Genomic DNA, 72,089 nt, shown 5'->3' with positions numbered 1-72,089 from the left:
TGTAGATGTACCACAGTTTTCTAATCCATTCATCTACTGATGGGCACTTAGGCTGTTTCCAGATCGTAGCTATGGTGAATTGTGCTGCTATGAACATAGGGGTGCATATATCCAGGAATCAGGATTTTAAAAAGATTCCCAGGTGATTCTAATGTGCAGCCAAGGTTGAGAACCACTGCTATAGATAATATTAAAAATGTACCTAAACGTGCAATTCTTTGTCCAAAAAATGAACATGTTCAAAAATTAAATGAAGAAAATTTGGATATACTCGATGGAGATTTTCACACATTTGAGTGATGATTCCATTGATTCCACAGATAATGCTGAAAAGGAAAATTTTCCCATCGAATCTCTTAACAGTATTACTCCTTCGGGAATGTCGTGTCATAAATTAAAATTGAAAGTGGGTGCAATCATCATGCTATTGAGAAATCTCAATAGTAAATGGGGTCTTTGTAATGGTACCAGATTTATTATCAAAAGATTATGACCTAACATTATCGAAGCTGAAGTATTAACAGGATCTGCAGAGGGAAAGGTTGTTCTGATTCCAAGAATTAATTTGTCCCCATCTGACACTGGCCTTCCATTTAAATTGATTCAAGGACAGTTTCCCGTGATGCCAGCATTTGTGATGACTATTGATAAATCACAAGGACAAACTCTAGACAAAGTAGGCATATTCCTACCTGAACCCATTTTCGCACATGGTCAGTTATATGTTGCTTTCTCTTGAGTCTGAAGAACATGTGATGTTACAGTTAAAGTTCTAAGTACTTCATCACAAGGGAAATTAGTCAAGTCCTCTGAAAGTGTTTTCACTCTTACTGTGGTGTACAGGGAGATATTAGAATAAGTTTAATCACTTTATCAGTCATTGTTTGCATCACTGTTGTTTTTATATCTTGTTTTTGTTGTTTTCATATCATGTTTTTGTTGTTTTCATATCATGTTTCCGTCGTTTTTATATCATGCCTCTGTTGTTGTTATATCCTTTTGTTATTATTTACTTATTAATAAATTTATATATTATTTTCATATACATTTTACTAATTTCCTTTCATCTCTCACACTTCTATTATAGAGAAAGGGAAAATAGCAATATTAAAATATCTCTGCTAATTCCCTTTTTTAAAAAAATATATTTTATTGAATTTTTACAGAGAGGAAGGGAGAGGGATAGAGAGTTAGAAACATTGATGAGAGAGAAACATTGATCAGCTGCCTCCTGCACACTCCCCACTCGGGATGTGCCTGCAACCAAGGTACATGCCCTTGACTGGAATCAAACCTGGGACCCTTGAGTCTGAAGGCCAATGCTCTATCCACTGAGCTGAACCGATTAGGGCAATTAATTCCCTTTTAATGTGCACGAATTTTGTGCACCGGACTACCAGTCTATATATAATTAGCATCTACTTAACATCCCAAGTCCTTTGGTTTATTAGCAATGTGTTTCAATCAGAACTTCTTATAAGTAGCAAAATTGACTAAGGTTCATCTTTTCTACTCATTTTACACTTTACTTCCCAAGGTTTGCATGATCAAGGACACAATTCTAAAAGTCTCCAAACCAGCAAGAGAAAAGAAATATTCCAAAAGTTTTCCAACCAAAACAATTCAGAAAAGTTTGCTTTGATCATCTAATTTGAGGTAGGCACAGTTCTCTTGTTTTTATATCCTTTTTTAAATGACTGGGAAAATTCTGATGGAAGACAAGACTGACAAATAGTCACAATAAGAATCAAAAATCATTTCAGAGTTTCATCTACTCATATTAAAGTATCCTTATTTTACACTTTGTAGACATTAAAATTTCCTTAATGGATCCTCCACTAATTCTAAAGGCCTAAAAACAAACAAAAAAATATTCTGAAAGGTAATAACCCTAATAAAAGCAAATGTCACCTGCACACTAGTAACTCATTTATTAGTGGAGGGGAATAACTCTTCCTGTTCAGTTAACAGTTTCTTCCAGCACATAGTAGCTGAGCATCATTTGGGTCATATTAGAAAAAAAGTATAAGTTGAGGTAGGAGTAAGAGAGCCTTAGAGTGAAGAGCCAGGACTCCCTGAGACCACCTACAAGTCTGTGAAAGAACTGGGGATGCCTTGATGAGGAAGGTTAGAAGGGAAGGAGAGGGCTACAGCAAGTAAAAAGATTACTTGGAGATAGAAGTGAGAGGACTTAACCAATTGATTCAGTGGGGTGAAGGAGGAGCTGGAGTCAGAATGATTCCAGTTTTCAACTGAGATAAGGGAGAAAATGAGAAAATTCATAAAAGGGAAAGAGGAACAGGACATTTTAGTTTTCACTGAGGTGGTGACAAACAGAGAAGAAGAGATAATAAGTCCTACATTAAACCTGAGGTATGTCTTCAGGAGCAAGACAATGGGTAGCGATTTCTAGGAAGCAGCTAGAAACACAGATCTATAGCTCAAGAGGAGTCTAGGGCAAGAGTGAAAGACATGTTTGAGGGCTTGTGAGAGCTGAAGAGTGACTTATTGGAAACAGCCTGAGAAAGAGTGAAGGGCTAGAAGAAAACAGAAGTTTGAATTCTGACAAACAACAGAAAAAGAAATAAAACAAAGGAAGATCAGAAGAGTGAATAAGGAGATAGAGAGAAAAGAAATATACTCTACCTTGAGGTTGAAGAAGACAATTTTATGAAACAAGAAGTGGTCAATATTGTTAAATATCATAGCCAGATTCAAAGAAAGGACAGCAAGAAGCCACTGGGTTTGAGAAATGGGATTTTTCCCCCCCTCTGGTGACCTTTGAGAAAGTCAGGTGAGAGGGGGCAGAGGTATGACAAGTAAAGAAGTAGAGGGGGGAAAGTAAGGGTTCTTTCAATAATTTGGGTAAGAAAGAAAATAAATGGTAGTGAAGAAGAAGTTGGATGGTACAGCATTTTTCAGAAAGAGAAAATAATAAACATGCCTGTGGGTTGTGTGTTTGGGACTTACGCAGAGAGAGGGCAAAGAATGAAACTGTACGACGAAACAAAATCCCTGAGGATACAGAACATGGAGCCAAAAATATAGGTAGAAGAATTAACCTAGCACTTCAGAAGAAATATTTCTTCCACTTCGATAGAGGGGAGAAAAATGGGTGAAGATATAGGTATGACATATGAAATAAGAACCTAGGTCATCTGTTGAGGTTTTGAACAGAGTGGAGAAATTGGGTACATTCTCTCTGAGAAATAGTAACAGAAACTGCTGGAAAAGTATAAAGAAACTGTTGAGCAAGGTTGAGATTAGGGATCATATATTTGTAATGCAATTAATCAGTGACATCATATACTTTTTCTTAGGGAAGTTACAGCAGACCTAACCAGAAATAATAATCAGGACACTAAGTCATACATTTAATGTTTTCATTTGGAAGAATAATAGAGAGATGAGACATGTATGTGTGTTGCTGAAGTAGAGGGGAAGGGATTATTGGAGAAAGATAAAGTTATCTTGAGGGATAAACAATAGAATGGGATGTTAGAATAGAATAGATGGGTCCACCAACTGTGGACCAGTTATTAGATACTGTATCTGTTCTTGGGAGTAACCTTCAGTTGAACAAATGACAATAAAGAGGGTGAGAAAAGGAGGAAGATTCAATTGCAACTAATAATATGTGATATTAAATCACATAAGGTATGAAACTGATGCTACATGAGTCTGATGCGAAACAAGTGGTAGAGTTAGATGGCATGATTTCTGTTAGGCACATTCTTGCACTCCATTATGCCCCTCTTGGGGCTCTTGCCCCTACCGGCCATTTTCCTGTTATTCTCATTATAGGTTCCTTGGTTAACACGTTGCCTTCAGTTGCCAGTAAACCACCTCACCCAGTCTCCACACCTGGCCCCCACCTGCATCTGGTCTGACCAGTTACTATGACTGACCTTTACAAGAGACATAAATATCCCACTCCCCCCCACTCTGCCCCACTGATGCTATTTTGGTCTCAGCCCTTCTGCTAGCACATGTAATAATAAATTTATAATTCTTTACCCCTTTTGGCCTCATGCGTTTTCTTCAGTGACCTTAACAACAGGAGCCAAGATAAGACAAAGGGGGTGTAATTCTATACTCCAGACCCTACTGTCTAATTTCAACCACAGCACTGCTATTTTCAACTATTTTATAGTTAGATTTTTCACATTAAGATTTCTTTTTTTTTTCTTTGAAGATGTGTTGTGAAGAAATGTTATTCCTCTAGAAAGAGCAGAGATTTTCAAATAGTCCAGGGATCCCCAAGGAAGTAGTACCTGTAAACAACCTGACTTGGAGGAATACTCTAGAAGTAAGGGTTAAATAGGAGCAGACCTGTCCTTATAAGGCATGCAGCCCAGATTAAAATCCAGATCAATGCCTGATACTGGACTTCAGTGGGAGCCAGGTTGCAAATTCTCTAGGGGCCTGACAGAAGCAAACCTCTCTGAAGAATAATGACATCATTCTAGGCCTCAAATACTGTTTACATAGAAGTTGTCAAATACAGAGTCTAGCTCTAGCAGATAATAGGAATTAATCATCCACATGGAGGTGACAAGGCAACATAGATGAGAATCAGCAGAAACAAGATACAAAAATAGACCCAAAGGGCTCCAGATACTGTGGTTATCGGATACAACTTTAGAATAATTCCGCTTGTTATTGTCAGGGAGATAAAAAATAATATTGAGCATTTCAATAGAGACTGGAAATTATTTTTTATGTAGAAAATTTTAAAAAGAACTATATACATCACAGAACATTGAGGACAACCAGAAAACTGTTCTCCCTCCTTCCCCCAAAAGTAAATCTCTTTGATGTTATCAGAGATCTAACAGGGCAGTGAAGATTTAAAGGGCTAAGAGATGCACATATGGACACCTGATTTACAAGTGGGGAAAAACATATTGTTTTCAATAAATGGTGTTGAAGCAATTAAATATAGGTACAAAAAATATGAAACTTGATTCTTATATCACACTATATAGAAAAAACAATCAATTCCATATATATTCATGACTTTGGGGTAAAGAAAGTATTATCAACGAGGTTCCAAAAGCTCTAAGCATAAAGAAAAAGAATAGTAAAAGAAAACAACATGGAGAGAAGGAAAAGTTGAAGATATAGAGAAAAGGAAAGTTGATGGTACAGGTTCCCTGAAGAGAGGAATGGAAGGACAGAGAACACAGGCGGGTGGGGAACCTGACTATACAAAGAGGAGCAGGCATTTCACTGAGATCCAAAGGAAGACGGCAAAGATATGTGCACATGCAAATGAGCTTGCAAATGGGGTTGCATGAAGCTCTACAGAAACCTACAGAAATCTACAGAAACCTACCTACAGAATTCTACTTTGGGGGCATAGCAGAAGGTGACAGAGAGTTTGTTGAAATTGGGAGAATGTGTTCAGGTAAGAGGGTTGAAGAGAGTGGGAAGATCTTAAATAGTCACCATTAGAAACAGAAAATAGACTGATGAAATATTTCACTGTTTAGCAGCAATAAAGGCCCAGTTAAGGTTGAAGACCATGTTTTTGTCAAGAAAAGAGGTCATACTTTCTGATATGTATGCCTTCTTTTTTTTAATATATTTTTTATTGATTTTTTACAGAGAGGAAGGAAGAGAGATAGAGAGTTAGAAACATCGATGAGAGAGAAACATCGATCAGCTGCCTCCTGCACATCTCCTACTGGGGATGTGCCCGCAACCCAGGTACATGCCCTTGACCGGAATCGAACCTGGGACGCTCTATCCACTGAGCCAAACCGGTTTCGGCGATATGTATGCCTTCTTAAAAATAAAGCATATATCCACACACCACAGATAGAAAACTAAGAGATATATTATTACATATAAATCTTAAAGTCACTTAACACTTGATAAAAGATCTCTCATCACACCAAAGACTTCAGAAATCCTTTCTTTATATACTACTTTTGTTTTACAATTTGGAGAGGCTCTAATGCATAACTACAGATGTGATAAAATTCGCTGGGTGCTTAGGACAAGCCCCAAGGGTAGTGCTTTTCACCCACCATGTTTGCTATCCCAATGTCACTCACTTTGTCAACTCCCCACTTCGCAATGGTATGCGCTACAAAGTCACACGGAAAAATGGAGTGCCCACAGGGATGAGAAAATGTTTTCCCATGTTTTCAAATTAATACATATTATAGACATAAAGAAAAGTGTGGAAGGATACACTGTCAACTGACAATAATGTCCACTTCATGGGAGGATCTGCAAGGGAGGCAATGTTTTATTCCTTTGCACATGTTTGACTACTCCACCAAGCATTCATTGTGCTCCTAAGTTTTTCTAAGTAGAAACATGTGGTAAATATAAAAGCTATGATGTTTACATTCCTATCACCAAAGTTTTATTTTATGAAACCTTAATCCATCAGCATTCAGAAGAATAACAGAAAGTAGAAAAAAATCCATATCCAAATAGAGCAACTTTGTCAATATCATAGCATTACTGTAAAAGGAGGCTCAACTGAGAAGTGATTTCACCGAATGATCCACAAAGCTCTTCTGCAATCTCACAGCTCAAATACTGTTTTTCACTGTACACATCTCAGCTTCTCTTGCTGAGTTTCACTTTCAAATGTCAAGGGCACCCTTCAGGAAATATGCATCTCAGCCCTCTGCTTATAAAGTATCTACTACTGCCCTGTCAGTACTGACGGGTGAAAGGACATTCTCTGATCTTTTCACCAAGGACCAGTCATTTAAAACCTCCAGTGGGCTCTAATTTACTAATATGAAATGTACAGTACTAGTCACAAGGTCTTTATGACTAAGACTTTGCAAAGAATTTAGCCAAGTGTCCTTTCCTGCTTTTGGTGTCATTGTGACTGGGAAAGCTAATACCATAATGATCTATAAAAATGTCTCAGGGCTCTCGCTCTCTCAAATATTTTTGTACCTCTATCCCCACCAAGGGAATCTGGAATAAAAATTATATGATAAGACAAGACAAAACAAAACAAAAATTATATAATAGTGCTTATGATGTGCTCAGGTCTGTTCTGAGCCTTGTACAGATTCTATTTTGTTCACTAGCTTGCTTAATTGTGACTTACCTTACTACTCTCCTTCAGGGAATAATCCCCAGTCAATGGCACCAAAATCTTTCATAGTAAAGCCTGGCAGATGGTGGCCCTAACATTGCCCATTCAGGCCTGAAGCAGAAAATCATGCTTCCCTTGGAGAAACATCTTTCCACCACAATCTATGCCCACATCTCAAGGCCCTCTCTGCCCAACAACCAAGTAATCACATACCAGATAGTGTAGATGCTACCCTACAACACAGGGACATCCACCACTCAACCATCACCCCCAAGGTCTTTATATCTAGATTTCACTAAGTCATGATTTTGGAAATATGCCTGTGAAAGTCATATGATCTTGTATCACTATCTGGTCAAATGAAAGTCCTGTATAGATTTTATGACTAAAGTTTCTCCAAGTGAATCACTCTAAAACAAATTGGCTCAAATAAATTGGCTGAAAATAAAAATCCAGACATTGCTTTTTTTAAAAACAACACACATTTAGGTAGCTTCTGTATACCATGAAACTTTTTGCAATTTTTTTATGCTATTAATCACTTTAAGTCTTTTCAGAAATATAAAATTTTCCAAAATAAATCGGTAAATATTTAAAGTGTCTAACCACTTGCTCACATATGAGTCATTTCTAAGTGACTTGGAATAATTTTAAATTTTAAAAAGACATCCACTTTCTATGATATTTAACTACATATCCCTGACTTTTTGTAACATAAGGAATTGTGACAAACCATTCTTTATAAGGAAAAGTAAAATTTCCAAAAGGAACAAATAAATCCCTCATTTTCTTTTCTTTTTTCTCTCTTTATCAAATATTTTTAAAAAGACCATGATGGTTTAGAATGCTAGTCTTTCCCATTGGGATGAGAAATAAAGAGATTAGAAACACCTTCTAGATCATTTTCTATTAATTTAGTTTTCCAATAGACATTATTGTTCCATTCACCCTAAACACTCAATACACAATTAGTACTATTCCCTTTTGTGAACAAATTTTTTTTTTTACAATAAACTGGTAAGCATTACTAAGTGAAAAGTTGCATAGATTGGAAATATCCATTTTTTACCAATATCCAGATTTTAATTGTTTTTAACCAGATTTTTAGAAAGTCATTTGGCTTCAATTTGCATATATTTATATCAGCATTTTAAATTTCAAACACACAAGTTACATTCCAAATCTCAAAGTGTTTGAAAACTATTTCTCACATTATTTGTGCAGCCTAGGTATTTATTGCATGAAAAAGGATTCACTGTCATCTGGCCACAAAGGCAATATTAGTGATAATCTCATCAGAAAGTCTAGCTTTAGCCATCTTTTAGCCTTAAATGTCCGTTTCCCTAGAATGTCAAAAAGTCCTTGGAAAAAAATTTTTTAAATATATTGGGTGACACTGATTAACGTTATATAGGTTTTAAGTGTACAATTCTGTAACACACCATCATTGTGAACATACCAACATCAATTAGTTTCATTCTCCTAGTGCTCTAGACTTGAAAAAGATATTTTCATGGGAGTCAGCTGCAGATTTCCCTCCCTTTTGTCTGCTTTGTGCACAGCAATCCCTCTGGGATTCTGTCTTGTATCACAAAGAAGCTCTAATTAGGAGATAGATGCATGAAACTAGAGACACTAGGCAAGGAGCCAAGGAGCAGCCATGCACAGTTCAAGGCAGCTCTTTAACTCCCTGCCAGGGCAAGTCTCAAGGGTTCTCTGCTTTTGTTGCCAAAGCTTCTGCAGTCTCAGAGAAAAGCCTCTTCCTGGCCCAGGCCCACCTGCATCATTCCAGAAAACTTGCCATTCTCTAGACAAACATGAAACTACTCTGGGCTGCCTTTATCACCAGCACCACCACAGTAATTCTGAAAATGACAGTTATCGGTGTCTGTGTTTTGAGGATACCCTGGTTCCCAGAATCACAGTGCATGTTAGCACTGGTGGCTTCCTCCTCTTCATTCTACTATCAAAAAACCAGAGAGGTTATCAGCCTTGGGAAGGAAAGGTCAGCTAGGCCCTAGCCAGGTAGCTCAGTTGGTTAGAGCATCTTCCAGTTACACCAAGGTTGGGGGTTTGATTTTTTGGTCCGGGCACAAAAAACAACTAATGAATGCATAAATACGTAGAACAACAAAATCAATCAATCAATCAATCAATCAATCTCTCTCTCTCTCCATCTCTCTCATCAATAAATAAAAATGAAAATAAAAAAATAAAGGTCAGGCAGGAGCTGGGCCATTCAGGATTTCTCCAATAGACATTATAATGAGACTCCTGAGATTATGTTGCTCAGACCTGGAATGTCACGAAATGATGAGAGGGCCAGAGAGCATAGGTAAGAGAGCCACCTTGGCAGTCAGTAGCCTGTCAGTCCTAACCCTGCAAGATGTCCTTTCGCGTCTCCTGGGCTAGTCCCTGCCTCTATGCTTTTATTCTTACTCCCCCTGGTCTTCTAGGATCTGGTTCCATCATTCATGATCCCACTTGTATTAGTATAGAATTCCTCAAAAGCAGAGAAATATGTGCCCTAGTTTATTTAGAAGGTCGAAAGAGGAGTGGAGGAGAGAGACAGGGAGGGATGGCAGTTAGTGAAGGGCGTGCTATCCCAGAAAGGACTGACAATCAATCCAGGGGGGGAACTCTGGGAAATGACATTGGAGCACACACCTCAGAAATTGTACCCGTGTGTCAGGGAAAAAGCTTGGGGATTTGTACACCAAATTCTTTCAGCCACTGCTAGAGGGCTTCTCTGGGGGGGGTGGGGGGGGGTTATGTGCCTGTTGGCGCTCATTCCTAGCCTATTATGAATTTGGGAAGAGGATCCTTCCAAGGCAACCTTTAGGCCAAGGGATACAGATCCTGGGCACAGTGCAGGTGGGAACAGAGTCAATGTCTGCCTCCTCCCTGCCCATTTTCTATTTGATAGAGGAAGAAAAGAAGAAGAGAGGGAAGGATAGAAAAAAAAGAGGAGGAGAGAGGGAGAAGAAAGTTTGACTTCACTATTTTTTAGCACCTACTATGTGTAAATGTTAAACTGATTTCTCCCACAGCAGCCCTATGGACATAGGTATTTTGTTATCCCCATTTTACAGATAAATATACTAAAGTTAAAGAGGTTAATTAATTAAGAGGTTAAGTAAAATATTCCCAAATCACACAACTGGCATGTTAAGGAGTTGAGATTAAAATTCGGGTCTTCCTTCCCTGCTCAAAATTCTTCAGTACTTTACCATTATTTAGATCTGAAGTCTCTCCATGGTCTGATTATATGAAATGGTGGAATGTGAAAGCGCCTGGCCTGGAGTGAGAACACAGCTGCAGTCCTGGATCTGCCCAGTCACAGCCCCACAGGGACTATGCTCCAGTCACTTCCTCTCCTGGGTTCATTTGTCTTTGTGGTAAATTAAGGAGCTAGACTAAATATTGGTTAAAGCAGCTCCCAGCTCTAACAGTTCTGGATTCCTCCCAATTTTACTTTTAGTTTGTCTCTTATACCCAATTATAGCAGTTTCCCCTTATCTGGAAAATATGTTCAAAGACCCCAGTGGATGCCTGAACCCGCGGATAGTACTGAACCCTACACATACTTGTGGGGGTTCTTTATACATACATACTTATGATAAAATTTAATTTATAAGTTAGGTACAGTAAGAGATTAATTAGGGAGAAACCAAGATGGCGGCATAGGTAAACACCAAAATTGCTGCCTCCCACAACAACTTCAAAAATACAACGAAAAGACAAAACAGACATCATCCAGAACTACAGGAAGGCTGGCTGAGTGGAAATTCTACAACTAGAAGAAGAAAGTAAAGCACACGGAGACTCAGAGGAGGTGCGGAAGTAAAGTGCAGAGGTACAGAGGCTCGAGCGCGCGGAAAGGGGCAGGCACCTGAGGACGCGGCTGTCTTTTTGAATCGGGAGGGAGTCACAAGCTCCCGACTGCTCTGAACTCCAGTTCCGGGAAGTCTCTGGGGACCCAGGACTCATACGGGGAGAAACTGGACTGTCTGGCAGCAGGCAGAACTCGGAACTTGAGGGCAGCTTTCCCTCAGAGGTGCTTGCAGCAATTACCGGGACACTGAGACTCGGAGCCCCTTAGGGCAGGGCTGAGGATCCGCCATAGCTGCTTGCTCCACCCTTTGATTCCCTGAGACCCCGCCCCACCCAGGCTGCAGCAGAGGCTTTTGCATATGAATGCCCTGGCCCTTTGCAACCTGAAAGTTACCTAACAAACTGCAGTTGGGCCAGACAGACCCAGAACTTCCAAGAGAAGGCCCCACAGCAGCTTGCATTGCTTCACAGCTGGGCTTCATCTGGGCACCTCCAAACTCCAAAAAAGGAAGGGGAATCTGTAGTTCTCTTCGTAGCTGGGTAACCTCAGGCAGAGGCTAAATTAGTACCTCCTTAGATCCAAGAGCCAGTGTACCCAATGGTCAGAGGGGGACCATCCAGATTACAACTCCTCAGATCCATAAGGGACACACTCAGGAGGCAGACTCAGTGAGCACCAAAGCCCCACTGAAGCAAGTCTTGCCCCAGAAGGGTGTCTTCAGCACAGAAGTTCTCCCACTGCAGACACAGCTGATTCTCACAGCCAATTGGCCTGGAGGTCAATTCCTCCCAGTGATCCTACAACAATCAAACCATAACTACAACAAGACTGTGCACAAAGCCCACAAGGGGGTGTACCAAGAGTGTCCACCTCAGGTAACTGGGGAGGCTGAGCCACTGGGCCCTACAGGACACCTAGCACACAAAACCACTCTACCAACACAGGGAAGCATAAAAAATGTGGAGACAAAGAAACAGGTCACAAATGACAGAAATGGAGGAAAGCAAATGACTGGATATAGAGTTCAAGACCACGTTTATAAGGTTTTTCAAGAATTTTATGGAAACCGCCAATAAATTTAGTGAGACCCTGGAGGATATGAAAAAAGACCAACTAGAAATTAAGCATACACTGACTGAAATAAAGACTAATATACAGAGATCCAACAGCAGACAAGAGGATCCCAAGAATCAAGTCAAAGATTTGAAATACGAAGAAACAAAAAATACCCAACCAAAAAAGAAAAAAGAATCCAAAAATATGAAGATAGTATAAAGAGCCTCTGGGGCAACTTCAAGCGTACCAACATCAGAATTATAGGGGTACCAGAAGAAGAGAGAGGGCAAGATATTGAAAACCTATTTGAAGAAATAATGACAGAAAACTTCCCCTACCTGGTGAAAGAAATAGACTTACAAGTCCAGGAAGTGCAGAGAACCCCAAAAAAAGGAATCCAAAGAGGACCACACCAAGACGCATCATAATTAAAATGCCAAGAGCAAAAGACAAAGAGAGAATCTTAAAAGCAGCAAGAGAAAGACAGTCAGTTACCTACAAGGGAGTACCCATACGACTGTCAGCTGATTTCTCAACAGAAACCATGCAGGCCAGAAGAGAGTGGCAAGAAATATTTAAAGTGATGAACAGCAAGAACCTACAACCAAGATTACTTTATCCAGCAAAGCTATCATTCAGAATTGAAGGTCAGATAAAGAGCTTCACAGATAAGAAAAAGCTAAAGGAGTTCATCACCACCAAACCAGCATTATATGAAATGCTGAAAGGTATTCTTTAAGAAGAGGAAGAAGAAAAAGGAACTCTTACCATTTACCACAGCATGGATGGAACTGGAGAGCATTATGCTAAGTGAAATAAGCCAGTCAGAGAAGGATAAACACCACATGATCTCACTCATTTGTGGAATATAATGAACAACATAAACTGATGAACAAGGACTGATCCAGAGACGGAGAGGCATTGACTGGACTGTCAGGCCTTGGAGGAAGGTAGGGGAAGGTGGGGGTAAGGGGGAAAGATCAACCAAAGGACTTATATGCAAGCATATAGGCCTAACCAATGGACACGGACAACGGGGGGGGGGGGGGTGAGGGCATGAGTGGGGGGGGGTGTGTAGGGGGTAACGTGGGGGATAAGGACACATATGTAATATCTTAATCAATAAAAAATATATTAAAAAAAGAGATCAATTAAAAATAACTAATTGTAAAATAGAACAAGTATAATAATATACTATAATAAAATTATATGAATAGCTTCGGGGCCAGTATTAATAAGGGCTACTCAACTACCACAACTATTGATCAGATAACCTTGATGGCTCAGTGACTAAAGTGTGGGTAGTGTCTACAGTGAGGATATGTTGGACAAAAGGATGATTCACATCCCGGGGAGACACAGCAGGTTTCATAATGTTATGGAATGGCATGTGATTTAAAACTTGTGAATTATTTATTTCTGGAAATTTCCATTTAATATTTTCAGGCTGTGGTTGACCATAGATAACTAAAACTGTGGAAAATGGAAGAGCATATAAGGGGAGACTACTATATATTCCAACTAAATTGGAAAAACCTTCAGCCTCCCAATATCTTATACTTTCCCAACTTAACTACTCTACCCCAAAGATGAGCTACCAAAATACCTTCATGTCTAAATCCTCCATATCTTCCAGAAAGGCATATTTTATCCCTCAAACTCTAGCAATCTCTTCTTTGTTGTTTTCCTTCTTCAAAAGTCATATAGCATGAACTATCTCAGTTACTTTTTTGTTCTATAATATGTTTATATTAAGGCTATTAAAAAATTATTCCTTTGTGGGGTTCATTTCCTACCAAAACACAAAACATGTATTAGGTGTTTAGGTGTGTAATTTGTTGAATGAGTAAACAGAGAATATATGGACAAAGACTAAATACTTAATAAATATAGACACTGGTACTTCTCCCTCTACCCTCCTACCAAGAATGAGATCCTAACACTAAAACCTCTTTCAATTGAGTATTCTATCCTCAATTCTAGTTAAGAATAAACTTTCTTACGTGTTCACTCACAATAGAACTAAATCTCCATTACTCCTTTCTGTAAAACTTTCAAATGCCCCCTTACAGAATGCATTCTTCTGAGGGCAGAAGGTCTGAGCCACTAGAAAGAGCTGTGTGTGATATCTTCAAAACAATCTAGACTATCAATTAACGAGTCTTCAAATCCACATGAATTTGTTTTTCTACAGATAAGAAAAACATAACTTTTCTAGGTATTGGTGACACCTTCCCATCATTGGGGATGGTTTTCAAATTTCCCCTTATTGTTTTTAGCCACTTTGATTGATTAGATCTGCAATGCTGACTAAACAGAATGTCTTGGTCAGAATGAAGGGAATGAGATGAGTTTGTATGAGAGTAAACAAGTCTAGCTAATGTCTCATTTTCTTTTAAACCCATGATTTTGAAGACACTGATGGAGCATGTATTGGCTATCGTGGATAACAGTAGTCATGATATTAATAAATTATAAATTTCCTTGAAGATAAAGTATCTTATTCATTTCTAAGCCCCCTAGTTCCTAACACATATGTTATAGATACGATTGGTTGTCTACCCAAGTCCCTCTCTCCATCGCCCATAGAAACCCAATTGTGTTGAGGTATTAGAACACTGTCTACTTTCTGGGACATGGAGCCTCTCACCAGCCCTGAGAGACAGGCATGAATCTTGATAATCTCCTTAAATCAACAGCGACAATCTCAACCCTTTGCCAGTGGTAGATTAGAAATGGGCATGTGACACAATTCTGCTTGATGAGAACTAAGGGGAAGCCACCTAGGAACTTTTGGGAAGAGTTGTCTTTGTTCTTAAAAGGGAACAAAGACAGAGAAATTCTCTTTTAAACCTATGGACCCCGAAACCTGCTCATAATGCCTGGAACTGTAGCTGTTGTCTTGAGTCTTGAAAATAATCAACTTAGGACAACAAGGAAAACTGAGGGTAGCAAGAGTGATAGACTGAATAAATGTGGCTCCCTGAGAGTAGCTTTGAGCCATTAACTCAACCAACCTTAAAACTTCCCTCACTCAAGACTTCTTATAGGAAAAAAAAGTTTGAGCTGATCTTTCTGTTACTTGCAGCAAAAGCATACTAATTGATAAACTTGGGTTATTTGTATGATTTTCTATCTAAATGATTTCTCATTATTCTTAATATTAGTCTTAATAATATCCATTAATAATAAAAATAATTCATAATTTATTCTACTCTGTGGGAAAAAATGTACTAAGCACTTACATAAATTATTTCATTTAATACCAGTAATTGAGAAAGCTAAGGAGACTGGATTAAATATGTCCAAGGTCTTTACCAACCCTTTCCTTTTATGGTTCTTAGTTAGCAAGTAGCCAGTTTCCCCTGAGCTTTCAAAAACCAGATGGAACTCACTCAACATCCTGGTTTTCTTGTAATGCTGTGTGATGCCTAGACCTCTTAGATCACTGCTCTGAATGTCATTATTTTAACACAGACTCACCAATTACTGTTTAATTGCTTTGTTTCTTTTCTAACAAATCATTCCTTTTATTTATTTTTTAAAACATATTTTTATTGATTTCAGAGAGGAAGGGAGAGAGAGAGAGAGATAGAAACATCAACGATGAGAGAGAATCATTGATCAGCTGCCTCCTGCATGCCCCCTACTGGGGATCCAGCCCATAATCCAGGCATGCGCCCTGATGGGGACTCAAACCATAACCTCCTGGTTCATAGGTGGGCACTCAACCATTAAGCCACCACTGCTGAGCCAAAACCTTCCTTTTAAAGCCGCATTCTCATGCATGCTTTAACACTTTCTGTATGAAGCATGCATGCATTTTAAAAACTTTCCTCTCCAGCTTCAAATATTTGGAGCTTCATCGGCAACCACTTGAATGTTTGTATTTTTCATAGATTCCTTCTAAAGGTATTGGCACTTTGGTCAGTTTAGGAATGGTTTGTGGGCTGTGTACTGGATGACAGGTGTACTTGCATTGGCAGAAATTATTCTGTGCCAGGGATCAGTGTTGGCACAGGATCTCAGTGTAGCCTGGCAAATTCATATTTGATGACTCCCCAACCACACCCTCCAAAGAATTTCAAATAGCAGTCAAGAGAGAGTTTGAGGGGCTGAGAGGGGGAGTGGGATATTTTATAAAAGTCTTTCCCACACCTTAAGTGTTGTGTGTGTGATTCTTGAGCAGGAGGAAGTGGCCAGGGATGTTACCCTCCTACAGGCTACACTGCCAGTCAAAAAATTGGCTTAGGTGGTGTACAACAATTTCATAAAGACACTCAAGATAGCCTTTTGAAAGTCAGTGTGAGGGCAAGAGGGGATTTGAAAGGCAGAAAATGGTCCAATGTTAGCCCAGTTCAAATTAGTTCATGACTTGGTGTTGAACTCCTTTCATTTAGAAAATTGCCTCAAGGCTTTAGAAACCAAGTGTGTCAATGGCCAGCTTTTCAGGGCACTCCTGGGAACAGTGTGAACCTGGTCAGAAAAATGCATTTCCCTGAGGAAGTGCTAAGCCCCACTTCCCTCAGCACCTGCAGACTTTCCGCAAACTTGAAAGGAATCTAATGATTTTGGGAGTTCAAGCCCATGCCCCAGGCACCGTGGTTTTGTTTACCTCCATTTGCTGCACTGGAATCTCTCTCTGTTTTTCCTCCTGTCATTTTTACTTTGATTTTTCTGAGATTTACAGTACAAGTACTGACTAACGCCAATCCACTCTCTATCGGCATAAGATTGGCCAGTGGTGAGACAACATAACAGAACTGAAACTCGAAACTGTGGACAGACTCACTTTTCTGGAGATGAGTCTGTCTGTTTGGGGTGACAGAGTGTTGTCACAGTCTATAACTGGCAGGATCTATTTCCTTCCCGGTATTTTCTCCCTCAGCCCCTGGGGAAGGGAAGATAAACTTACAAACATGTACATTCTGGGAACAAAGGGCCACATGGCAAAAGCAGAGAGCTAATAAAGAACAGGTGTGGCTTGATCTCACCAAGACCATCCCTAATGCCAGGGATGGTGGAAATCCCTGCTGATGGGAGTATGAAGGGAGAAGGTTGGAAGCACATTCCTTTGCTAGTTGGACAGTGGAGCATTTTACCCAGAAAGTGGCCCAGTCTTACCGCCTACTTCCTCACCTCCCATGACCCTATTCTGTCCCAACAATTTGTTTCAAACATCCAGACATTGGGCCATAGTGTGCTCCATGTCCCTTAGCTCTTCACATTGCTGGCTCCCCCAGATCACTGCCATCTTAGCCCAAATACCATCCTTCAGTAAAGCTCTGTCTGACCATCCAGCTGAAATTGCATGTCCCACCCCTGCCCATGTCACTCCTATCCCATTACTCTGTTTTAGCACCTCATAGCACTCATCTCTCTATGAAATGATCTTGTTTATTTACTTCTGTGGGCATGTTTTGTGTCTCACTTTCTACACCAAAGTATAAGGTCCAGAAAGGCAGGCCTTGCATCTCTCAGATTCACTACTATATCCCCATTGTCTGGGACAGTACCAGGTACACGGGGGCTCAAAATATTTGTGGAATGAATGCATTTCTTAATGAATGGGAATTGCTGTAGGTAAGAAGATATTAACTATAAGCAGAGTAGGTAAAGATGCATGTGCAGAATTGTATTTCTCAGGTCACAGTGTAAAATCAGGGGGACCAGGTAAAGTAAGTGACTTCACTATGTGACAGATACATTTCTATAAAACCCAGCCAGGCCATGTAGATAAGCACACAGACCCTGAAGTGCAGTGCTGAGGGCATAGCCTGGCAACATACCTGACCACTAGCACACCTGGCTTAATAGAATGACCTTGAGCAAGGTCAGTTGTTTTGCCTGTAAAATGAAAATAGTCCAATTACTTCCCTAATTTGATTGTTGTGAAGGTTAACAGTGTCTGGGATATCAGAGTATTGCAAGTGTTTTCTATCATTACAATTCTGATTCTCATTTCTTATACTATGCCTCTAAGTTGTGGGAATTGGAACCTTCTTATGCCATAGATTCTGATAGTTTACTGATGCCCCTACGCAATTTCTCATGATAATGCTTTTATTTTTTTTTAAATATATATTTTTATTGATTTCAGAGAGGAAAGGAGAGGAAGAGAGAGAGATAGAAACATCAATGATAAACGAGAATAATTGATTGGCTGCCTCTTGCACAGCCCACACTGGGGATTAAGCCAGCAACCCAGGCATGTGCCCTGACCTGAAATCAAAACGTGACCTCCTGGTTCATAGGTTGATACTCAACCACTGAGCCATGCTGACCAGATTCATGATACTGCTTTTAAAAACATAAGGTGCAATAATATTACAAAGGAAGCAAATATATTTATCAAATTTTTAAGTATCTGTGATACAGAAATATATCTTCCTTTTAAACACATGAAATAACCAGATATACTGGTAGGACTCAAAACTTGCCACAATTTTAAAGTAGTGAAAAGCATAAACAAGATTTTAAGATCTATTGGCAACAAAGTCTCAGCTACTGATAAAATTATGGTGGTTTATTGGCATCACTAATAATTAAAGGGAAAGCTAAATTTCATTAGAGTTTAGAGAAAATGAAGATGCACATATATACACACACACAAATGTTTTTACAATCTGTCTGCAATGGTGAAAGTCTGGGAAAAGCCCACATATTCATCAATAGGAATTTGTTAAAATGCTCTGATTAATCTATACACATGAAATACAAGCTTTATTATTGTTGGTTTGTTGAGGAAGAAGGTAAAATCTGAAAACTGTATACACTGACTTAAAAGACACTTTTTTTCATTTAAATTCTTTATTGTTTAAAGTATTACATAAGTCTCCCTTTTTCCCCATTGACCTCTCCCTGGCTGCCTACACCCTCCAACACATGCTCTCAAGCCACCCCCCCCCACACACACACACACACACTCCCCATTAAAAGACACTCTTAACTGAAATCACAAAGTCATAAAACATATATGGCATAATCCCATTTCTTTAAAAACACATTAATTGTATAGATATACTGTTTAACAGTGATTACAGGGGTAGTTGATTATGGGAAATTTTCTACACATTTCAGTAATTAAACATATCCCCCACCCTATAAGACTGTATCTTCAATGATCAAAAATATGATGATAATTATTTTTGAAAAGAACAAACCCAGCTCTCCCAGGTTTCCTGGCACCCAGTAGCTTGCATTTTAGTGAATATTCAGAAAATCAAACATATATGTCTGCATAAGAACGATGCTGTGGTTCACAAGCCACAGTCTATTGGTTTTGTGTTACTCAGACATGAACTAGCATTTCATCTCAAAAGTGTTGAGATATTTTTGGTTGACTTGGTCTTAATTCATTTCTAGATCTTTCTCTCTACCCATTCTTCAGTGTTGCTGCTCCTTAATGTGAACCAACTATGGAAACGATGTCCAGCTGCCAGTTGCATGTTCTTCGTTCTGCCTGTAGTAAAACATGGCCTTACCCACCCTCCACAAGCACTTAGTTCATTCCTGTAATGGGGCCTCCTCATCCCAGCTGTCCTCATCTGGCTGTGTTGTATTTGTAGATGAAAGAAGAGAGTAGACTTAAGGGTGGGGAGGCTGCCATGGGCACAGCAACTGTATAGCTATCTGCCTATATAATAAAACCCTAATATGCAAACTGGCCAAACAGCAGAATGACCAGTTGCTATGATGTGCATTGACCACCAGGGGACAGACACTCAACGCAGGAGCTGCTCCCTGGCAGTCAGTGCGCTCCCACAGGGGGAGCACTGCTTAGCCAGAAGCTGGGCTCATGGCTGGCGAGCGCAGCGGTGGTGGCGGGAGCCAATCCCGCCTCTGCTGCAGGTGGGAAGGAGCGAGGGGTCCCGGACTGCAGGTGGGTGCAGGCCGGGCCGAGGGACCCCCCACCCCCCCAGCACCAGCACCAGTGCACAAAATTTTGTGCACCAGGCCTCTAGGGTTAAAATATGGATATTTCAACATAACCCTGCAGTACCGAATCAATGGCAATCATCTGTACTAGGAATCCATTCTTCTTTTTAAAAAGTTGCCACCTCCTTAGCCTTTCTTTGACATAACTCACAGCAATCCAGTTCTTGTCTCCAGCACGTTTCTCTTGGAAGTCTCCAAAAGGCTCCATGCCTGCTGCTCTTCCCTTATTTGTCTTCATGATATGATAATGTTGTTCACTGACAGGTCTGTGAAACCTGGGCCTTCTTCACTTCTGGGACACTGTGCTATTGACTGTCTTCCTTCAAATTTCTTCGTGGACTCTTCCAATCTTAAATGTTAGGGCTCCATGTATGGCTACTGAATTATGGCCCATAAACACTACCGAACTCAACATGTTCAATCATAAATTTAACACTTTTCTCTCCAAACCCTCTCTTCTTGATTCTCCATTTTTTATCCCAGTGTACGACACACCAATTTTCTATTTGTTCAAGGTCAAACAGTAAGCATCCTGCTAGGATCCTCCTCCTCACTAGGCTTCACACACTTAACCTCCATTTTCATTCTAGAGCTTTTGCCTCCTTAAATCTCTTCAATCCACTCATTGCATCCATTTATTACCTTAATTCAGCATCTGGGCAACCACAATACTTTCCCAACCAGGCTTCCTGCGTCTAGTGGAGCTAGCCTCCCTTTACAGATAGATGTCTGCATGATATTTCTAAAGCCCAAATATGATTATGCCATTTTCTTAAATTTCATAGCTTCCCCACTGCATTTAGTATAAAAGAATGAAATTCTTCGTTCACCAACCAAGGCCTTTCATGGTTTAGTTTTTGCCTACTTCTTTAGGTTCATTCCCTGACATACACACCACTGATAGCTCAGTCTCATTTCCAGCCACATGAAATAATGTGTTGCTTGTTCCCTCTACACACATGTCACATGTCCATGCACTTATACATGGAATTGTCTCTACATGAAGTACCCAATTTGCACATACCCTATCCCCATTACCACACATATCCACACATGCATGCTCTAAGTCCAGCTAATGTGAACCTACCCTTGAAAACTCCATGCCATGTGCCAATAGAGCTTTCCTTTGCCCTCATCTTTTACCACCAGTCTACCCTGAGCTATCACTGCCATGGCACTGTCTCCTCCATTAGGCCAGAAGCTTTCCAATCACAGAAGCTGTGTCTTATTATATTCAGCCTCACCAGCACCATCTGAGTACTCAACAAATGTTCATGGAATAAATAGGTGATTTCCTTTATGACACAAAACTCCATGCCCTCCACTCCTTAGTCCCCACACTGCTCATCAGCTCCTACCACTCACTTTCTCACAAGTCTCCTCTCTGCAATTATGAGAATAAAGTCCAAACTCCTTAATATAGATCCAAAGACTCTGTAATCTAATCCTAAATGGCCCTTCCAGAATTATTTTCCACAGCCCTACTCTACTGCTCACCTTTCCCTGAATGCTTCTACTCTCACTCCTTGCTTAGCCTACTGAAAGAGAACTCATCAGTCAGTTGTATGTGGGAAATTTTGCTCCCCCTGGGGTGAAATAATTTCAGGAGGATTCATTCACTTCTAGTACCAAAATGCCCTTATTTAGTGTTAATTACATTTTGCTAGTTTTATATTTAATTGCCCTCATTGAGTTATATGAGTCATGCAAGAGGAATAAATCCCAGAGACCCACTGTAGAGCATAGTGCCTATAGTTAACAACACTAAATTCTGTACTTAAAAATTTGCCAACAGGGTAGAGCTTAGGTTCAGTGTTCTGATCACAAATAATAATAATAATAACAATAATAATAACAATAATAATAATGTTATAAGTGAGGGATATATTTATGGCATTGGTGAATGTGATGGTTTCATGAGTATATATTTATCTCCAAACTCACCAACTGTGTACATTACATATATATAGCTTTTTCTGTGTCAATAATGGGTTTTTTTAAACCTAGAAAATATAAGGTAATTTTTTCAGTCACAGAAGAAAAATTCCTAAATATCTTAATAGCATTATTGCAACCAAAACCCAGGTATATATACATATGGGATAACACCACCTGGCCGGGATGGCTCACTTGGCTGAGCATCATCCTGTGTACCACAGGGTCTCCGGTTCAATTCCTGGTCAGGGCACATATCTAGATTGTGGGTTCAATCTCTGGTCAGAGTGCATACGGTGGCAACCAATCAATGATTCTCTCTCAAATTGATGTTTCTCTTTCTCTCCCTCTCCCTTCCTCTGTCTCTAAAATCAATAAAAACATATTTTTAAAATGGATATACTATATAAAAACAGTAATAAAAATAAAATTATCTTAAGAAGGCCATGTTTTCTGCTAAAGTGGCATCTGTTTCTGTGGATTAAGTACACATTTCCTTCATTGGTTTGAGAAAAAGTGAGATGATACCACAAGGATTATTCAAAGGTATTTCTAACAGAGCCTCAAACTGCCAATAAGGCCAAGGTGGGCAGTGACCTTGGGAAAGACAAATCCCTGTTTGGGGCAATCACAGAGAATGAAGTAAGAATTTCCTGTTAATACAGAACTCAAAAGGAGAAATGAAGTTAGCATCTCTGTTTATCTTAAAACAGCCTTGAGTCTGCACCCCTACCAATGCACTTCTCTCCCCGAACCCTGTCCTCAACATCATCCATTCCTCTGAGAAGCACAGGGAAATTCCTATGGTCTCCACAGTGTCAATGACCAAAGATGAGCACATCACCGGTGGTAGAAGTTGCTGGTTCCCTGGTGACTGTGTCAGAAACCCATGTATTTCTCCACATATTACTCAGCATGCAAGACCTTCAGTAAATCAAAGGCTTCTGCCTGCTCTATGCCTGAGACAATAACAACACGATTGAGGTAAAGGCGGGGGTTGGGGGCAGGGATGAGGTCAGGGTGGTAAAGGGGAGAGAGAGAAAGGGTGATATGAAGGGAAATCCCCTTCCTGACTCTGAGCACAACTTTTTTCTCTCTGAAGTATCAGTTTGTATCAAACCCAGCTTAATGAGCTCAACCTTCAGTTAGACCCTGTAGGGGGTTACAGAAATTTTTTTAACAAACTCTTGGTGCAGTCTATTAGGAAAACAATTGGAAAATAGAAGGGTTTTTTAAAAGGCCCATTATAATCAAATGATTCAGAATTCTTGCTTTGAGTCATCAGGATGAACAGATGTAGGAGTCAGGATTTATAAAAACGCGTTTTTTTCTGGAGAACAAGGGGAGCCTCAACTTCTTTCAGAAATGTAAGCTATTTGGGCAGGAGCAGCACAGGCATGAGAATATTACAGGAGTATGGAGAAACACATTGGGATTTGCCCTTCTTACAAAATCTTGGGAACTTGGAATATCTTAAGGATTTTTCAAAGTCCATTTTATTTTAGGCTCTGACTGAATTCTGCTTTCCTTCTTAATTACTTAAAAACCTTAATAATAAATGTGCTTTGACTTCATGCTCAATTGCCTCTCTATGTGGAGCCTGGGATTCTTGAAATAAAAACAGTAAAAATAACATCTTCTCTTCCTCTTCCCTGGCTGGCCCTTCCTGAGCAATGTAGGTCAAAGGCATTGATTGGGTAGGGCTGAGTAAGATAGGCATTGAAATATGAGGGTGGGAGGGAACATCTTGATATAAGGTGTTGGAGCCTGTGAGTGGTGAGGGTGTCCACATGGGAGTCACAGCCCAAAAAGGGTGAGAGGGTATCCATGGAGAAGGATTGGCCTGATAGATGCAAATGTCTGAGATAGTTAGTAGGATTTCCACAATGGAGGTGTTCCACAGTGGCCCAATGAGAATGAGAAGGATGCCCACACAAATGTGTGAACTATGCATCCTTGCAGAGAGCTGGGGGGTGGGCGGAGTGGGGGAAGGTTATGATGTGTCCAAGCCCTGGAAAGATAGAGGGTGTCAACATAGGGGTAGTGTTGTGTGAGCTGTTGGAGCCCAAATGGTGGATGAGGAGGGTGGGTCTGTATGGGAGGGCAGCCTGGTGTAAGACTCAGAGTCTCAGCAGGTTGATAAGGGCTTCACATAGGTGGGAAACCTTGCACAAGGTGCCTTGTCTAAGTGGGATGAAGGGTGGCAGCCCAGTGTCAAATGGTGTCACCTGAGCAAGGTGAGGAGGGCAGTCCTGTTGGGAGCAGGAAAGCCTATGAGGCACCAGAGACCTTCAGCTTGAGGGTGCAGTCAAGCACAAAATATTTGAGCTCAGGTGGTATTAGGATGGTGACAACAGGAGATTGGTTACAGAGAGGTTAATCAAATAGGAAGCCTACTTTCTCACTGTTGGAAAAGAGAGTTACAAATATGGAAAAGAAGGAAACTAGAATGAACCATGTGGTGTTGATTCGAATCAGAGCTATTGGCATGAAAATGGGGATTTTAATATAAAGAGATAGACAAAGAAATATAGATGAAAATGTGTACACACACACACACACACACACACACACACACACACGTAGTCCTCACTAGCTCTGTCCATTCAGAGGGCCTAGGAGCAGTGATGTCCCAAGAACAATGAGCACATACAAGTTTGATTTCATAGCTGGGGTAGAAAAAAATATTAAAATGAGCCTAGAACATCTTGCTATTCCATAAAGTAAGCAAGTGCTCAAAGAATGACGAGATTGAATCAAAAGCACCCAGAAGCCACACTGTAGAGCTCCCACTAGCCAAAGCACAGACAATTTGAACATTTAAAATAAATAATGGTAGTAATACATTTTAATCTATTGAATAAAATGGGAATCCATAAGGCTATGTTAGTAGAAATAAGTGAAAAAATAAATAGAAAATTTGATGAGAAATGGGATAGTCACTTAATCTCAAAACAATTCCCCCAAAATACCTATGAATTATAAGGGAAAAATAGTAACTTTAGAGTGGACTAGTTTGCATGGTATTGCCTTAATGAAATGGTCAAAGTAGCGCATCAGCAATGTGACAAATCAAAATTGGCAGGATGCAATGAGAAGAACACAGCATCACTTCTGTGCTATGCCTTCCAAAGAATAACCTGAATCTATTCATGATGAAACATCAGACAAAATCAACCTAAAGGGAACTCTATAAAATAAAAAATCTTTGATCTTCGAAGATGCCATGGTCATGAAAGGCAAGGAGAGAAGACTAAATAAAGATGGAGGCAAACTAAGGAGATACAACTAAATGCAAGGTGTGCTTTGGAACTGGATCCTTTCCTAATAAAGGACATTTAGACAATGACTGAAACTTCAATGAGAGGACAGTAGGATGACAGAAATGTATCCTTTTGATAATTTCCTGATTTTGATGTTGGGGTGTGTGTGTGTGTGTGTGTGCTTATACAGGAGGATGTCCTTGTTTGTTAGGAAGACACGCTCAAGTCTTCAGGTTTAATAGGGCATTCTGTCAACAACTTACTCTCAAATGTTTCAAAAAACATTTTATTTTACTTGTTATTTATTAATTGACTTTAGTGAGAGGAAGGGAGGTAGATAGGAAGAAAGTAGAGAGATAAACCTCAATTTGTTTTTCCACTTATTTATGCATTCATTTGTTGATTTTTGTATGTGCCCTGACAGAGGATTGAACCCACAATCTTGGCATATCAGGAAGATGCTCTAACCAACTGAGCTATCTGGCAGCAAAACATCTGGAGGGTTGCAACTGTTATGTAAGTTTGAGATAATTTCAAAATTTTTAAAAATAATAAGAAATGGTAAATTGGTCACATGTGTTGGGCTGGTAAAGGTCTAATTGACAAAGGCCCTAAGTGAAGTTTCTTCTGAATGTCTCAGTAGGAAGGACACAGGATATCTGTGCAGCAAGAGATGGAGAGCCTTGAACCTGCATACCCTCCCCCTCTCAGAGACTGAGGGGATGACGTGTCTGTGTGTTTTACACCAGAGATGTCTTCTGTGTGTGCAGGGCAGCACTTTCTGGTTCTGAGTCACCAGGAAGAGTGAGCTTCCTCTGATCTTTTCTGTATAAATGACAAAAAAAAAGAGCCCTTCCCTCTGGAACCCAGTCCCAGGTAGGTGAACCTCTCTAGTAGTTGGGAGAGAGAAGGGAACAACTCTGGGTTTGTACAGTTAAAACCTGATTTGACCTTGGCCTCTCTGAGAATCCTACCCCCTACCTCACTGTTTGCTTGAGCATTAAATGAGAATGTGTGAAAACTCTAGGAAGAGCTAGGTGAAAGCTGGTACCACAATGGCTGTCCCCGCCATCAGAGCTCACATGAAGCCAAATTTAGATGTAGGTAAGTTTATTTTGGGCTTCCTTCCTCTCTTTTCTTTTTCCTCACTTCTTGTAGCCTTGGGAGCCTACCTTTGATCCAGAGTTCTCAGCAGTTCTCTTTATCACATTCTAACTGCTCAGCCAGCAGAGGCAAGCATGTGCCTCAGTCAGTTCCCTACCACGTGCCAAGCCTGTGGGAACAATACAAAATGTGTGGAACGGAATCCCTGCCTTCGAAAAGCTTGCACTTCATTCAGATTTCTCCTGGTGTTGTTTTTTCACTGTTATCTTTTTCCCGTTCCTAAATCTGTTTAGTTGTTAGTCTCCTCCAATCTACAATCATTTCTCAGACTTCCCTTGATTTTCATGACTTTGACACTTTTCCAATATTGCTCAGGTATTTTATACGATGTCCCTGCCTTTGGCTTTTTCTGAGGCTTTCTTGTGATTATACCGAGGTTCTGAATTTCTTAGGAAGAGTAACACAGAGGTGAAGTATCCTTTTTTTTATCACAGCATTATCAACACATGTTATCAGCATGACTTATTACTGGTGATGTTAACTTTGATCACTGGGTGATGTCTGCCAGGTGGTGTCTGCCAGGGTTCTCCACTGTAAAGTTACTAACTTTCCCTGTTCATACTCTATTCATTAGAAGAAAGTCCAATCCTTATTCAAAGGCTGAGGATTAACCTCTATCTCCTGGAGAAAAGAATAACAAAAATGTGTGGATTTATGCTAAAAGCATCATGGATTTATATTTGGAGGATTTACTTTCAGACTGTGTGGATATTCTGTTTTTCCTTAAAGTTTTGCTCACTAATTTTAATATTTGCCAGTAGACTTCGCCTCCTATAGTTATTACTCTGGTGTTGAATGGTGATTTTGTGTTTCCTTCATTGTTTCTACATTTATTGTTTGGAATTCTGTAAGGAAGATTTGTCCATTCTTCCTAATTTATTTATTCCATCATTTATACTAGGATATATACATTTAGTACATGTTAAATCTGTACATGTATAAACTACATATTAAACTCAGAAATTTGATTTATTTAAACTTTTTAACTAGAAATTATTTTAGATTTACAAAAAAGTCACAAGGAGTTCCCATATATCCTTCACCTAGTTTCAGTTCTTCCCTAATGCTCAGCTTACATCACTGTGGTAAATTTTCCAAAACTAAGAAATTAATATTGATAGATCACTAGTAGCTAAATTCCAGACTCTATTTGAATTTCACTAGTTTCCTAGTAATATCTTTTGCTGTTCTAGGAAACAACCCAGGTGCCAAGTTTCATTTAGTTTTCATTTCTCCTTAATCTTCCCTGGTCAGGGATGGCTCCTTTCTTCCCCACCCTCTTCAGGAAGGTGCTCTCCTACATCGGTAATAGGGTTTGATTCATTTAACACAGTCTTCATTCCATCTTTGGATCACTTCAATATCCTGGTTGATTTTTTAAAATTTAATTGGGTAAAGTTCATTCTTTGTTATGTACAGTTTCCTAGGTTTTATCAAAAGCTAGAGTGATGTTTCCACCACCACAGCACCTACAAACCAGTTTCATCATCAAAATTCCCCGTACAGCCCATTTGCTATCAAGCCCTCTGACTTCCTCAAACCTTTGGCCGCAAATAACTGTTTTCTGTCTCTGTAATTTTACCTTTTTTAGAATGTCATAGCAATGGAATCATATTATATGTAGCCTTTGGGGTTTGGCTTATATCACTTAGAAAAATGCATTTAAGATTCACCCATGATGTTGCATGAATCATTACAAAAGTTTAAATTCTGATAAAGTTTAATTTATTAACTTTGTTTTATGATTTTGGTGTCATATATAACACATTTAAGACCATATCCAATGTTTCCTAAATATTTTCTTAAAGAAAAATATTTCCTTTTAGAGCTTTAGAGTTATCTCTTCCATTTAGATTTATGAACCATTTTGAGTTAATATTTGTGTATTGTATGAGGTAAAGGTCAAGATTCACTTTTCTTTGTATAAGGGTAACCAATTATCCTAGAACTACTTGTTTAAAAGATGGTTCTTTCCTTATTGAATTGCTTTGGCAGTATTTTGTTGTTGAAAATCAGTTGACCCTATAAAGGTGAGGATATCTCTGAGTTCTCTTGTCTGTTCCACTGAGCTATAGGTCTCTCCTCAGCTTAATACTCACTCTACTTCTTCACTGTAGTGTTATAACTTTCTTAAAACCAGGAGGTGTGAGTACTCCAACTCTGCCCTTCTTTTTATAAATTTCCTTGGATATTCTAGATCTTCTGCATTTACAAATTTTAGAATCAGTTTGTCAATTTCTACAAAAGAACCTATAAGATTTTGGTTGAGATTACATTTAACCTATATATCAACTTTTGGATAATTGATATCTTAAAAATATTGAGTTTTCTGATCCATGAACATAATATATATCTGTCCATTTATTTACATCTCTTTAATTTTTCTGAGAATAAAGTGTTTCTTGAAAACAAAAAAAGTAATAAATGACAGTTAAGCTCCACATAGCAAAGACATAGGATTTAACTAAGTTTAATGGGGTAGCAAAATGACAAATAGTTTTATATATTTCAAAATCCTCTCAAGAAAATGAAATTTAGTAATTAATATCACAATAACCAAAACTCATGAGTATTAAATGCCACCCATTGTATCATTTAATAAGTCAAAACAGTATATACTTTTTAAAGATATCTCTTAATTAAAACTTGCATAGGGTAAAAATAAAGTATGATGCTACATTTCAGTTAAGTGGAAAATTCAGTATAAATGAATACTTCATTTTCAATGATTCCAAAAGATTGGTGGTGTCTCTATGAATGATATCCTTTACCTAGATAGACAGTTACAGAAGTAAAACAGGCAGGCCAGGTCTCTCCTTCTGCCTGGGGAACTCCCTGAGTAATATAGTAGGAGTTTTTCTTTCACTACATTCAGGGCTTTGCAATATGTTGTTTGATCTTGTTTGTGACTTCAGAAAGTGGCTGACAATGTGCAAATGCCTCTAAGAACTTCCCACAAGAAACACAATGTTTTCTCTGAGATTAAAAAAAAAAGAAGAAGAAAAAGGAAGCTTTGGTTTTCTTGTAGATGCACTTTGGTTTCATAGAGAGATGAAAGTTGTCAGGTCTGTTTTTCTTTTTCTCACAGCACTAGGTAAATCTCTCACCTCATACCTTTCTAGTTGAAGACCCAATCAACACAGACAAGAGAGATGAAAGAAAACAGTAAAGGAATTTCAATCATGTTGGACAATTGTGTCATGAGTCACATTTTTCTAGGTGAAAATGAGGAGCTGACAAGTCTGAGGTCTTTTTAGATGAATGAGTAAATATTGTGATAAAAAATTAAAAGGATGGTCAGGGTGTTTAACTGAAATTAGATGTGTGACTAATTACTGGTAGATGTGTGAGAAGATGTTAATCAAGGTTGAGGCAGGACTTTAAAATTTCAGAGGTGAAGCAGCAGTTCCAAATGATGACAAAGTTCAGCATGTGAGCATAGGTGTCATTTGTCAAACCATATTGTGCGTCAAGGTTATTGAGTACATAGCATCAAGGAACTTTGAGGCGGCTAGAACATTGGGTGTTTTGTCCCCTAAACACTGAAGTTACTCAAGATAAGCATGACTAGGGAGTTGAGATGCAACCCTTGAATATGAGTAACTGACTGTGAAAATGGTAAATGACCCTGTCCAGGAGAGGTAGAGGATGGTGTAACAAAATTGCATGAATTTTGAATAAGGAAGGTATTTAATCAAGAGTATAAGGGTAATGCTGTGGAGCAGTGGCTCTCCAATTTTATCATGCTTGGGAATCACCAGGAGGGTATATCAAAACACACATTGCTAGGTCCTACCCCCAGAGTTTCCATTTCAGTAGGTCTGGAGTGGGACCAAGAAATCTGTGTTTCTAACAAGTTCCTGGGTTGTGGAACCATTCTTTCAGACCACTGCTTTGGAAGCATCTATAATGAGAACTTGATAGAGCTGAACTTGTTGGATGTGGGAGAATAAGTAGCTTCCATAAAACAGGATGGGGGAAAAGGAAGTAGAGGTATCAGAGGAGAATTACATTTCTGGTTTCAATTAATGGAATAAGTGAAATAAATCTTTCATCAACACAATTGAGGAGGGAAGGAACCCTATTCTGGTGGCTAGGAGCTTCCTGAGGATGTGGTGAAATAGCTTGGAGGAAGGTCAGCAAGGGGTGGGGTGAGGGTGTGGGGAAAATGCATTGTTTAAAGAATAAGATCCTCAGAGGCTGTGATTGAAGAGTATAGATGAGGATGTCTAGGTTGTGAAGCAAAGGCTAAGATGCAAAGGGTAATCCTAGAGCTGGGTCAACACCTGTAAACTTTGTTACTCTGAAAATGGAGCTTAAAGCACTTATCTTCCTGTGGTAAAATCAGGGGTGCTCTGAGATATGGGGAGTGTCCCAAAGTTCTCTGCCTATGTGGTTACTCAGCTCACAATCCCTTTACTTGAACATTGGTAAAGTGGAAGATGGAAACTCCTGGGGGATTTTTCTCCTTATTCAACAATGTTCAAGGGTGCTGGCCTTTGTGACATAGGCCCATGTGTAATATCAAGATTTGAGCTGATGTCTAGAGATGGCTAGCTTGTTTGGAGAGTACCTGGAATTTAGATATTAACTAACTTATACAAAAATGTAGGTCCTTTAAAAAGGTAACAAATTGTTGAATGCTGGTAGGTTTTCAATGATGTCTTGGAAGATTATTAATAGAAAACTCTCAAGTTTTGTCCGTAGTAACATTATAAATCATATCTTAATTATAAAAGGTCATTTTTTTAACAGCTCTTTCAAATTTCGGTGAGTCCTACAGAGAGAGATACATTTATATGCCTTTTACACAAGGTGGTTTTTCTTCAGATTACTTGAAAGTTTCTGTTTGAATAAAAAATTATTTTCTGATGAACCTATAAAAATTCATGTCGTGCAGAGTGGTGAAGGCCAGGGGAGGGGTGACAGGGCTAGGGGGAGGTAGGCAACAGGAAGGGGGTGGGGGACATCTGTAATAGTGTCAGCAATAAAATAAAAGATTTTAAAAAAAGAATTCACGTTGTGGTGGTAAGGCTTCCTGAACTTGGTATGCAGTGCCTAGTTTTAGAACTCGAGAAAATTATATTGACCACTGGCTTAATAATAAATTGAGATTATCCTACTCTCTTTCTGGTCTTTATTTTGTTGTATCCCTTTATAGCAAAACAACCTATATAATAAATGGCTAATATGCAAATAGACCAAATGGTGGAACAACCAGAACAACTAAACAACCGGTCACTATGACATGTGCTGACCACCAGGGGGCGTGTGCGGAACATGGCGGGCATTGGCTGCAGTAGGATGGTGGAGCAGGTGAGTGGGGGTGCCAGACTGAGGTGGAGTGCCAGTTGCCGTCATTGGGGCAAGCCTCTGGTGGTTACTAGAAATTCTTTGTTCCCACATCCCGCAGTTCTGCCCAGCGCTCTCACCTGCTGCCAGCTCTGGCCCCGCTCACACCCACTGCCAGTGCCAGCCCCACTCACACCTGCAGCCAGCACTGAAGCCGCCACTCCCACCCACTGCCGGTGCCCAGCACCGGTCCCAATCATTCGGCACCATCAGCTGATGCGAGCAGCAGCTATAGGCCCTGATCACCCCTGAGGGCTTCTCTACCTCCCGCTGCTCCTTGAGGGGCAATCGGGGCAGCAGCCACCGCTCGCACCCGCTGATGGTGTTGGCCCCACTCATACTCACTGCTGGCACTGGCCCCAATCACTCTGCACCATCAGCGGGTACAAGTGGGCCCGGCACGCCAACACGTGGGAGCAGCAGTGGAAGCAGGGCTGTCAGCAGACAGGGGACCGGGGGCTGCCGCGGGAAGGGCCAAGTCAGGGCGTGAAGGATGGGCCGAACCCTCCCCTGTGCGTAACACAGCCTCACAGTCCACAGTTCCTTTCAAGGTGCACAAATTTGTGCACTGGGCCCCTAGTCCATATATATATATATATATATATATATATATATATATATATATATATATATATGCATAAGTAACCAAACAACTGGTCAACATGACACCCACTGACCACCAGGGGGCAGATGCTCAATGCAGGAGCTGCCCCCTGGTGGTCAGTTCATTCCCACAACCAATCTCTCATGGCCCCTACCCCCACCAGCTGGCCAACCTCCCACGACTCCTCCCCCCGCCAGCCAGCCCAGATGAGCCCCAATTGGGGTCACCGGCCAACCTCCCACGGTCCCTCCCCCTGGCTGGCTGAACTTTCTGCGGACTCTCCCCCAGCCAACCTCCCATGGCCTTGATTAGCCCCGATCGCCAGCCAGGCCGAGGGACCCCACCAGTGCACAAATTCGTGCACTGGGCTTCTAGTTCTATAATATAAAAAAGAAAATATCTTTCTTATTTTATGTTATCTATGTAGGTTTATTGTTTCATTTTAGTGCTGTCATTTCATTTGAAAAGGTTATAATTTGTCTGTTTCCCCCATTATTATTTAAAGTGTAGCTGAGTTTTATTCTGCCCTCGCACCGGAATTGCTCAGATACTCAACACTGGGGAGAGAGGAAAGGGGACCAGTCAGGCACAAATGAAGCTTGTGAGAGAGGAATGGGAACCAGCCAGGCTGCAGCCCAGGAGAGGGACAAGCCGCCCGCCCCGTGGCCCCGGGAGCCTGTGACTGTGGCCCGGGCAAAGCCTCCCACCCACAGTCCCTTGCGGCTGCAGCTGGCTCGGGTGAAGCTGGCCCAGATCCTGGGTGCCTGTGGCCGGCCAGAGGGAGGGAAGCCCAGGTACCGGGTGCCTGCAACTGGCTAGAGGAGGGAATCCTGGGTCCTGGGTGCAGGGCAAGGCAGAGGCAGTTAGGGGTGATTAGGCCAGCAGGGGAGCAGTTAGGGGCGATCAGGCTGGTAGGGAGCAGTTAGAGCAGTGATGGTGAACCTTTAGAGCTCAGTGTGTCAGCATTTTGAAAAACCCTAACTTAACTCTGATGCCATGTCACATATAGAAATTTTTTGATATTTTCAACCATAGTAAAACAAAGACATATTTTGATATTTATTTTATATATTTAAATGCCATTTAACAAAGAAAAATCAACCAAAAAAATGAGTTCGCGTGTCACCTCTGACACACGTGTCATAGGTTCGCCATCACTGAGTTAGAGGGTATCAGGCAGGCAGGCAGAGGTGGTTAGGGGCAATCAGGCAGGCAGGCAAAGGGGTTAGGGGCGATCAGTTAGTCAGGGAGGCGAGCAGTTAGGAGCCAGCGGTCCTGGATTGCAAAAGGGTGCAGGCCGGGACGTCCCCTCTGGTGCATGAATTTCATGCACCGGGCCTCTAGTTTTACTATAAGAAGCCAGAAGAAAACAGGCTGCATCTTCAGTACTGCTTGGGAATCTCCTCAGCTAGATTTCCAAGACCATCACTTCTAAATTCTGCTTTCCACATAACTGTTGGACACAATTTAACTAAGCTTTCTGTCATATAACAAGGATCCCCTTTCCTCCAGTGTTCAAAAACATGTTCCTCATTTTTACCTAAGCCCTCACCAGTAGCACTCTGCAATATCCATCCTTCTACTAAAAGTTTGTTAATGATAATTTAGGTATTTTTTAAGACAACAGGTTTTCTCTACATGCTCCTTACTTCCTTCTGAGTCCTCACAGGCAGAGTCATTCTCATCCATATTTCCACTTACAATCTGTTCAAGGCAATTTAGCTTTTTTCTACTATGTTCTTCAAAGTTCTTCCAGCTTCTGCAACTTCCTAATATCAAAAACACTTTTACATTGTTAGGTATTTGTGACAGCAGGACCCCAGGCTCAGAATCAAAATCTGTATTAGTATCTTATTCCTACTGTATCAAATCACCACAAACTTAGTGACTTAAAACAATAAAAATTTATTATCTTACTGTTTTGTAGGCCAGAAATTTCATGGGCTAAAATCAAAGTGTCAATAGGGCTGCTTTCTTTCCAGAGGCTCCAGGGAGAATACATTACTTGCCTTTAACAACTTCTAGAGGCTGCCTGCATACTTCTGCTCATGATTCCTTGTCTTCAAAGCCAACAGCAAAGTACCTTCAAATCTCTCTGACGCTGACACTTCTGTGTCTCTCTTATAAGAATCTTTGTGTTTACACTGCTACTATCAGAATAATCTTCTAATTTGAATATCTTTATCTTAATCACATATTCAAAGTCATTTTTACATCTAAGGTAACATATTCATAGATTCTAGGGGGTCATTATTTTGCCAAACACAAGATGGGAACTTAGATTATTTATTTTAGACTTGTCCTCTTTTTATAATGTATTCATCATTTTAGTGCTATAAATTTTCCTCTCTGTGCTGCTTTGTTTGCATCCTATAATTTTTTTATGTGTTGTATTTTTGTTTTCACTCAGCTTTCCTGAATTTCTCAACAACAAAACTGGAAACTAGGAGACAAGAGAACAGAAATTTCAAATTTTCGAGTGATAATGGTTTGTAATCTGGAATTTTCTACCCAATATGAATAAAATTTGTAAGGCAATTTTAACAAGTAACTCCCCCACCCCAACTTCAGTGGTTTAATACAATAAAATGAAATTGTATTTCTTGTTCATGAAACAGAACAAGATAAGTGTTCCTGGGTAGTGGATGGCCTTCCATTTGTTGATTCAGAGATCCAGCCTCCTATAATTTTATGGTTTTCCCTCCTCTTGGAACTTGCAATCCTCTGCCTTCAGATTATGGAAGTAAGGAATAGAGAATGGAGGAGACACACATACTTACTAAGCTCATTGATCTGGAAGTGACTCACATCACCATCCTTCACATAACATTCGAAGGAATTAGACATCTGCCACCTCTTAGAAGCCAGGAATCAACTCAATAACCTGGGAAGCCAATACTTGGTAACTTCCCATCAACAGCTCTTCAGATGAAAGAAAGAGCACAAATGGCTGGTGGAGAGCCAGCCATTTTTGCCACACAGACCCAAATATCAGCTGAATGTCAAAGAATAAAAATATTTTTAGACAAGTGAGATCTCATATGACTTTTCTTCCGTGTGTTCTTTACCAGAAAGCTCCTTGAAGAGATACTCCAACAGAATAAGGAAATGAAGACATCAATGGCGATCAGGGATACAACATACAGAAGAGAGGTGATGGAAATCCCCAGGGTATGGGAAGGGGGATCCCAGGGTGGCAGGTGTGAACCAGGCCTCGAGTCCAGATCTAAGCAGGCATTCAGAGGACTCCAAGAAAGAGATTTCCAAGAAGATAAAATTAATAGAACGTTCTATGATTTAAAATTATTGGGAGGATTTACATTTATGATAAAGAACTTTAGAAAACAAAACCATACCAAAGACAGACAATTATTAACTCTGGGGGGGGGGGGAACAGAAAAGAAAAAGTTGTGCAAGAAAAGAGACATTTAATTGTAGTTTCCTAGATGGTGTGGTATAATAAAAAAGTATTAAATCTTTGCCCCTGGTTCCTGGCACAGAGTTCCTTTGGAATTTCCTTAGTGATACAAGTGTCTTTTGTTATTCATAACAATCTGCTTTCAAACAATCTGAGTTTATGCAAATGAGGTGACACTAGTGGCCCCCTAGATAGCATCAGGATGGGAGCTGGTACCAAAGGACCCAACCACGTGATAAGGTCGAATTTTTAGCACCCCCTCCCAACCTCCAGGGAAAGAAGGGGCTGGAGATTGAGTTTAATTGCTAATGGTCAATGATTTAATCATTCATGCCTCAGTAATGACATTTCCATAAAAAATCCCTAAACAACAGGATTTAAGAGCTGCTTCTAGGAACTCTTACCATTTGCAACAGCATGGATGGAACTGGAGAGTATTATGCTAAGTGAAATAAGCCAGTCAATGAAGGAAAAATACCACATGATCTCACTCATTTCTGGATAATAAAGACCATTATAAACTTATGAACAAAAATAGATACAGAGGCAGAGCTGCCTCGAACAGACTGTCAAACTACAGCAGGAAGGCCGGAGAGGGTGGGAGGGCAGGAGGGGGGTGGGTAAGAGATCAACCAAAGGACTTGTATGCATGCATATAAGCATAACCAATGGACATAAGACACTGGGGGGTAGGGGAGGCCAGGGGGGGAAAAAATAAAAATAAAAAAAAGAGCTGCTTCTAGGTTGATAAACACACGGAGGTGATGGGAGAGTGATACGCCCAGAGAGGCCTTCGAAGCGCTGTGTCTCCTCTCCCCCTACATACCTTTCCCTATGCATCTCTTTCATTTGGCTGTTTCCGAGTTGGATCCTTTATGTTAACCAGTAAGGATAAGTAGAGCCCTCTCCAGAGTTCCATGAGTCATTGCTGCCAGGTATCAAACCTGAGGAAGGGGTTGGTGCCAACTCCTGGAATTGTAACCAATTCAGACAAAAGTAGAGATCAACTGGGGACATGCCGCTTGTAACTAACATATGAAGTGGGGACAGTGCTGGGTTACTGAGCTCTTCAACTTTGTGGAGTGCAACCCGAGGAGTCACCTGCAGATTTGGCTGGTGTCAAGGAAGAGGAAACACCCCAGATGTAGCTTGGCTTTGATTGATTAGTACTTCATAATTATAATAATACAAACTGAATACTGAGCTGACCAAAATTACAATATAATTATATCAATATAATTATAATATAAAAATAACTGAAAGAGAAAATGTGTGTGTGTGTGTGTGTGTGTGTGTGTGTTGGGGTGGAGGCTCAAAAGAAGCACTAAATCCTTACCTTCCTTAATGCAAAGTCAATAGATAATGCCTGAAATTGAAACAAATAATAAAGACATAGCCTTATATCAATGTTACTTAAAAATATGAAGGTAAATGTAAAAGGAATAGCCTACAGGAGGCAGGAATAGGGTTAGACAGAGGAGAGTTAGAAGAACCATTTTATTTTATAAGACATCTTCTAGAATTGTTTTGTCTTTTTAAACTATGTATTTGAGTGACTTAGATTAATATGAAACAAATTTATTTTTGAAAACAACTACAGAAGCTCAGCCTAGAGCAGGGGTGGGCAAACTTTTTGACTCGAGGGCCACAATGGGTTCTTAAACTGGACCGGAGGGCCGGAACAAAAGCATGGATGGAGTGTTTGTGTGAACTAATATAAATTCAAAGTAAACATCATTACATAAAAGGGTACGGTCTTTTTTTTCAATAGTTTTATTCATTTCAAATGGGCCGGATCCGGCCCGCGGGCTGTAGTTTGCCCACGGCTGGCCTACAGAGATCTGGGATAGAGAATAGACTGAAGTTATGGAAGACAGTGGGCAAAGGGACTAGCTAGAAGCCGACAGCACCATGCAGGAAGAGAGAATCTGTACTGAGGGCAGTTCAGTGAGAGGAAGAAGGACAGTTACAAGGTGGTCACAAGCCAATTAGGGAGGAAATAAAAATAAGAGAGAAACATGTAGACACTGCAAGATCTTTGTCTTTCATGACTGCATACACGGCAGTGCCATTCGTAGAGAGAGGAAATGTAGGGGAGAAAGCAAATTAAGCAGAAAGATGAGGTGAGTTTTGGGCATGATGGATATGAGATGCTGTGTTCTAGAGCCCAGAGTGAGATCACAGTTATAGACCTAGATTTACCAAGGAGCAGGGCAGCAGTGTCAAGTAACTGAAGCCAAGGTTGACAAAATAATATTGAGCAGTTTGCAGAGTGATAAGAAAGTCAACTCAGTCCTGGAGAATGCCAACTCACGAGCAGAGAAAGAAGAGGCACCGCCGAAGAGGGTGAACAGAGACAGAGATGCCCATGCCAAATGCAGTGGTATCTCAGAGTCCAGGAGGAAGAAGGGTGTCTCAGGAGAGGAATCGGCAACGTCATCATGAAAAGGAAGTGCGTAAAACAAGCATTAAGGAGTCCACTATATTTTGGCAGAAGTGGTTTAAAAATAACGGGAAGTTAAGAAAACATTCTCTTGTAGAACAGTCTGCTATAAAGGCAAGAGAACTGGGAGAATCCACATGGGAAAAAGGGTCCAAGGAGAACTGTTTGTGTGTTTGCTTAATGTGTATTTTTAAGTTCTGATTATAAAAGTAAAATTTGCTTTATAAAGAAAGTTTGCAATATGATTCAGCCATGAGAAAGGAGGATATCCCGTCATTTGTGACAATAGCAATGGACCTTGAGCCCAATATGCTAAATGAAATATCAGACAGAAAGACAAATACTGTATGACCTGACTTATGTGTGGAATCTAAAAGAAGTCAAACTCATAGTAAAAAAAAATAGAGAAAAATGGTGGTTACCAGGGCATTGGGGGATAAGATTGATGTTGTTTAAGAACACAAACTTGCCAACAAATAGTAAATAAGCCATAAAGATCTAATGCACAGTATAATGAATACAGACAACAATAGTGTACTATAATTACGTAATATGATATTACAATGGCAATCACATGACAATCTACAAATGTATCAAAGTAACATGCTGTACACCTTAAAGTTATACAAAACATATGTTATGTGTATTTTTAAAAATAAAAGTTATAAATAAATATACAGATGATATTTTGATAGATTATCTATACAGTTTGCACCCCCACTCCTTTTAGCCGTGTTTTTTCGTTATTTAAAGTAAAGGCAACATATGCATTTTCTCAAGGGAAGGAGAATAGTTTAGAAATGGAGAGAAAATTATTTGGGGTTTCAAAACCAAAGATTTGTCATTTGTAAGAGACTAAGATTTTGAGATGCGAGGACATTTTACCTCGCAGAACTCAACGCACCTACCTTGTGCCTCAACTACAAAATGTGGAAGAATGTGTGGTATATAAGAATCGATTTCCCCACAACAGAGAAGCCTCCAGACTTGGGGAAAGAAAAAATAAAGGATTGGCCATACTGATGTATCCCTGAGACAGGAGCTGTGTCCAGTTCAGAATTAAGGGAACAGGAACAAGACAGAAAATCTAGGGGAGCTTGAGAAATCCCAGAAGAGAAGAATCCTGTGCCTGGTTTCCTATGTGTAACCTGAAAAAAATGTCAAATTCTGGGGAGTTCTAACACCTAGCATAGGAACAGTGAAGGGGAGAACACTACATGGACATTTGGCATTTACACGACCTTATAAAATTTCTTGTATCCTGGATGGCCAAGGAACACCCTAAGAGGGCCATAGGATTAGCAGAGAGAAAACTAGACTCAGGAAGGCCTTGAAGCAAGATAGGAAAGCAGTGCCATAAACTGTGTGAACAGACACCAGGCTAGACAGGAAATGATACTTGACATTCTGCCAGTATAGACAAATGATGGCTGAGAGATGGTTCCAGAGCCCACAGCCTTGGCCTGTGGAATATCCTGGAAGTTGGTCACAGCTACAGGAATGCTAGGAGTACACTGCTACCTCCCAGGACAATTGAGGGCTTGAAACAGAACTTAGGTGTAATAAGAAAAACTAAAAAAAAAAAAAAGTTGTGGGTTTTTTTTTTCTTGCCTCTATTTATGGACTGAGACTTGTGCTCATTATACATTTGAAAATATAAAGATGAAAGTATAAATCCCCCATAGTATCAGTAATGGGTAAAAATTATTTTTACATTTTGGTGTACTTTTATAGTCTTTTTTTCTTTTTTATTGAATGTATTGGGGTAACATTGGTTAATAAAATTTTATAGGTTTCAGGTGCACAATTCTATCATACATCATCTGTATATTATATTGTGTGCTCACCTCCCAAAGTTTATAAATCTATTTGTGTGTATATATATTTGACAAACTGTGGTCTTCTTCATATGTCTTACGACCTAGTGATTCCTGGAAATATAACCACCGAAATCCAAAACACTAATTCAAAAGAATGTATGTACCCCTATGTTCATTGCAGCATTGTTTACAATAGCCAAAATTTGGAAGCAGCCCAAGTACCCATGAGTAGATGAGTAGATAAAAAAGCTGTGGCACATTTACACAATGGACTACTACTTGGCCAGAAAAATGAAGAATATCTTACCTTTTGCAATAGCATGGATAGACCTGGAGACTATTATGCTAAGTGAAATAAGCCAGTCAGAGAAAGACAAGTGCCATATGATTTCACTCATATGGGCAATCTAATAAACAAAATAAACTAATAAACAAAATAGAAATAGACTAATAGATACAGAGAACAGACTGACAGCTGTTAGAGGGGCAAGGGGTTGAAGGGGGGTAAAAAAAGGTGAAAGGATTAAGAAAAAATACCTCATAGATATAGACAACAGTATGATAAATGCAAGATAAAAGGGGGGATGGGGGACATAACAGAGGGTAAAGGGAGGATAAATGATCATGGAAGACGTGATTTGGAGTGGTGAACACACAATACAATATATAGATGATGTATTATAGAACTGTGCACCTGAAACCCGTATAATTTTTTTAACCAATGTCACTCCAATAATTTAATAATAAAATAAAATAAACAAATTACACATTGACATTTAGGCTTTGGAAAGAGGCACAATTTTATTTAATAGTAAAATTTCTAATCCCCCCTAAGTTATATTTCTAAGTACAGAAAAGTGGGGGGGGGTGTCACTAAAAGAATAAATATTTTAAGAACATTTACAAAAAAAAGTTGACAAAGAAAAAAAGTATTAAAAAAAGAGTATTTACATACTAACAAATTGCCTTCCAGAGAGATGGCACCCATGGCCATTTCTAAGAGGGCCTGTTTTAATGCAGTGAGAGTTGTAGTTACTAGTAGTATATGATATAAATATTAGAGAGATTTGAACATGTTTAGGCTTTAAAGATTCAACTATTAGAGAAGGAGAGGCTGAAAACACAAGATGGGGAGGAAGTAACTGATGAATATCCTAGTCCTGAAGGAGAGAGAAGAGGGAATTTAATGTATAAGAAGCAAAATTATCATTAGGCAAATTTTTTTAATAAATACACTGACTCAGAGTAGTAGGAAGGGAGTTAAAGATGTAAACAGATATAATGAAGTTTCAGGGTAAAGGTATCATGAAAATTGAATAAACATCAAATTACCATTTTCCTACAGCAAGGCTATCCACTATGAGAATGAGGACTGAAGGCTAAGGGTCTTGACATTTTTCCTCCAAATGTCCCACAACACTGACTTATAGTAAATGCTAATACCAAACTGAAATTCTGAGTTAAGAAATTCTAAAATATCTCTTTAAAATAGTGGTATTTTATTACTATTCTTTTGAGAGCTGGCATTAATCTCAGATATCTTATATTAGAATAGAATAAACTTATTTGTCTACCCTTTGGCAAATCATTGCATAATTATTTTGACGTCTCCTCTTGTACCACTGAAACATGAATATTTTATTATAACTTACATGTCAAACAGACTATCAAAATATATAAACTAAATTACTGAAAATATATCTCACTCAATTATACTTAGTAGTTACTATTAGTTTTCCAGCTTTTTACAAAAAGGGTTTTTAGAATGCATATATTTTGTGTCTCAGTGGTTTGCCAAAATAGCTTCCCAAGTATGCCACTTTATGGAAAAAGAAAAAAATACCATACATATTGTTCATTCATCATACCTGAAAGAACATCAAATTGAAGACTTTCGTAATTATACTTCTATCATGAAAATATCATAATAAGATCAGAATTAATTTTCATATTTGTATCTGGGAGAAAACCTAATGATAAGACTGAAAACTGTGTAGCAACAGCCTTTGACCTTCTAAAGCAAAGCCAGTAGGCAGAGCAGTAAATATTTAAGTCTTGAGGGGCAGTGGGTGGGCCATATAGTTTCTGTTGAAATTGCTCAACTCTGCTATTATAAACATCTGTAAACAATACTAAATAAGTGCTGTGTCTGTGTGCAAATAAACCTTCATTTACAAAACAGGCAGCAAGCCAGACCAACCCCTATTTTAAACAAGAAGATTTTCCCCAATCACTTTACTTTTTTTATGCTGATGTAACCTTAGACTCACACCATGTGGAAATTACCTTAGATGTACAAACTAAAGACCTAGCCTATGACTTTATTTCATAATGTACTGTCCAAATACTGATTCTTTGGCACAAGCTCTATGATAACATAATCATTTATGAAATGACTTTTTAAATCCTCACAGGAGGTTATGTTTTACTGATTTTTAGAGAGAGGGGAAAAGGTGGGGGGAGCGAAGGGAGAGTGAGCAACATCCAAATATAAGAGAAACATCAATAGGTTGCTTCAAGAGAAACATCAATAGGTTGCTTCCCATACACGCTCCTGGCCACGGATCAAACTCACAACGTAGGTATGTGCCCTGACTAGGAATTGAACTGGCAACCTTTTCGTCTACTGGACAACACTCCAACCTACTGAGTCACACTGGCCAAGGCCTACAAGAAACTTTTAATAACAACTTTCTTTATTATAGTCCTAAAAGTTGTATCTCTGACAACAAACTTATGTTTCCTTAATGTTGACAGGATATCAGATTTCCTGCTTTTAATAAATTTATTAACTATTACATTACATTTTTAAAGTTTTAAATGTGTTTGCATTTAGTAAAGTGTATTTTTCCATATTTGGTTATCAGTACACTTAGTTTATACCCTCATTTTGAGACTAAAATAAAGTTGCATAATTAACTTCAAAATTAAAATGACAAAATACCATAAAAATGGCATCATTATCAATAGTGGCAATCCATCAAATTGCTATAAGACTAGGACTTTTTTAAACTCCATTCTTGGGGTACAATAACCAAAAAAGTACTATATGGTACAGAGCAATACACATATGAAGCCAGAAGTAGGGAAAATGGTGTTCTTGAAAGTTACAAGCATTCAGGTTGGTTTTCTTAAGAGAAGTGCAGAATAACCTGGGGGTGGGAGGCATGGAGGTGTGGTGGGGGACTTGTTTGGAGAAACATTCTAATAAACCTTTACTTACGTAAAAATAGACCCCATATTTAGTCTGGAAGAGAAAATGGCTCAAAGGACAGCTGACTTTCTCCGTTTAAAAGACAAACAGAATTTTGGCATTCTCTCCCGGTGGGACTCATGGAAAAAGAGACAAAAACAAGGCCTGAGAAAAGAGGGGGTAGGCGAACCGAGAGAAGTTGTGGTCTGAGGTCTAGGGTGAAACAAGAAAAAAGGCCGGTGAGAAATTTGCTATGCTGCAGACTGCCAAGGAACTATATAATAGTGAGTTATACCTTATTCTTGCACTGTGTAGTAATCCCACTGTGCTAGGCCCAAATATACAATAGAAGTCAATTACTAGTAAAACACAGTAGCCTTGGCCAGTTATGGGGATGGGTCCATGATCATCCATTGAATGAAGTGGTAGAGAGAGGTGAGTAGCCAGGAGAGGTGAGATAAGAGAGGACTCCAGGGTGGGGCCAGGGGTGGGATGAGGGGGCAGACATACAGATCTCATGGTGTGCAGGATAACTGGTTCTCCACCCACTTTCCTGACCATGCCTTCTCAGACTCCTCATTTTCTGAACTTTAAACCAGCAATTTTCAACAGGTGTGCTGAAAGAATTTTTAAAACATGCAATACCTGACTATTCAGTCAGGGGCACTGATCTCTTTTCCCTGAGACTGTCAAATAAAAAAAAAAAAAATGAGAACAGCCAACACAACATAGCCATCCTGTGTGAATGAATCAAAATTATACCTATTTTTAATTATTTTTTTATTGATTAAGGTATTACATATGTGTCCTTATCGCCCCATTGCCCCCCATACCCCCCACTCATGCCCTCACTCCCCTGGTGTCTGTGTCCATTGGTTTTGCTTATATGCATGCATACAAGTCCTTTGGTTGATCTCTCCCCCTTACTCCCACCCTCCCCTACCTTCCCTCTGAGGTTTGATGGTCTGAAAGATGCTTCTCTGTCTCTGGATCTGTTTCTGTTCATTAGTTTATGTTGTTCATTATTTTCCATAAATGAGTGAGATCATGTGATATTTATCAAAATTATACCTATTTTTTTGTCAGATCAGCAGAAAATAATTTTTGTTGTGCTACAGAATTTTAGTAATTAGTTTATGTGTGCTGTGAGATGAAAAAGATTGAAAATTGCTGCTCTAAACCTTAGTTGGGTACCAGGACTCAGTCCTCAAACCTCTTCTCCTCCCTGGTTATATTCATTTCCTAAGTCAGGGCCTTTCAAAATGTGGGTGCAACCCATTAGTAGATTGTAAAGTCAGTTTGGAGCAGCGGTTCTCAACCTGTGGGTCGCGACCCCTTTGGGGGTTGAGCAACCTTTCACAGGGGTTGCCTAAGACCATTGGAAAACACATATATAATTACATATTGTTTTTGTGATTAATCACAAAATATGCTTTAATTATGTTCAATTTGTAACAATGAAATTGGGGGACACCACAACATGAGGAACTGTATTAAAGGGTTGCGGCATTAGGAAGGTTGAGAACCACTGATTTAGAGGATCATGACCAGTGTTTTTAATGAGATAAAAAAAATACATATAATTGAAAATGGCAGAGTACAACCTATGTGGTAATGATCAAGTTTGTTTCATGAAACTTTTGAATCCGTGTGTGTGTATGTGTGTGTGTGTTTGTGTACACACCACATTGTATTGTGACATGCATTTCTTACTGTTGCCTGTGTTCCAGAAAGTTTGGAAAGCACTGTGCTAGGTCAGTGGTCAGCAAACTGCGGCTCGCGAGCCACATGCAGCTCTTTGGCCCCTTGAGTGTGGCTCTTCCACAAAATACCGACTTCTGCGCATGGGCCACGAAGTTTCAATTGCACTGTATGTGCGCGCCTGCACGTGGTATTTTGTGGAAGAGCCACACTGATTGGGGCCAAAGAGCCGCATGTGGCTCATGAGCCGCAGTTTGCCAACACTGTCCTAGGTGATCTCATCCAGTGTCATGGTTTTCAATACCACTTCTATGCTAAAGATTCACACATACAAATTTACATTTTAAATGAAACTGAATTGCCGAACTGCAGCTACTTAGGTGATATCTCAGATTGGATGTCTGTCAAGTGTTGCAAACTAATATGACAAAATTTGACCCTCTGCTACTCCAGTCTGCTCCATTTCAGAACTGGGCAATTGTGTCTTTCTGGTTCCTTAACTTCTCTCTCAGATCCCACATTCAATGCATCATCAAATTCTGTATTAAGAATCTTACCACTTCTCACCACCCTCATGGCCTCCACCCTAACCCAGCTGTGCCCTGGTGTCTTGCCCAGGTTACTTTAATTGTCTCCTTCTTCTTTCCTTGACTGTTCACGCCTGTTTTCAAAAGAGCAACTGAAGTGCCGCTGTACAAACATAAATCAGAGCATCTCTCTTCTTCTAGGGCTTACCAGTCTCGTGCAAAGTTGCTACAAGGACTACTACACCACACCACTCCTCTCTGACCTACTACTCTCCTGTTGTTGTTCTCCCTCCAGACTCTGTCTCCTTGCAGTTCTTTGAGCTCACCAGATGTCCTCCTACCTCAGGGCCTTGGCACATGCTTCAATCTGCCTCAAAGTTTCTTACACCAGATACCTATATGGCTGATTCTATCATTGTATTCAGGCCTTTATTTAAAGGTCACCTCATAGGCAGATCCTTCCTCTACTCACTATCTGTGTTTTCCTATTTCATTTTTATCCATAACATATAACTATGAATATCAGAAGGCTTCGATTTTTAAAACTTGTATTACTCACTGAACAATATCAAAACCAAAGATGCTATACACATAGTAGGGCTTATGAGAAAAGAGAAAATGAATAAATGAATGAGGATAAAAGTGAGAGCAATAAGAACATCAAAGTCTGAAAAAAACCATTAAAACTTAAAATGAGCCCTGGCCGGTTTGACACAGTGGATAGAGCGTCGGCCTACAGACTGAGGGGTCCTGGGTTCAATTCCAGGACATGTCCCTTGGTTGCGGGCACATCCCCAGTGAGGGGTGTGCAGGAGGTAGCTAATCAATGTCTCTCTCTCATCGATGTTTCTGACTCCCTCTCCCTCTCCCTTCCTCTCTGTAAAAAATCAATAAAAATATATTTTAAAAAAAAGTTAAAGTGAGAAAAATTATTAAAATATGAAAAAGGCCCTAACCGGTTTGGCTCAGTGGATAGAGCGTCGGCCTGCAGACTCAAGGGTCCCAGGTTCGATTCCGGTCAAGGGCATGTACCTTGGTTGCAGGCACATCCCCAGTGGGGAGTGTGCAGGAGGCAGCTGATCGATGTTTCTCTCTCATCGATGTTTCTGGCTCTCTATCCTTCTCCCTTCCTCTCTGTAAAAAATCAATAAAATATATTTAAAAAAATAAAAATAAAATATGAAAAAGTCTGAAAAGCCTAAACCTGCAAACAAAATAAATGTCACAACAAAAATGGCTATAAGAATTAAACTTAAAAGACAGTACCCCCCAAAACCCCTCTTACAAAAGACCTTATTACTAAATTGATTTTAAAAATAAAAATATGGTCCTGGCTGGGTGGATCAGCTGGTTGAAGTGTCATCCCATACACCAAAAAGGCGGTGGGTTTGATTCCTTATCAGGACACATACCTAGGTTGCAGGTTCGATCCAAGTTCGGGGCATGTCCTGGAGACAACCAATTGATGTCTCTCTCTCTCTGAAAATCAATGGAAACATATTCTTGGGTGAGGATTAAAATATAAATAAATAATATATCTTATAAATTTTAAAAAGCAAAACTGAATGACATAAAAAGCTTAAAATATAGAAGAAAAAGCTATAAAATATTTAGATTTAAAGGTAAAAAAGAAATGGGTTTATAAATTAACCAAAATTGAAGACTAAGGAATTACATAAGAAAAACAGGTTAGAGAAAAATTAGTACATAAACAATAATACAGTTTAAATTCTAGAAATATAGGTGAAGGGGGAAGAGGGAGGCAGCTGGAACTGTCAGGAGTGAGTGTCTGAGAAAAGTCCTTGGGGATCATCTTCTGCTCAAGCAAAGAGGGTGGGGGACTGGGGTCTCCCTCTCATGTATTTCCTCTCTGCCATTTATGAATCATACCACCCCCAAATGTATGCTCTGAATACGTCAATGACATTGAACTTCCAAGCACCTAGATAATAAGATATAAAGCTCAGGAGCTGGACATTCAAGACCCTCTAGAATTTGTCTAGATATAGAACTGTCCTTCCAATATTATAGCCAGTCTGATCATCCACATCTTCCCAACATATGCTCTCCTCTCTATGAGTCCTTAATTTCCCATGACATTCCCATAGCCACGCCCTGCTCACATGGCCTCACCTGCCTGGCACAAATCCCTCACTCTTCTCAGGAATTCCCCATGAACTTCTTCATCAGCTGCCTCCAGTGTTCATGTGTCCTATGGCCGTTTACAAGGCTACAGAAAGTGGGTCGCCTTGATACTTAAATATTAGAAGGGATGATGCCAGATCTGAATGCTAGAGGGGAAATGGGACAGTGATGATGAAAGGAAGAAAGACAGGAGACTTAGGGGTTTGAGGAAGTGGCAGCATCAGGTAAGGAAACAAAGACATGGCACCTGGAACATCATAGGTGCTCATGAGAAACAAGGACCTTTGTGAGTGAAGCCAGGAAGAGCAGGCAATGACCGAAAAGAGAGAGAGAGAGAGAGAGAGAGAGAGAGAGAGAGAGAGAGAGAGAGAGAGAGAGGTAGTTTAAGGAGCCTATTTTCAGGGGCAGGAAATGCTAAACAGTTTTGGAACACTTTGAACATGATTAAAAGCAAACCCACAGCTGAGTTATGCACCTTCAGCACCTCAGCTGCTAAGCGAGTTACAGTAAAATCCAGAGTGGGGCAGAACAGCAACTCTGTGTGGGAGTTCAAACCACATCAGTTCCAGGCAGGGGGGATTGCCCCGGGGACAGCCGGGACTTGTCCAAAGTTGGAGCGTTTCACCAGAAGTGGCAGGGCCACAGTGACCAGGGGGCAAATGCAATGCCAAGGGTTTCATACAGGAGGATAATGGACAGGCAGCAGCTTTGTACCTCTACAGCTTCAAATATGACTTAGACAGAGATTTGATGGGTGGGAAGGATGCAGATGAGTGGCCAGGGAAGGAGATGGCATTTTAGGAAGGAAAACACCCTGAGCAAAGACTCTAAGGCAGGATATCGCGTGTGAGCCAGTGTGTAGGCATGCATGCATTTGTGCAAGGGAAGGACCCACAAGGGGCACTCACATTTATACTGTGAAGTAAAAAGAAACATATTTGGACAGGTATTTTTTTTTTATCTCTAGCTGAGCTTGAACTGAAGTTCTGCATGGAGTGTATCTTCCAGATCACAGCCTCATGCTAAGATGAGAGGGAACCTTTGAGACCCTCCTCACAGACCCCTCATAAAGTGGGACCAGTGAGTTCATGTGACTTGTGATAGAGGAAATATGAAAACAAATACTATAATCCTATGTAATGCCCATTGTAATTTAAAAATGTAAAAAATTTCAATTAAAAACACTTTATGATTCAGAAAGGAGAAAAGGATAATACTGTTTATAATTAGAACACTTCTGAGATGTACAAGGCTTCCCTCCATCCCTCCCACACACACAGTAAATGATCATGACTACTGGGGTGGTGAACACACAATACAGTGTACATATGATGTGTTGTAGAATTGTGCCCTTGAAACCTGTATAATTTTATTAGCCCCAACAAATTCAATAAAAAGGGGAAAAGTCAATGAATATGATGACTGACATGAGCTTTGCTTTCATGGAGCTTACATTCCAGTGGGAGGTGAGAGGATGGGAATCATGGAGGGAGAGGAGAAGGCTGCCTTGGTCTGTTAGGGATATCATTTCTATTTCCTGAGGATATTTCTAACTTTCCATAATAATAGCTAATCTTACCAAGAATTAAAATGATGTAAGTAGTTTGTAGATTAGTAAGCATAGTAAAACATGGGAGAAAGGTTCCGTCTGTGTAATCATGAAAGAAATGTAATTTAAAACAAGGATGAGGCACTACTGTATATTTACTGAATTAATTTTAAAAATACATTTATATGACATAAAATAATGAGTTAGTTTCATCACTCTAGAGAGCCATTTGGCTGTATATAATAAAAGCTATAGGATTTGTCATAGCCTACCACTTAGTACATCAATGAATGAAGATATATATATATATATATATATATATATATATATGTGTGTGTGTGTGTGTGTGTGTATCCTATATAATAAAAGGCTAATATGCAAGTCGACTGAACGGCAGAATGAGCAGTCGCTATGATGCACACTGACCACCAGGGGGCAGACACTCAACACAGGAGCTGCCCCCTGTGGTCAGTGCACTCCCACAGTGGGAGGGCCACTCAGCCAGAAGCCCTGAGCCAGGCGCATGGCTGGCGAGTACAGTAGTGGTGGCAGGAGCCTCCCCGGCCTCCGTGGTGCCTACTGAAGGCTTAGGCCCGCTCCCCCCTCCACTAAGCCATCAGTCGGACATCCTTGGAGGGCTCTCAGACTGTGAGAGGGCGCAGGCCAGGCTGAGGGACCTCCTCCTCCCTTCGCTCCGTGATCTATTGCCCCAAAGAGGTAGGCCCCACCCACCTGCTGCTGGCCAGGTAGCCTGGGCCTCCCTCTTTGGGGCACTCCATCACAGAGCCCCCTGATCGACAGCCCCGCAGAGGTTGGCCTGGGCCTCCCTCTATAGGACAATGGTGGGGTGATGGCGGGCCCTCGACCAATCGCACCGCCTTGGCCCGCCTGGCACCAGTGCATGTCATAGCGTGGGCCTCCGGACTGTCGCTCTGCTGTTCGACCGTTCAGTCATTCAGTCGATTTGCATATTACACTGTTAATATATATATTCAATTGAATATTAGCCATCCTTAAAAAAGAAGGAAATCCTGCCATATGGGACAACATGGGTGAACCTGGAGGACATTATGCTTAGTGAAATACGCCAGACACAAATGAACAAATACTGCATGAATTCACTTACGTGAAGTATCTAAAATAGTCAAACTCATAGAAACAGAGAGTAAGACGGTGGTTGCCAGGTACTGGGGGAGAGGAAGTGGAGAGTTGCTGTGCAATTTCAGTTATGCCAGAAGAATGAGTTCCAGCTCTGCACTGCGACTCAGTTCTTAAAAGGATAAAAGCATGGTTCTCCAGGTGCCCTGAATCTCTCAACACAAGCAAGTTATCTACAGACTTTGAAAAGCGCAGTGGTTCTCAACCTTCCTGATGCCGCAACCCTTTAATACAGTTCCTCATGTTGTGGTGACCCCTAACCATAAAATTATTTTCATTGCTACTTCATAACTGTAATTTTGCTACTGTTATGAATTGTAATGTAACTATCTGATATGCAGGATATATTTTCATTGTTACAAACTGAACATAATTAAAGCATAGTGATTAATCACAAAAACAATATGTAATTATATATGTGTTTTCCGATGGTTTTAGGCGACCCCTGTGAAAGGGTCGTTCAACCTCCAAAGGGGTTGTGACCCACAGGTTGAGAACCGCTGCATTAGAGGGACGTGCCTACACCCGCCCTCGCAATGTCCAGCATGCAAGTGCTTGTCCCGTCCCTGGATCAGCGCCATATGCACCATGGCCCTCATGTCGGCTGATTCCCGCATCGCAGAACTTCTCACAGAGCTCCATCAGCTGATCAAACAAACGCAGGAAGAGCGTTGGCGGAGTGAGCACAACTTAGTGAACATCCAGAAGACCCACTAGCAGATGCACACAGAGAACAAGATCTCTCCCTATTACTGGACAAAGCTGTGTGGCCTCTTTACAACCGCAAAAGCCGATACAGTGGCCTAGTGCAACATCCTCTGGAAAGCCCTAGATAAGATTGTGGAAATCAAGTCTCTGTCAGTCAAGATCGCGGGCCTGTACAATGACTCAGAGCCCCCTCAGAAGGCCATGTGCAGAGGGGTGCTGAGGACCCTGCTGCAGCAGTCAGCCATGACCCTGCCGCTGTGGATCAGGAAGCCTGGTAACAAGCCACCCCTACTCTGCAGGGCCATTCCGTCCTCTGGGAACTACGTGGCCAAACCTGGAGACAAGGTGGCTGCCTGGGTCAAGGCCATGGATGGGGGTGAGCAGTGGATCCTGGCCGAGCTGGTCAGTTACAGCCATGCCAACAACAAATATGAGGTCGATGACATTGATGAAGAGGCAAAGAGAGACACCCTGAGCTGGCGGCTCATCATCCGGACCCGGAAGCCTTATTCCAGGAGCAGCTCATGCTGGCCCTGTATCCCCAGACCACCTGCTTCTACCGTGCCCTGATCCACACACCCCCACAACGGCCCCAGGATTACTACTCGGTCCTGTTTGAAGACACTTCCTACGCAGATGGTTACTCCCCTCCCCTCAATGTGGCACAGAGGTAGGTAGCAGCTTGTAAGGAGTCCAAGAAAAAGTGAAGCAGGCTGGCAGTCTCCTGCCACCTCAAGGGGGCATGCAACAAAACATTACGTGATGAAATAAATGTTCTTCCCCTTAAAAAAAAAAAAAAAAGAATGAGTTCCAGAGATCAGCTGCTCAACATAGTGACAATACCATACTGTGCACTTGAAAATGTAAGAGGGTAGCCCTGACCAGTGTGGCTTAGGTTGGTTGGATATCATCCAGTGTGCACCAAAAGGTTGCCAGTTCAACTCCGCACATGCCTGGGTTTCAGCAGGGGGCATGGAGGAGACAGCCAATGATGCTTTTGCTCTCCCTTCAATGTTTCTCTCTCTACTTCTCTCTTCCCCTCTAAAGATCAATAAAAAAAATTTTAGAAATAAAATATAAGAGGGTAGATCTCATGTTGTCTTCTTATCCCAATAAAACACAGACATTTCCAAAAAAAAAAAAAAACACAAACAACTCTGTAGGTAATAACAAATATGTACTGTATAACACTAATTTTCTTTGACAGTATCTCTTCACTTAAAAATATACAAGTATTTCAAATTCTTAAACAAATATGAAACTATTATCTGACCTATTCAAAATAACCTTTTGGGGGAAAAATGCCAAATTTAACTTTACTAGATCAAAGTACAAACTCTGTTAATGGCTATAGGACTTTGGAAGTCATTAATCTTCTTTCCTCTTCATCTATAAAAAGGAATTACACTAGTTTTCCTACCAAATTTGGATAACTAGGATTCAAGATTTTAAAAATGTTTTTGTGATACTATTCACTTGTGCTGTGGGATTGCTCCCTGGTTCCAGCAGAGAAGTCCTGTCAGCTGTTGTAGATTAGAGCCACCCTTACAGGGGGAAGTTCCCTGATCGCCCCTTTGTGACAAGTATGCTCCATTCAAGGTGTCTGTCTTAGCTCAGTTGCTAGCAGATTATTTCAGCACAGCAGATGAATGGCAAGAACAGGCATAATATGTTTATACCAGTCCCAGAGAAAGAAAGTAATATTGTTTACTTTGGGTCTATATATCCTGGGGAATTTAAGATGCCAGAGCAGCTCATTCACAAACAGCAAACATCATTTTTAGTAGCTGCTATAACAAATACCATAGACTGGGTGGCTTACACTAAAGAGTTTTATTTCTCTCATTTCTGGATGTTGGAAGTCCAAGATCAAGGTACTGTCAGATTCTGTCCTTGGAAGGCCCTCTTCTTGGCTTGCAGACAGCCACCTTCTCACTGTGTGCTCACAGGGCCTTTTTTTGGTGTGTGCACATGGAGAGAGAATCTCATTTCCTCTTCTTTTAAGGGCACTAATTGCATCACGAGGGTTTCACCCTCATGACTTAACTTAAACCTAACCATCTCCCAAAGACCCACTTCCATTGGGGTTTAGAACTTCAACGTATGAATTTTGGAGGAAACACAAACATTCATCCCATAACAGTGTTTTGTTCAATGGCACTAAAAGCCAACATTCACAAGAGCACACAGCATACTCATTGTCTCAGGGAATGTGTGCTATACTAAATTCTCTCTGCTTCTGGCTTTTCCTCCTATCTGGAGGAGTATAACATTAGAAGATCAATATAATTATCACAGAAAAACAGCACTGAACTTTCATTTTCCAAGCTAGTCACCACAACAAATACACATTCTTTGCTAGGGCTTTGAGAAGCTCTCTTAATTTCCTCTCTTACTGGCTCTCAGTGGGTTTGGATATGACACACCTTCTCTCTTACTCACAGCCATAAAGGTGAAGGGCACACTGAGAGAGTAAGACTCACAAAGCCATGACTCATTTTTGTACCTTTTGGTTTTTGACCAAATGCTAACAGATGGCAAAAGATAAATAAATGAGTCTTCAATAATAAGGTATATGGAAACCAGTAACATTATGGGTGATTATTCAAGTTTCATTATTAATTTTCTTCTTCCTAATATTTTAAATAAATGTAGTACAATAGGCAAAGAATATAATCCAGTACAATCCAGTACTTTCTGGGAGTAGAGAGAAGTTGCATTTTGCAACTACATGTGTGGCTTATTCACACACATGCAAATAGGAGGTGAGGCAGTAACTGTTCACCATAAACCTTAGGGTTTCAGATCACCATGGAAAATGTACTTTATTTAACAAACTAAAAAATTAGTTTCTCTTTCAAAATGCATTCATTTTCTTTACTTAAAATCAACGCAAATGGGACAGTGCTTTCCAAAATGACCTAGATCAACATCTGATACAAGATGACGAGAATATAGGGTTGGAAGAAGCCTGAAAGAATCCAGCTCCCTCATTTTCTAAAAGAAGCAAACTATAGGTCAAAGATAAATGACTTTCTCAGATCAGCAGAGCCCATGAATATTCATGCCCAAATGAGTCGGGATCTCTGGAGCCTCGTCACAAAGCCCTTTCCAGAACCTGTGGTCCCTCTGAAAGCTATGGTTCTAGAATTAACCTTTATTCCTCTGGATCATGACATTTTTGAGAAAAGACAAGAGGCTGAAACAGCGGTATCCTTTATATGACAGTATCTAGATTATAGCAGGCACTTAAAAACATCTGTAGAATTAATTTACCAAAAAGCACATCATAGTGAGGGAAATAAATTCTGACCTAACAATGACAGCCAAAACACAAAAAGCGTAAGGATAATAAGTACAAGTTCTCTAAGAGTTCCTTGATATAATTCTTACTTCCTCAACAATACTTTAAACTCTGGGTGATCTGGGGCTCTGTAATTTTTTTTTTTTTTTACCTTCCTGACACTATAGTGCAAGAAATGTTACAAAAGCCTTTTTTGTTGTTGTTCCTGAAATCAGAACATACAGTATTTAAATGACATTTGCACTGCTTCTTGAGGTGGTGAACTGGCTGGCAGATAGGGTTTTGTTGTTGTTTTTAAAACAGTTTATTGAAATATAACCTATGTACCATATATTAGCTCATCCTATCTAATAAAAGAGTAATATGCAAATTAACCATCACTCAGTCACAAAGATGGCGGTGGCCACAAAGCTGGAGCGAGCAGGAGGCTTGGGTTGCACCTGGAGATGAAGGAAGCCAAGCTTCTCACCTGCCCTGGCAGGTACTGGGCTTCACTCAAGGCTACAAAGTTTCAATTATAGAAGGTAAATAAATCCCAGATACCTGCTGAAAAAAGAAAAAAGAAAAAAAAGGAGAGGCTGGGAGCTTGGGTCGCTGGGGGGCGTGGCCAGCCTGAAAACAGCCATCAGCCCCTCACCCAGGCTGGCCAGGCACCCCAGCAGGGACCTCCACCCTGAAGGGGATGTGGCCAGCCTGAAAATGGCCCTCAGCCCCTCACCCAGGCTGGCCAGGCACCCAAGCAGGACCCCCACCCTGATCCGGGACACCCTTCAGGGCAAACCAGCTGGCACCACCTGTGCACCAGGACTCTATCCTATATAGTAAAAGGGTAATATGCAAACTGACCCTAACAGCAGAATGACTGGGAATGACTGGTCACTATGACACACACTGACCACCAGGGGGAAGACGCTCAATGCAGGAGCTGCCCCTGGTGGTCAATGCGCTCCCACAGGGGGAGCTCTGCTCAGCCACAAGCCAGGCTGATGGCTGCCAGCACAGTGGTGGTAGCGGGAGCCTCTCCCGCCTCCTCAGCAGCGCTAAGAATGTCCGACTGCAGCTTAGGTCTGTTCCCTGCTGGCAAGTGGACATCCCCCGAGGGCTCCTGGGCTGCCAGAGAGATGCCTGACTGCCAGCTTAGACCCGATTCCCCAGGGAGCGGGCCTAAGCCAGCAGGTTGACATCCCCTGAGGGGTCCCAGACTGCAAGAGGGCACAGGCCAGGCTGAGGGACATCCCCGAGTGCACAAATTTTTGTGCACCGGGCCTCTAGTCTATAATAATAAAAGCATAATATGCAAATCAACCGAATAGCCGAACAGCAGAATGACCATCCAGATGACCTTCCAGCTGAAGCCGGGACTAGTTGTGAGGGCCAAGGCAGCCGGGGCTGCAAAGGCCTACTATTGCAGGAATTTCATGCATCAGGCCTCTAGTTTGAAGTATAAAATACAGTGGCTCACTTTATTGCGCAACCATTACTCCAATAAATTTCAGGTCATGGTCATCGCCCCACAAAGAAGCTCTGCATGTCTTAGCCATCACCTCTATCTCCACCCCAGCTCCCAGGTCCTGGCAACCACTAATCAGCTTTCTGTCTCTATAGATTTGCCTATTCTGAATTCCTCATGTAAATGGAATAACACAATATGCAGTCCTTTGGGTCTGGTTTCTTTCACTTAAAGTCTTCAAGGTTCATTATGTTGTAATGTGAATCAGTACTTATTCCTTTTAATGGCCAAATAATATTGCATTATATGGTTATGCCACATTTTGAGCTTGTTTGGAGGTTCTAGCAGGGGAGCACAGCTACTCGTATACCCTTGACCGAAGACCGGTCCTCTCCTCGGGGGGGAAGGTCGTCCTCTTCGACCGAGCGCACAGCTTCGGGAGGGACGCACATGGATCAGTGAGGGAGGAGGGGGACACCCGCCTAGCCAGCCAGATCAGCCGAATCAACCCTGGCGATCAATGGGGTGACAGATGTCGCAGCCAGATCGCCCTCACATCCTATGCCACATTTTGATTATCCACTCATCAGTTGATGGACATTTGATTTATTTCCATTTTTTGACTATTATAAATCATGCTAATATGAATGTTCATAAATACATTTTTTTCAAGGACATATGTTTTCATTTCTCTTGGGTACATATGTAGGAGTGGAATTGCTGGATCATTAGCAGATGGGATTTTAATACCAAAATAATTTAGTCAGCAGGGCATTTGTTGTGATTTATTTGGGAAATGGGGCATAGTAGTAAAAGTAAGATCTGTCTCAAATAAATTGTTGCGAAGCCTAAAGAGAAATTTATCAATCTTTGTTGAGCTGGCTTTAAGTCCAGGGCCAGTCCTTGTCATTTCCCTACTGTAGATCACCCCACATTTCCACAGTACACTTCTCCCTCTACTCAACAGATCCACAGAATAATTATGAAAATGAATACTTAATATTGGTAATGTTATAGAGGGAAGATTGCTTTGTATAAAATGTATACAACAGTAGAGATATAATTTAGATGCTATAGCCACACTGTAACCTCTACAGCAATCCTCTTCGAATTCAATGTGAACTCTAATTTGGGTTCTTTATAAAGTGTAGAATGTGACATTTCTATTTTTAAATTAGATTATCTCCTTGTTTTCAAAATCTTCTAGTTATATGTTTGACTTAATTGATATTTAGTTCTTGATCAGGACAACCTGTATCTGAGGTACAGCATTATTTATTTGACAAACTGTCATCTTCTTCATATGCTTTATATTTGCTTTATGACATAATTTCCAGGAACTCACTGTGGTGAAAACTGGGGACTTTCTGCACCAGTGTGTTGGACTGTACCCATCCTGACCTCACCATCAGCAATGCTGAAGATGACTCTCCAGTGTTATTATCAAGGTAGCACTGGTCAGAATGTGGTGTGGTGACCCTGGGCATGGTGGGCAGCCTCTCAGCAGTCTACTTCACCAAAAAGTACCTGCTAGTGATAATCCTGTGCTCTTCATCTCTCTTTCTTCAAAGAAAAAATTGAAGGTTGTTGCCAAATGTCATTTACCAGGAGGATTAAATCCTCCTGGTTGTCGATCTTCAAAATTTCATCACGCAACTGAAAAGTCAGGTACTTGCTTTCTTTTATATTCAAGCTCTGAATGGCAGACTGAGACCCAGCTGGTTCCTTAATTCTTAGTTCAACTATGTTATAGCTTCCACGCTCGTTATACCCAAGTGCCTTCTCAATTATAAACATGCAAAATACGATCAGTTGGCCTGTTTTACCTGTCATGGTCAAGGTTATTCAATTCAGAGGTCTTGTGAATCTGGGAAAGATGATGACTTTGGAAAGCATGCATTCAAGCCCTGACTGGCTCTTCTTTTTGGAAGATGAGCACTTTAGAAAACTCACAATTTACCAGAACCTCGGTTTATCTTTTGTAAGTTGGAGGTAATATAGTATGAGAGAAATAGTATATGTGTGCACCAAATCCTACCTTATTTTCCTCTTCCCAATCAACAGAAGACTACATTTCTCAGCCTTACAAGCAGTGATCTTGGGGCCATTAAACTAAGCCGTGGACAGGGAAATTCCACCTTTAAAAGCATCCCTTAGGGACCTCTGGCTCTCTCTTCTTCTGTTATGGCAAACTCAAGGCCATGTGTTGTGATGTGTTCTGTGTTTTCTTACATCCCATATTTGTCTATGTGGCATCCATTAACCAAACTAATCCAGAGCCAAACTAATAGCCAAAGTTGTTTACATCTCCTCTCTGATCCAACTTTCCTGAATGCACAAAAATCACATTATAAACCCTCCAACAAATCCCAAGTCCATACCACCAACCACTTCCTTTTACTAATTTTCACTTACCAAGCCAATATTTCCCCTGGCCTAAATCACCCAGAGCCAGGTACCACCCTGCAGTTCAGAGCCTACCAACACTATTCAAAGTAGCCAGTATTAAGCTATTTCCCCCACCCTGCTTTGCCTTCCATAAGGGCAACACAATAGAAGCTCTGGACTGGCCTATGCTTCCCCTTGCTCCTGCTTCTGCCTCCCAACCAACTCTGGTACTTCCCCATGGGCCCTGCATGGTTTGCTGTGCCTCTCTTTTAAAGGGGAATTGTGACTAACAATAAACTTTTAATGGCATTGACCTCTCGATGTCATCACTCAGTCACCTTTGTAAATTAAGACCCAGGCACAAGTCAAGATGATGGCCTCATAAAATGAAGAATCCTCCCTGACCAGCCCTGGACTTTGTGTGACTGGTTGATAAATGTTTGTTTTGCTAAACCACTGAGATTTGAGGGGTAATTTGTTACTACAGCTTCACTGATCCCATCCTTACCAATATAAAACCCTCACTTTTCAGGTTTATTTTAATGACTAAGAAAAAAATAAATGTATGTAATGTAAACTATGTAAGAGTTCATGGTACAAAGTCATATGATTGGAACTCAAAAAATAGTAGTTATGATGATGATTTAACAATGTCTAAAAATAATGTCTGTAGAATAAAGCAAGTAGACCTATTATTCCATCAAGTGAAAATATTCAAGCAGGTTTTTACCAGATATGATGCAAGTGTTTGAAACACTGACTTTAAACAGAGACTGTGTTGTATAAAAAAAACTACACTTTGGCAATTTGTTCAAAGAGATAGGAAGTCACCCCTCAGAAACTGGAAATGAGAACAAAAAGACTTGCTCATTACGAGTGGCTAGACCTCACAAACAGAAAACAACAATCAATTCAGATGAAAGCCCAAATAAAAATAAAGGGGCAGATGGTATAAGTGATAGGCATTACTTTACTATGCATTTTCTTCTTATGTTGACAATCTATGTAGCCAGGAGGATTTATTTATTTATTAAGAGGTAGTTAATGACGCCCAGCAAGCCACTTCATCTGTATAATTCTTCATAGTTTACAAAAACTCTCACAAATATTCTAGTAAGAGCCACTTCATATGCTACTTTCAGAACATGGAGTTCTATTTTTCTCTAACAGTAAAACCAGAAAAAGATGTAGAGGCAATAGATGGTATCCAGATTCATACAAACTTGCTACTCACAGCGCACCTGTGGACAGCAGGATGGGCATCACGTGCAGCATGTCAGAAATGCAGAATCGAAGCCCCCCACCCCTAGGCCTACTGAGTCAGATCCTGAATTTCAACAAGATGCCCATGTACTTTCTATGTACATTCACATTTGAGAAGAATTGCTTTACAGGACTATTTATAACTGCATACCCAAAACTCAGGAATCTCCAAACTGAATTAGGGAAAATAAGATGGAGACTCAAGAAAACAAGATTAGAATATGACTGCAACTAATAAACCTGCAAATTCAACCTTTTGAATTCTATCTGAAAGTGGGACCTATTCATGGGAAGAGGGATAGACTGCTTGGAGTCTAGAAAAGAGAAATTCAAAAAGCTGTGTTTTCCCTACGTTTTCTGCACTATGTGATAAAGATGGCATTACGACCTACCAATCTACAGATTTGTTGTGAGAGATAACTGGGACATCTGATCACCAAAGTTAGTTCCCCACATAATACCCTCATAATCTAATTTTATGTTTCCTATGCATTCTTCTGATTGTAATTTGACTTACCATCTCATGCAATTTGTCTACACGGAAGAAAACTGACCAAAGGTCGAGACCAAAACATTCTAGATCACAGGCAATTGTACCTTCCATTCTAAGTTAATATGTTGGCTGCTTATTCTCAAAATCAGTTGACTATGCAGGTGGTTAGGACAAACAAGTCTATCTGAGTCTACTCTAAGCACACTGATAAAATTAGGTTTTCTGGACACTGATGACCATTTGTTAGAAACATGACTGTCTGAGGTTACGGTGGAATGGTCATATGATATGTCTGGATGATGATAACATTTATTAAGCACTTATTATATTCCAAAAGACTTTGCCTCTATTAAGTAAGTTAATTCTCATGGATCATGTAGTATTATCCCCACTTCACAGATGAGAAAACGGGGGCATAAAGTCATTAAGTAACTTGACTAAGTTATGAAGTGACAGATGCAGAATTTTAGCCCAGCAATCTGGCACTGGAGCCTGCTCCTTTGACCACTGTCCTATAGCACCTCCATCCTGTCTCTCCACCATTGTGACATATTGGCCTTTCCTCTCTACTTCTCCCACCTATCCTTTTTGGGTTAAGTTAAAAAACATTAACAGTCCTAAAGTACCAGGCATTAAAAGTTCTTGATATAAAAGAGATGAAAGCCCCTCACATCAGGTGACTCCCCCACGTGGCTGAGGATGCTCCCCTGGGACTTTCAGCTTAAACCACAGATATGCTAGATACCAAGAAGAAATTCTCTACCTTGTACTTCCTTGGATTGGCTTTCTCTGATCTTGAGAATGGAATGGCACAGAAGCCAAGGATGGATGGGGCTAAGGAAGGGGCAGGACTTAAATGAATCTAATTAACTCAACAAGTTAAACTACTGGGGTTTGGGCCAACAGCTCTATAGAAATGCAGAATGTGCTTTGCCTCACCTGGACCTCTGTAGCTATGTTTCTTTTATGACCATCCCAAGGAATTGGGTGTAGCCACATGGAACTCAAGTATTTGCAACCCTGAATCTCTGGCCAAATACCAGCATTATCCACATGACAAACACAACAAAAATAGCATGTCATTCTGCCGATAATAAAACTGATAAACTATAGAATGAAGATGTTTACCTCTATTCCTATGAGGAAGGCAGAATGGGCCAGGAACAAGTTCTCTGGGGTCTCTTGCAGGTAGGGTTGTCCAGTGAATTGTCCATGTGACATTAGATCAGTGTTTCACAGTCTTTTCCCAGCACACCTGTGAGAAACAACACATTTCCTAAGTTACAGGAACACTCCAATGAGATTTGTAATAAGCTACATGCTCCCACTCTCTCAAATGCTAAGTAACAAAATCAGGCTGCTCTGTATTTTTAAGATGCATTTGGCAGTATGCTAACTACATGTCAATGCCAGAGGGAGAAGAAACCAGTTTAGTAAGACTGGGCAGCAGAGTGAGACTTCAGTATAAACTGAAATTGAACCTGAACACTTAACCAGTTCAACTATGTCTAAATGACTAATAATTGGACTTCTCCTGTTCCCCTCCTAGTTCTTGGTAATATCAAAGAACTTATAACTACAGTGACTTACCTCATTTTATATTTGTTAGAAAAGTAAAATAATTTATTATGTATTTAAAATTTATTTAACCAATCTCCCAATGTTTACAAATACCAGCTTGCCATTCATCCATATATATGTGTGTGTATATATGTGTGCGTGTGTGTGTGTGTGTGTGTGTGTGTGTGTGTGTGTGTATATATATATATATATATATATATATATATATATATATATAAATATTTATCATTATATAGAAAACACTTAGGTTAACTTCCCAAGGGTCAGGAGGGAATGGCTGGCACATGATAACCCCAGCAAAGGAAAATCTAGCATTTAGTGATAACGAATTTCTCTATAAATATTGACCATGGCAGTTAGTGGGCTCATGCACCACTTATAAGGAATTGTATAAGCCTCTAAGTCTGTATTTCCTTCATATTTTTTAGAAAGTAGATCTAGAATTTCTATAACATGTTAAAGTCATCTATTTAAAACTTAATCTGGAGCATCAAAAGGCTTGCAAAAATTGAGTGCATTTCTGACTGTGATAGTGTTTTAAGCATTTATGAACCACTGTTCACTTTCTCAGTTTTTGAAGAAATTCAAGAAGCATAAAAAGTATTGCTTTATGTGCAGTCAATAGGAGTATAAGACAGTCTGATGTGAAAAATATGTCCACGAAACAGTGACGGTGACCAGATGTCTACCACATCCAAATGAGACTCCACAACGAGTCTGGCAGAAAATTTTGAAGAAATGCAATTATAAATGAGCAGAACTAAACGCCACACGTTAATCAATAGAAGACAATGTGCAAGAGCATCATGTAAGAAATAAGTTATAATTAGGAGAACTGTAATGCAAGATATTCAGGAAAAAAGTTAAGAACAACATATGCAATAATGTTAACAACTATTAAATCAGCTAGAAATAGTTTATGTTATACTTTGTATAACTAGCAAACAAAGCTGATATGAACACTTACATTTATAGATTGGTACCAAACAATTATTTTTTACATTTGAAGAACTCACTATTCCAAATCACTGGGTCAGCCAAACTGTCATCCAGAAGGGGTGTGATTTTACTTTCCACTAAGTGCCTGTTTCCCACACCTTGGTTAACTCTGGGTATTGTTTTTCAATTAGAATGTTTCCAACTTGCTAAGCAACAAAATTATATCACATTATTTTATTTCCAGTGCAGTTGGATGCTTTTCTTGAATGTTTCTTGGACTTTTGTATTTGTTTTAGTAATTTCCTGCTTATGCCTCCTGCTCATTTTTCTATAGAAATATTCACTCTGCTCTTATTGACCTCCAAAAGTTTTCATATAATCTGACTACTTGTAGGCCATATACATTAAAAATTAGTTTTCATGATTGGAAATTTGGTTTTTGATTGGCCCAAACAACTCTGGTTTCTTTGGAAATATAAACTGAGGTATAGCTAGTTAGGCTCAGAGCAACAAATCTGTACCTAGCTGACTCTACACACTCATAGGTTTTTAATGGCTCTTGTTTACCTTGAAGAGGAAGTCTACCAAAAATCATACCTGGGCCCTTTGCCTTTTTCTGTCCCTATCTCTTCTTTAAGAAGTTCATGTACCCCGGTAGTTCCACAACGCTAAGCTAATAATTCTGATCAGTCTACCTATCAGCCAGCAGCATGGTTTCATTTGCGTGATGTACCCTTTCATTAAGATTTTATTTGCTCGCCCACCCCCTCAAATGCACACAGCACCTCTTCAGTATGCCCAGTAAATATGAAGCATCATGAAGTTTTATCATCTCAAATTCAAAGATTGCAAACCAAAGTCACCTGCTGCCCATAAACTATTCTTACATTCCAATTTCCCTTTTTGTTAATTATCTCCCCAACTTCTGCTGTTTCATTAAAAATATCATGCATCTTCATTCTCTGTTATCACCACATGCCATAAATCTCTGTTACTTTTTTCTCTAATGGCTCAAAAATTAATTCTTTCCTTTTTTCCCCTACAGCTGCCTCATCTGGCACCTGTTAAACTGCCGAAACCACCTATTGGTCTCAGTGATTCCTGTCTGTTTCTCCCTTCAATTCATTTTGTATCTTGTGCTCAATTACTCCTCATACAGCATGGCTCTGAGAATGTCACTCCTCCATTCAGCCATCTCAAGTGCTTCTCTGGGCCTATGGAAATAAGCCCCAAATTCACCAGCCCCTCATTGGAAGTTTCTCATAAGCTGATTCGACCTATCCCAACTCATTCCCCTCTACTTCACATCAGAAACATGAAGTTTGCTTAATGCTATTTCTGCACTATCCTCCACACAACTTTCTCATCTTTGCTTATTCAATTCTGTCTGATTCTATTTCTGTCAGTTACTCCAAACCCCATACACCCAACTCTTCACAGCACAGCTCAAGTCCTCTCTCTTCCAGGGAGCTGGCCCAACTAAAAACATAGCTTTGTTTTCTTAGAACTGGAGCAGACTTCACTGGAGCACCTTCAAGGACTCTGAGCCTCAAAAATCTTAAATTCTTAACAAAAATTTAAGAATTTACTGACCACCCATTATACATTAATCCCTGTGATAGGAACTGGGGATGGGGTAAATGAATATAGTGATCCCTCCTCTAAAGGAACTATAGCCCATGGAAGGGACAGATACATAAACATCATTTCTTTAAAATGTGGGAAGTTCTAAGTTAGAGGTAAACACAATGCTATGAGGGTGAGAAAGGGGGCATTTAATCCAACTAGGGGTTCAGGGAAAACTTTCCAGAAGAGATATCATGTGAAGAGAACGTTAAAAGATAAGCAAAAACTATTAAGACAAAGAAAGGTGGGAAGGGAGTGAAGAACTCAAAACAGTATCATTGGACTGTAATGTTGGGAGCAAGGACTAATGAGAGAGAAAATAGAAGTAAACAGAGGGAATAAGCTAAGCAGGTGGGATTTTGTAAACTCTATGAAGAACTTTGTACTCTTATCTGTAAATGATAAGGAGCCACTAACAATGCTTAAGCAAGGATGTTAAATGACTGGGTTTCGTAGAGAATTCTCTCTACATTATAGTTAGAGACCAGATTTAAGGGAAGCAACACAGGAAAAAGGGAAGTATCTATTATGATGCTCCAGGTAAGAAATAATAAGAACCTGCAAGAGGACATTGACATTAGGATGGGACTGAAGACAGATTTGAAAAAAATATTGAAGTGCTAAAACCATTAGAACTTGCTGATTGCCTAGACATGGGAGGTTTGGGGAAATGAGAAGTCTCACATGACCCCTAAAGTCTCTGTTTTGAGCAACTGGATGGATGATGGTACCAGTAATCAAGCTAGAAATAAAAGAGCTATAGTACATTGGGGTGGGGGGTTGGTGGTTAGGACTGGAGGTGGTGAGCAGAGAATGACAATGAGGACAGTTTTTGGATACGATGAGTTTGTGATGGCTATCCTATCTCATAAAAGAGAAACATGGTGATTAGCGTACGACCGCTACCCTTCCCATTGGCTAATCAGGGTGATATGCAAATTAACTGCAACAAAGAAGGCGGTTAACCGCCAACAAAGATGGCGGTTAATTTGCATATGTAGGCGCAATGCTGGCAATGCCACACGGTGATCCGAAACCAAAGTGGTAGCTAAGAGCCGGGTGGCAAGGCAAAAGTGGCCCTGGGGCTCAAACAGAAGGAGGCGATGGTGGGGCCCCGGCCCCTGTGTGGCCAGGCCATTGGCATGGAGATCAGGCGGAACATGGGGATGACAGGGCCCCCCACCTCCCGCCCCGTGTGCAGCCCACTCCATGTGCTGCCAGGCCATCGGCAGGCAGCTCAGGCTGAACGATGGCAGGGGTCCCCACCCCGTGTGCAGCCAGCTCCGTGTAAGGCCAGGCCATGAGCAGGCAGCTCAGGCTGAACAAGGGGATGGCAGGGGCCCCCGCCCCATGTGCAGCCCGCTCTGTGTTCAGCCTTCCTGAGTGCAGCCCCAGCCATCGGTGCAGGGCTCAGATGGAACATGGCGATGGCGGCAGCCCCGCCCGCTGTGCACCCAGGCCATGGGCGTTGGGCTCAGGAGGCTCCACCAGCAAAGCAGGACTGTGGATTGGGAATGGGCACAAGGCAGACCTCCTGGTCCTTCCCCTCAGCTGGCAGGCTCCTATCAATCTTCAGTTTCTACTGAAAGGAATGTGGCGCCTCCACTGCGCAGCCTCCCAGGACTCGGACTCGCAGGCTCCGGAGTGGAGACTTCAACAAGGACTTCAGAGCCTGCTCAGGGGAATAACCACCACCTCCCTACTCCACAGCTGCTTCTGTGTCTGCAAGAAGTGCGCATGCTTCTTTCTGTGACATGGGCAGGGTGAGAGCCTGAGTCGAGGGGTTCCACCATAGCATAGCAGCTGGACCAGTGCAAGGCTGTTGGGAGGGAGGGCGGGGAAGGAGCAAGGGGGAAGCCCTGGTTCCCTGCTCCTCCTCCCACAGGCATGGCCCTTGCTGCTGTTATGATAAAAGGAGTTGTGTTTTTCTAACTCTGTCTGGGTAAAGGAAACAAGTGTCTGTGGATTTCTGATCTTCCTCTCAGAGCTGCCAGTTAATCCCTCTGGATGCATCATATCCAACCTCCATAGGATCCGAGGGGCAGGATCAACCTTCGTTCCATAGTTGAGGAAATTGACCAATAAACACAGGTGTCTCATGCCTCAGTGTTAACTCCCACAGAAATCTCTGGGTAATGACTCAGATTCTATATCTAACGGTATATTTTCTTCTGTTTTCATGTTTAATTCAGCCCCAGGAATCAAATAATACAATAAAGAATAAAATGAGTTAAGAGGGCTCAGCATTGTATTCCCAGGGCCTTTGGTCCCACACAAACCACAGAGCTCAGTTATCCTGAGATGAAAGGAAAGAAAAGAGAAACATGAAAGGTTTCCCAGCTCAGTCACAGAGACATCTCATAACCACATATTAAGGACACGGCATTAACTTAGGAGTGGAAAGGACACAAATGGAATAGAATATGGAGCCACTTGGAGTGAGCAGGCCAGCAGGGGGACAGTTGGGGGCAAGCAGGCCAGCAGGGGATGGGGGCAGTTAGGGGCAAGCAGGCTGGCAGGGGGGGTAGTTGGGGTGAGCACACTGGTACAGAGGGAAGTTGGGGCTGATCAGGCTGGCGTGGGGGGGGCGGCATTTGGGGGCGAGTAGGCTGGTGGCGGGGGGAAGTTGGGGGCAAGCAGGCTGGCAGGCAGAGTGGTTAGGGGAAATCAGGAAGTTAGGCAGGTGAGTGGTTAGGAGCCAGCAGTCTCAGATTGTGAGAGGGATGTCCGACTGCCAGTTTAGGCCCGATCCCTGTAAACCAGCAGTAGGACATCCTTCCAGGGGTCCCAGATTGGAAAGGATGCAGGCCGGGCTGAGGGACACTCCCCGCCAGCCCCCAAGTGCACAAATTTTTGTGCACCGGGCCACTAGTCTACACTAATAAAAGAGAAAAATGGTAATTGGTGTACGGAGATACCTTTTTCATTGGCTAATCAGGGCTATATGCAAATTAACTGCCAACTAAGATTGGCAGTTAACTGCCAACTAAGATTGGCAGTTAACTGCCAAGATGGCGGCTAATTTGCATATGTAGGCACAATGCAGGGAGGCGAAAGGGAAAGCAGGAAGAAGCCCCCTGCCACTGACAGTGATCGGAAACCCAGGGGGGAGCTAAGAGCTGGGGGGCTTGTGCCTGCCCCCCAGCCATGATCAGAGAATCAGGCGCCTTTGCCGCCCTGGCCAGTGATAGCAGGAAGTAGGGGTGGAGCCAGTGATGGGAGCTGGGCATGGTCGAAGCTGGCAGTCCCAGGAGCTAGGGGTCCCTTGCCTGGGCCTAAAGCGAAGCCCACGATCGTGGCGCCCCCCGCTGCCACTGCAGGTCCCCGCTGCCTGGGCCAGACGCCTAGGCCAGAGGCGTTAGGCCTGGGAAGGGGCGGAGCCTGCAACCACGGGGAGCTGGGGGTCCCCTGCCCAGGCCTGACACCTCTGCCGGAGGCCTCAGGCCTGGTCAAGGGGCCGATCCGGTGATTGGTGACCGGAGGGTGATGAGGGTCAACTCCTCTGGCTAAGGCATCAGGCCTGGGCGGGGGGCAGAGCCGGGGATTGGGGGGATATGATGGTCCCCTTGCCCAGGCCTGAAGCCTGGGTCAGAGGCGTCAGGCTTGGGCGAGGGGTGGAGCAAGCGATCAGAGGGAGATGGGGGTCCCCTGCCCAGGCATGATTCCTGGGCCAGAGGCCTCAGGCCTGGGCGGGGGCCAGAGCCAGTGATCGGGGGGAGATGGGGGTCCCCTGTCCAAGCCTGACACCTCTGGCGGAGGCGTCAGGTCTGGGCAAGAGGCCGATCAGGCGATCGGAGGGTGATGGGGGTCAACGCCTGAGGGCTCCCAGTAGGTGAGAGGGGGCAGGCTGGGCTGAGGGACACTCTCCCCCCACACACACACACACACCCAGTGCACGAATTTCGTGCACCGGGCCCCTAGTCCTATATAATAAAAGGCTAATATGCAAATTGTCCCCATGGGTGGGAATTCGACCAATTGGGAGTTAGACATGTGCTGACCACCAGAGGGCAGCGTGGAACATGGCCAGCATCAGCGACGCAGCACTGGCAGCAGGTGGCAGTGGAGGTGGTGCCAGCCCTGATGAGCCCTGACGAGAGCGGGACTGTGGTGGGACAGTGGAGCAGGTGAGCAGGCGGTGCCAGGCCAAGGTGGGTGCAAAGGGAGGCCCTGACTGGCGACAGCAGAAGGCAGCCAGGGGAAGAGAGGCTGTGGCCGGCAGCTTGCAGCTTCTGGGGACCCTACCCATGCACGAATTTCATGCACTGGGCCTCTAGTAGAATATATGAAACTAAAAATCATATATGCAGTCAAAGCTAAAGATAAAAATTTGGCATTGATTATCATTCCACTGACAGATAAAACAATGACATTAATAAGAAGCCAAGTATGTACAGAGAGAAATAAAGACTTGGATAGAATCCTGAGGTGTACCTGTGGTTAGTGGATACACAAAAAGGGAAGCATCTATAGAGACCAGAAAGGAATGGTCAAAGAAGCAGGAGGTCTGCCAAGACAGATAGGAGTCAAGGAAGTAAAGGCCAAAGGTTTTTAAGATGGGGTGTTAATGACAGAGAAAGCATCCTTGGACTAGGCACTAGGAAGTTTGCCAGTGACCTTTAGAAGACTGCATAGGCTCTAAGCTGTGATGAGTTGAAGGGTGGATTAATTATGGTCATGAGGCGCAAAGTAACAGGAAAAGAATGGAGAGTCAGGGCACAACTAGAAGAGACGCAGGGCTGAAACAGCTACTAAGGCTAAAGAGAGTGATGACAGAAGCCGCCAATAAACCACTGGCCGTTATCCAATTCATTGTTTCAAAAAGAACAAGAGAAAAGAGTTTACAAATATGCAGTTCAATACCCAATACTTCTTTCAATCAGAAACCAGAAGAGAAATAGTTGCCTGCATTGGCAGAATCCTAACCACATTTTTGTGTGCAGGAAAATTATGAAGTTTCTGCTCTCGCCAGAAACACATCAGACTGGTCAGGCATCTTCTGGAATAACTCAATTTTGGGTGTAGATATTGTACTTTCAGGAAAGCCCAGCACCCACCATTTCTGGGAGGAGTCACTGCACCCCCAAGTGGCCAGCCTTGGGAATAGCATTTCTCTCAGCTTCCTCCCACAGGTGGATTCTGGGTTGAATCACAAAAGAATTCTGCAGCAGGAAGAGAACTTAGCACCCCTCTCTCTGGGGAAGAGATGAGGATAGCAGAAGTGACTTGCCAAATTTTTCAAACTGTCTTTTTATTTTAACTTGCGTGTGGATATCCTGCGCACAGAGGAGGATAAAGAAGGCAGACATTTATAGAAGGCAGACAACAAAATATTATCTCCTATAAAATTTTTACATTTTCATTCAAACTCAAGGTTAGTGTTTCTATTAGACTCTGTTTCAAGTGCAAAATGTTGATGAAATGCAGCAATACGTACAGACTGTTGTTCCTAAACTAATTTTTAGCAACACCCATATTGCTACAATGATAACAGACTATTTAGTACAAGTAGAGCTATTTCATATTATATTTTTTAATGTATGCTCAAATGGAATGGCAAAATAAAAAACATGTCTACTGAGGATATAATCTAAGTGGTTAGTAGAATGTGTTTATAATTTTAAGATTTAAAAATCGGTTCTATTATCTTTTCATCCTTTTGCTATTCTCTTTACAATTTTTTTCCAGTAAATTAAAAGGACAGGTGTCATAAAGAAAACTTGGAGATTTCAGGGGAGGGGGGGTTCCACAATAAAAAATCACTCAAAATCCTATAACTCAATAATTTTTCTTAATATTTTAGCACTTCTAATCCCTTCTAAATGCTTTAAGTTGAAGATATCAAACTAATCATTATATTTGTCTCACAGATTTAGCTGTGAGTAAAAAACGGATTTCTTATCTTTACAGAAATTCCTTTACTTTTTATTTTAAGCTCATTTAACCCAAACAGTCACTAACTCTGGGACTTTCAATTAATGTCAAACAGTTAAAGAAGAGCAAAACTGACAAAGGTTAGGCAACCTTTGTCCAAGGTGGTGTCTTTAGCCAGGCGATCTACTTGCATCTTTTGATCTGCCTATGAGTTCTAGATCATTTGGAAAGGGAGCACCCTAAATCAGCAAAGCCAGAATACTTGGACTCCCTCTGAATGCAACATTAATAGGATTAGTATCAGAAATGGTGATCATAACAATTTAGGAGTATCTCATGACATAAGTGCTTTATAAAGCTCTCATTTAATCAATTAAATCTCTCATTTAAATAACGTGATTTTACACACACATCTATTTTCATTCCTTCCTAAAACCGGAACTACAATAAAGGAATCTTTCAAAAGTCACAATTCCACAAGAATGGGAGAGAACAGAAGACAAGACCAGAGCATCACAATCTGTGAGATGGAAAGGGATGGACAAGTGATAACTACTTATCAGGTCTAAGAAAGCTGAGTTGCATACAGAGAGTAGGCAAAGCTGGGAAGAACCAACTGGATCAACATACAGAATCTTCAAAGGGCTCAGGAGCTAGAAGCCCCAAACTCTCTGGAAGGTGGGGTGAAAAGGCTGTGAGAGAAGAAGGCTCAGTGAATACTGCTTCAAAAGCACTGAGAATCTCCAGATTCCCTCATCTTCTCCATGTTCCCCTTCACCCATCTCAGCAGAAATCTGGAATTTATGAGTCCTCTGAAAGAAGGGTAACCGAGGGATTCTGCAAGGTAGGCCAGCAGGTGCAGGTGCTTTTGAATAAGCACCTGATTCAAAAACAGGGATGAGGAACTGTGCAGAATGAATGCTGAGTTTCTTGCCATCTTCCCCTGTGTTTCAAGAATTCTAGTTGGTTAAATTCCAACTTCCTACCTTACTCCAGGCAGGAAGTTGGAATCTAGCCAACTGGTCTAATTGAAGCCATGAAGAGACAGATAAGAGGACTATCTTCATGAAGACTCTTGCCTCGCTGAACTATCTCTGACTTGAGTAGAGAAGATGCTAGTGAGCCAGGTCTAGGTTCTCACCTGTACTTAGTTGTTCTGACCTTGGGCTGATTGAAGTTCCTACTTCTCCTCTATACCTCCAGATTAGGCCAGCTAAGAGTGGTCTTGCAAAGACTCACCCTGCTTCACCCTCCCCTAAGGGCTGCAGTAGGTGGTGAGATAAGAAGCAGAAAATGCAAAGCAGCCACTCCTTTTGACCACATTTCTAGTAGATGCCCAAGGCCTGGTCCACACTACAGCTCTGCCAGATGCCACCACTGGGGTCACTCTTAGGCTTCTTGCTCCCAATCTTGCTCACTGACTTCCCCAAGGAACTCTCAGAAACTCTCACAGCCAAATGATGATCGAGAAAGTCTATTCAGCTGATCAACTCCTGGGAGCAGTCACATCATAGTACCAATAGTGCCCTGTCAATACTCAGATTTCCAAAGACAACATGATGTACTATGTAGGAATTCACCTACCAGTGGTGAACTACAGGCCTTCATTGTCACAGGAAAGTAAAGATATGAATGAGAGCAACATAGTACATGTTGCTTAGATCACACCTGGTCTAGTACTGCACTGACGGCTCTAAGTCACACTGAAGACTTAGCTAACTCTATGGGAAATCTGAGGGCACAAACAACACCTCTTGGGGTGATCCTAAAGAGAGTAAAACAAAGGAGACCAAGGCTATCTCCTCCACAGACCACCTAAGGGCTCCAGGCACTAGTGCTAACTGACAATATGAGAGTATTTTGTGTGTTTTTTGAACATGTAGAAACATCCCTTGAAAACCAAGTATACTTAGGTGGTAAGAATGGTAGAGAAATACCATGAAGAAATTGGGATTTCAGATTAATTCAAACCTAGACTCCAAAACATACTAGCTATCACCTTAGTTAATATACATAACTTATCAGAATTCATTCTCTTTATCTGTAAAATAAGGGTTGTTATGGTCACACCCTTATTTTTGTTCAATACATACCATTCGCATGTCTGTTAAGCAAATACTTACTGTGCATCTATTATGTGCCAGTTACTGTATGGGTGTATAGAATGCATCAGTTAAAAAATAGAAAGAGATTTATAAAAACTCCCTGCCCTTTTGGAACTTACTACTATATTCTAAAGGAGGATATAAACTAGTAATAAATAAACACAGTCAACATGCAGTAAATT

General features: G+C 41.0%; 1 pseudogene across 1 annotated transcript; it reads left to right on the top strand.

Annotated features, from left to right (window-relative positions):
- Nucleotides 1-50,764: 50,764 nt before the first annotated feature.
- LOC308534530 (SAGA-associated factor 29-like) lies at nt 50,765-51,591 on the top strand (annotated as a pseudogene). The gene has a single exon. The product of its transcript is annotated as an SAGA-associated factor 29-like (transcript).
- Nucleotides 51,592-72,089: the final 20,498 nt, after the last annotated feature.

The sequence above is a fragment of the Myotis nattereri genome (assembly GCF_964212035.1).
Source record: "Myotis nattereri genome assembly, chromosome: 18".
In the NCBI taxonomy this organism is placed as follows: Eukaryota; Metazoa; Chordata; class Mammalia; order Chiroptera; family Vespertilionidae; genus Myotis; species Myotis nattereri.
This window is presented reverse-complemented; position numbering and strand designations above follow the sequence as displayed.